The sequence below is a fragment of the Urocitellus parryii genome, chromosome 10 (assembly GCF_045843805.1).
Source record: "Urocitellus parryii isolate mUroPar1 chromosome 10, mUroPar1.hap1, whole genome shotgun sequence".
Lineage (NCBI taxonomy): Eukaryota > Metazoa > Chordata > Mammalia > Rodentia > Sciuridae > Urocitellus > Urocitellus parryii.
In genome coordinates this window covers 28,440,236-28,512,324 of record NC_135540.1, presented here as the reverse complement: position 1 = coordinate 28,512,324, position 72,089 = coordinate 28,440,236, and the positions used below count along the sequence as shown (strand labels likewise).

The following is a 72,089-nucleotide window of genomic DNA, read 5'->3' as shown; positions in this document are numbered from 1 at the left end:
AGGCCCAGTTAAGATTTTTCAGTTGAGAAAGGGGGTGCCACTTCAATTCCCCACTTTAATGATGCTCCCCATAATTTAATCCTTTAAATTTAAGAGCATCATTACTATTATCTTGGCTTAAAGCCTTATATAATGCCAAAACCTTAGTTGTTGTCATCCTTTCAACAGCAGCTTCTTTAGTGCACCCAATAGTTTTAATGCATGGTGGAGCCAAATATGGGAGCAATGAACAGGTTAATAGCTGAATACCCATTACACCAGTTAAGCTTTTAAATATACCAAGAGTTGAAAACCATCTCCCAAAAGCATGTTTGGGACCCAGACTTTAATGCCCTTCTAGGTATGAACTAGGACATGTGCTAGTTCTCTTGTGTTGTTGGCTATATTCTTAACTGTTTGTCTCTTGTCATCCATTTGGATGAAACAATCTGAGCTGTTGAACTCTCCACATATTTCTTTTTCCTCAGCCAGTAGGTAATCTAATGTCAAGCGGTTTCGATAGTTAGCCACTAGCATCTGGTCTGTTGTGTGGTCAGGAGGTCAAAGGCTGTGGCAGTCTCATTAATAATAATTTCTAGTACAGCTTGTAAGTGAATAATTCTGTTTAAATGTCAATAGGAGTTCTGTAGCTCCAACTGCCATTTTGTGCCCAGGTATCTGGAGCATAAGTGGCAATGATCTTTTAGGGTGGCCAGTTACCTTCACCCCAAGATTGGTGACCTCCTAAATCAAGTTTCTTTCCAATGGACCTCTTTTTCCTTTCCAAACAGTCATCCATCTCTAGCAATCCTCTGGTGGGACAGGTCCTAAATATATGTTTTACCACCTCTTGGTTACAGTGGATTGTCTTGACACATGGTTTACATGATCTCCATGGTTGGAATAGGAGTAGAACAGAACCTCTTAAGGTTATCAAAGGAAACCAAACTAAATAATAGACTAATATTTTGGTTAGCATAGGTTAAACAGCATAAATTAACAAAGCCCAACTAATAACACCAAACAAGTCCTAGAAAACTTATATAAGCAAGATAAAAAAATATAAGTGAAATTTTGTTACCCAGAGTCCAGTCAGTAGGAGTTACTGTTATCAAACCAGTAGCAAAAACCAAACAGAGAATTATGTATATATCTAGAAGCAAGGAGTGGCAATGCATTACAGCATAGGAACTATCTCAGAGGATGAAAGAGTTCATTAGTCTTGGTGGGAAGTTTATCTTTCACCATGCATTGATCAGCCAGTCTCTCCTGTGTGGCTGAAACAGGGTCGTAGCCAGTCAGCTTCCGGAGTGACTGGAGCAGGGCTGTTGTCCTTCTGATCCTCAAGCTTCTCGGGTGCTCCTTTTTCTTCGGGATGGTCAGCTTCAAGGGCATAGCAGCATCTGGACAGCACTCCCAGTCCGCAGCTGCAGGCATGAATCTGGTGTAGTGAATCCAGGGACCTATCCCTGCAAACTTTACTGCAGTTGGTGTGGATAAAATAACATTGAAAGGGCCCCTCCAAAGAAGTTTAGGGGCTGTATGTGTTATTTTTGACCCAGACTCAATCTCCAGGCTTGAAGGAGTGTGCACCTGGGTCAAATTTACTGACAATCTTTCTCAAACCCATTGGTTGAGAACCTGTAAAGTTTTCCCTAAGACCTGAAGCTGTTGTCTCAGGGTTAATTTTCCTATCTCTATTAAGTCTCCCTGTAGTCCCGTAATAAGAGGGGGTCCTCCCATATATTATCTCAAAAGAAAAGAATCCAGTCATCCTAGTGGGAGTGGATGTAATCCACAAGAGTGTAATAGGGAGAAGTTCATCACAATGTAAGTGAGTCTCCTGACACAGCTTACCCAATTGAGCCTTAAAGTCCTGTTCATCCTTTGAACTTTACCAGAACTCTGCAGCCTATAGGCTAAGTATGTAACTTTCATCTGATATTTAAACTCTTGGTCAGTAATCATATCACTTCTGCCCCAAAGCTGGCCCATTGTCTGAGCCAATAATTATTGGGACACTAAATCTGGGAATAATTTCACAGAGAAGCATCCTAGTATCTCCTTAGTCTTTTTAGTGCAGGTGGGAAAGTCTTCCACCCAGTCAGAGTATGAACACACAAAAACCCAAAAGTTATTTGTAGCCCCGTGAGCGTGGTAGTTCAGTGAAGTTTACTTCCAAGTCTTCAAAAGGTCCTCCTCCTATAGTTTGGATTTCTGGTGAGAGCTTTGGCTCTTGACAAGGATTGTTGTGAGCACAAACCTCATATTGTTTGCAGATCATCCAGGTGTTGCTTGTGGGCCAGGGGGCATAGAAATGTCAACTCAGAACTGTCTCAAGTGTTGTATGTCCAACATGTTTTCTGCAAAACTGTCTGATAAAGGCTGGGGTTAGAATCTCCGGGATGGCTATTCCAGCCATCAGAAAATCTCCACTATCCACCAGGGAGAAAAATTTATTTTTCAGTCTTAAATCACTTACTTTCATGTTGGGAGTATGTTGGCTCCCATTCTGTTAGCTAGTTGGCCAGGCAGAAGGGCAGCATTTAAACCTGGGACTGGATTTTCTTCCTGTTTCTTGCAGACAGCTAACATGGCCTCTCTGTCAGCTTTCCGGTTGCCCTGAAAAACCACAGTGTTCCCCTTTCGATGACCTTGGCAATGTATAATCACTACCTTCCTGGGAGCCCACAGTGCATCCAAACATTTAAGAATTTCTTACCCATACATCATGTTCCCCCCTTTTTTTTATCTCCTGAGATAATCAGCCTACATAAGGCCCTATGAACATGAAGGGTAGCGAACACATAATTTTGAGTCTATGTAAATATCCACACAGAGTCCTGCTGTCAACTGAGGTGCTTGAGTCAAAGCAATAAGTCTTACTTTTTGTGCTGAAGTTCCCTGAGGCAGAGGCTCTGCCTTGATAGTAGAGTCCAGAGTGACCATTGCATATCCAGCAAAACATACCTCATCTTTTATAAAACTGCTTCCATCTGTGAAGTACTCTGCATCAGCATCCTTGAGGGCTAGTTTGTTAGTTCTGGCCTGCTGGAGAACACTTCATCCATGACCTCAACACATTTGTGATAGGTTTTCCAGGTCCAATGGGCAGCAAAGTTGCTGGGTTTAGAGTTCTGACGACCTCAATGTGGATATATGGGTTTTCACATAACATGCCCTGATATTTGACCATTTTTTTCATTAGTCAACCAATAGTGTCCTTTATATTTTAACAATGTCAAAATTGAATGAGGAACTCTGAAAACCAGTTCTTGTCCCATGGCCAGTTTATCAGCTTCCAACACCAGAAGAGCTGTGGCTGTAACAGCCCGTAAATAAGGTGGAAGCCCTGGGCTACAGAGTCCAGCTGTTTAGACAAATAGGCCACTGGACGGTGCCATGTCCCCAGCATCTGAGTCAAAACTCCCATAGCCACTCCAGATCAATCATGGACATACAGAATGAAAGGCTTTGTGAGGTCAGGGAGCCCTAATCCAGGTGCACTGGTGAGTGCTTGTTTAATGTCCTCAAAGGCCTTTTGCTTAGATGACCCCCATATTAGAGGATCCCATTCTCCCCCCTTTGTGGCTTCATAGAGGGGTTTTTGTCATAACTGAAAGTTGGGGACCCATATATGGCTGAACCCATAGCCCCCAAGAATTCTCTAGTCTGATGGCAGGTTGAAGGGACTGGAATTGAGCAGATCTCCTCTTTCTTTTGAGGCTCAGTGGTTGTTCTGTTCTGTTGCTGAGTCAGAGGGTAACCAACGTATTTGACCTTTTTCTTGATAGATATGGGCTTTTAAGTCAGAGTCCAGTGCTGTCCCAAGGATGGTGTACTCGAGCCCGTGGGAGGAACTGTCATTTAGGGAGGGGCGGCATACATAGAACCTCTGGCATTTTAAGATGCAGGAATTTTTTTGTTATTTCCCAGTGCAGGATCTTGGCCACTGGGATTCTCCAACTCTTAAATCTAATGTAAATCTTAGCAGAGACTGATGACCTGGGACACCATTTGTATAAAAGGCACCTATGTCAATCTCACCGTGGGCTGTCTGCCAAGGTTGGAGGGCAGCGGTGCGGTCCCGTGCAGGTCCTAGTGTGGCAGCCACATTGTGCTTACCTAGGTGTTGCTCTTTGACTGCGTGGCTTTCTCCTCTTGCCAGGTGGGGTGCCTGCTCTAATTGTATATAGAGGCTGCCCCGCTTGTGTTTTGTTCAGTATGCCTGGGGGCATGGGGCTCTGTGGCCCTTCCTGCTGGTGGTTCACAGCGTATGGCTTGGAGCCAGGGTGGCATATCCTTTTGGAGTGAGCACCCTATGGCCCACTATCAGCTGTTAACATGAATATATTCCTGGTTCATTTGGGGGCTTGCAGCAGCTGAGCCCTCCTGAGGTGCTGGGTCCCGTGCATCAGATACCATATTCATCAATCACAGACTTCCGAGCAAGTGGGAAGAAACTGAAAGGAGGGGCTGGGGCCAAAACATTCATTTCTTCTCTGTTCAAGGCTTAGCTTTTGAGCATGGCAGTGGGTACTTGTCTGCCAGGGCCATTGGTGGCTTCCCCTTTTGTCTGGCCAGGCTTTTTTTTTTTTTTCTTTATAAACATTTGGACCATTGTCTTTGTACTAGTGAGAACCCGCTTTGAGTGAACCCTGGGTTTGTAAGAAGATCCATCCTCCTCTTTATCTTTCTGGTCTGTCTGTCTTTGAGTCTCTGGCATACTTCTCAGTAAAGCCCTCTAGGATTGTAATTTTTGGAAAATGGCTCTCTGAGTCTGTCCCACAAACGCTGCATTGATCACCTGTTGTTTGAGCTTGTGCATTTTTTAACTGACAAACTTGCACTGCGGCTGCAATGTTTGTATAGTGCCCCTCCTCCCCTGGGCACCTCTGGGCAGGGAGAGGGGTGGCAGCAGCAGTGGCCTGGAACTCAGCTCTGAGTCAGTTGGGCACATCTCTTCTGATTATTGCTTCCAGTTTCATAGGGCAGAGGGGCCTTAGGTAGATGTGGGGCCGAGAGAAATATTCAGGCTATCGAGGGTGCAAGAGGGAGATGCTGGAGCAGTGGGAGGCTTATCTTGCCTCCGTTTGTCTGCAGATGCGCTCGGCTTAGGCTAGGGCTCAGAGCTGGCTCCGATTCCTTCTAACTCTTGGGCACAGACAGTTTGTTTTGTTCTCTTTTTTCTATTTTTTTTTTTTTTTTTTTAGATTTTCTCTGAGGGCTTCTTGACATCTCTTTATCTTTAGATCTTCTTTTTTGTTGGGCCCCATCCTAGGTCTGGATAACGGGCTGCATCAGATCAGTCATGGCCCAGGGTTTCTCCATGTAGGAGGGAGTATGGTTTTTCCAGCTTATGAGCTCAATGGTGTGAAAGGCTGGCACACAAAACCACCTTGTCTCCCTCAGGTGTTTCCCTCTGGTCAACATGGGTAGGTCCTTTTGTCCCTTGCAGGGGCATCTGGAGAGTTCTCAACTGAGTTGCAGCTCTAGTCTTGGGATAAATCTCCCACCTTAATCTTGGGAGGTGAAAGAGTCTTTGGTCCTAGGAAGCCTTTGGCTTTGAGGACATCAAAGAGGAAGGAGTAGCCAGTATTGGGGGCCATCATTTGTTGCCTCTAAGGACGAGGGGGCTAGGGGACAGTCTGTTGTCCCAGCGGTCTTGGCAAAGTTAGGTAGAGTGGCACATAAGGTCTTTGGTCCTCTTCTGGTTCAGGGGGGGAAACTGTTTTCTTTCCTGTCTTTCCTAGTCAGGTTTTCTGTTTAGCTGCTCTCCTCTGGGTTTTAGAGACCACTGTGCTCCTGGCTAACATCAGCTTGGACTGTCCATCCAGACAGGCTCTCAACCAAGGGGGCTGTTTCTGTACTATCTCTTGACAGCAATCAATATAAGAGAATTGGTTCAGGGACTCCAACAACAATCAAAGGACCTGAGCAATGACTCTCTCATCCAAAGACACTTCTGGTGGCCAGCCCACATCTTGGGTGGGCCACTCTAATTCACAGAGTATGCAACCTTTGTGGAGTGAGTCTCACCCCAGTTACCAGGAAAACCTTTCTAAAGGTTTCTAACACCCATTTCAGAAGGCTCAGTTTCCTTAGTGTGCCTCCCATGTTCCACCCTGCATCGGTGTCGCACACTTAGAACAAAACACACTTAGGACCAGACTCGCTTCATCCGTCTCCAGCCGCTCCTCTCACAGGGATTTAGGGTCCTCTTAGCCTTGCAGGTGGGTATCAACCCCAGACCTGGAGCTTTCCCCTAGATGTTGGTTGGTGAAATTCCGCCATAGAGTGTATGAGGTGCCACGGAACCACGGATCAGGTCTCTGCACTCGCTTCGGCCCTCGAGTTGGGTCAGAACCCTTCCCTTTGTCCGTCTCATTCCCACACTTTCCCACAGACATGGCCAGGACAGAATTTCTATACCGCCCAGATTCCAACAATTCCAAACCAAACAGAAAAGGGAGTCACCGTGTCCCCTCTGATCACTGACCCCGAACAGAGACTACTCGGGCGACTCCCCGGGTCCGTTTCAGCTCCAACCACTTTGGAGGGTACTGGGGACCCAACAGAGGGTGATCAAGCCTCTCTTCCACCCGCTTAGGCCTTGAAGGGGAAGTCAGATGGGCTACAAAACCAAATGGACCCAGGTCCTACCTGCTCATATGGGCGGTGCTCCAAAACCCTAATTCTGGTTCCCGCTGCCTGTGGGTTCCTTTGTGCTCCCAGGTGGCAGCCCCAGGGCACTGGGTGAGTTGATCATCCTTCAGGCCAAGAGTGACCTGGGTGCGCATCGCCCCAGGGAAGCCGGTCCCCAGAGACAAGAGAGGCAGAATAGCCTTCCTTACCTCCTCTGCCTATCTGGGTCGCCAAAATGTTGTAGGGAAAAAGAGGCAAGGCACCAAAGATAGCAGGAAACAGTTTTATTTGGCTGCAGCCAGGTTCAGAGGGTACAGCCTTTGCTGTAATCAATCAAACTCAGGGTTCAGGGAGTTTCAGAGTTTTATACCCAGTGTGTAAGGGGAGGGGCTCAGAAGTTCACAGTCTGCAGAAGTTCACATAAAAGCAGCTTTTTCTTTCACTGTTCTGAGCAAGTTAACTCTTCAAGGACAACACCTGAGAAGGGGGGAGCTTCATCTCTTCTTTCTTTCCTCCCCTGCCAGCTGTTACCATGGGCCCAATTGTAACTTATCTTAAAAATGAAGACATCTCTGTGAAGCCCAGCTCAAGGCTAGAGGCCTTGTTTACACATTTCTTCAAAGTATTATACTGGATATGTTTGTAAAAACTCGTAAGGGGGTGTCCAGCACCTGGAGTGCTGGTATCTTTTGGCCAGTGGCCAAGTAAACAGGGTGACATGAAAATAGGAAGTTTATCTACATTGAACTCTTTTGCAGAGACTCTTTTGCTGACAGTCCTAAAATCAGCCCTGGTGAAGATTTCTGGAGAGGCCCAGTTAAGATTTTTCAGTTGAGAAAGGGGGTGCCACTTCACTAACATTTTTTTTAAATGTATTTTATATATGTATTTTTTTTAATTGTCGGTTGTTCAAAACATTACATAGTTCTTGACATATCATATTTCACATTTTGATTCAAGCGGGTTATGAACTCCAACAGACATGAGTATATCAATATGTAAATCAATGGAAGTGTAACTGATGTGATTCTGCAAGCTGTATACAGGGTAAAATGGGAGTTCACTAACATTTTTTAAATTTCACAAAGAGTCACTTACATAAATATTGTCTTATATAGTTTCCCTTTAAGATATGGTTACATGGTTATTAAAGTGACTACAATAGTTAATTTACAGGCAATTTTATTTTTGCAGCAGTTAGGAGGCACACAGTTCCCTCTAAAAGAAAATCAAAACTCAAATGACCATGCTTCTCTCCATAGGAGCTGCGGAACTAAAAGAAAAACACAAAATATAATTTACTTGGTAACATTTAACAGTGGTTTAACCATAATCAAAAAAAACTATTAATGAGAAAAATCTTATTTCCTTTACATTATTCAAATATAGAAGCTATGGATCTGTTCTCGTGTATTTTAAGGGTATGCCTCTGGCAATGCTCCATTAATGAGGCTTTTTGTCACTGTATTTTACATTCAAGCAATGCCATATGGGGGTGATAATCTACCTACTTAGTCAAGCTAACTAAAAGAAAAGTAAATTATTACAAGATGCCATGGTTGGATGTGTTCCCCCAAAAGCAAGGTTTGGGTATTTGTATAGCACTACACAATGGACTATATTATAAAAACAAACAGGAAAGAAGAAAACTATCTATGACAATAGTAGATACCCTTATTCCCACTTACCTCCAGAAATTATTTCCTTTATATGTCAAATATCTTATAAAAATTATATATTTCCGATTCATCAGGTGCATTCATTTCTGACAAACATGAGAAGTCAATAGTGACCCGAAAAGGGAAAATTTATTCTTATCAAGCCCTCTCTCCTTCCATCATTCTAAATTAACTGGTCTTCATTAAAGTTACTCCATTATTAAAAACTTCATGACAAGTCAGTTCTAAAAGTAGGGGATAACAGGCATATAAATCTAAAGCAAAAAAAAATCATAAAATATTTTATTGTCTTGCTATTGTCTGAAGGTAGCAGCTCTGTCTTGACTGGTGTGTCCCTTACTTAGCCAGTTGGCAGAATTAATGGTTGAAAAAAGGGAAAACAGCTCTTTATCTAAAAGGTTCATTTTCTCATCTTGTTCACTTTTCATAAGCTATCATGGCATTACCTATGCTTAAGTTTCTGATTTCTATTAATTGCCATAGAAGCCTTATTTTTTTAAATGAAATTCCTAAAACCTGCTGCAAACATTTTATGTAAAGATTTTTTTTCCAACAGTGGAAACATATTCCACTACATAGAAACCTTCACACAGCAGTCTTAAGTAAATACATAAGATAAATGCGGCATTAGATGTATTTCTTAATTACTGATATATACATTTACACGCTTTTCTGTATCATGTAACTACAACATATTATGATAGATGGATAGCATTGCAATCATAAAAGAGCAAACTCAGACATGACACAATTGGAAAACCATTAAAATACAAGAAGAAAAATTCCTCAAAGATTAATGGTCCCATCATTAATTATGTTATTTCTCCAGGATACTGGAGCTCAGAAAGATCAACAGCAACTACTTTGAAAGGAGAAGCAGTCCCATCCAATGAAACTTTGTCAGCCAATCTCCAATTAAGGAATTCTCCAGACTGTACACAGAACAGAATCTTTTCATCACAAGACTTCACAGAAGGAAGAAAAATCACACTTTGAGATTTCATGTCAAGATCTTTAATCAAAGGGATTCAAGTGCAAAATTCAAACAGGGCACAAGGAGTTGTTGTGTTGGTCATCGTGGGAATATTGTGGAAGGGGAGAAAAGACAGACAAGAACAAATGGATGCCACAAAAATCAGACAAAGCCTGCTTTGTGGATAATGGATCATTCAAATGACACCACAGGCTGCTCAGGGACAATATGAAGTCCATGACAGAGACTTACACAGGCTTCAAATGAATGTCATGTATTTTTACATGTTTTCATGTTCAGATTCTTGAATCATATCTGCTGGTGTCTCAATAGTCCAGAAATAAATGAAGTAGCTCATGAAATCTGCTTTCTTCAAGAAAGGTATTTGAACCAGTCCAAGACACAGTGGAAAATTCAAAACAAATCAGCACTAGCTTTCAGTCTTCCTTCCCTTCAGTGTGCAGGAATTTGAAAGCAGCTCAAGCCAGGAGGTGAGGGTTCAAGGACACAGAGCCTCAGACGTCTAGCCCTCTCCCAGGGCTACAGTGTCCTATGAATGAAGTAAGTTACCTTCTCTGGGGGACAGAGCCCAAGGGATGGAGGTTCATTGGACTCTGTCTCACCCTAACTATAGGGCTGAGGATCATTGAAGAATTAAATGAGCCAATGTGCTCTACGATGTGTTAACCAACGTTTTTAAAAAGTAAAGAGATGAGAAAGTAACACAAATAATCATCTTACTGTATTTCTCTGTGGTTTATGTTTACAAAAGAAAGTTTTATTTTTTTGTTGAGATCCCTAGATTTTTGAAAGATAAACACAAGTTGATTTTGGTATAAATACGGTGATAAAAATAAAGACAGAATGTATACTAGGTTTGGGAAATAGGTCATAATTCTAGTTTGTATTCCCAATACCTAGCAGAAAGCTCAAGAAACATTACAGAAAACCTAACAAATATGTATAAGACTAATTAATGTGCTAGGGTAATAAATCTATGGATCATGGATAAATAACTGTAATATTGTGTGCATGAGGCACAACACCAAGCAGATGAATAAATCCTGGTCCCAGTACTGGAAGGGCTTATAAGGCCTCTTTACAGGAAAATGGGGGCATTTGCCAGCTATGATCAACTTCTTCACTTATGATATTCTTTCTTAATGTCAAGTGTGGGGTCTCAGCATCAGGTAAACTATTCTGCTCCCTAGGTTCAGGTAACTGTAGCCTGATTGAGGCCCCAGATGTAGGGATCATTGGCTTATCACTGGGGTACACTCTATTTTTCTCCTCAAGATCACCCCTGACTCAAAGAGACTTCCGGAAGCGGGCTCTCAGAGGCAGGACTTCTGGGAGGCTGGTGGATCTAGGGAAAGCTCCCACAGTCTGCTTGAATTCTTAAAGTCATTCAGAGCTTGCACTAGTACTGGGGAAGAGATTGCAAATCAGAGAAAGAATATAGCACAACCAACACTGGACTACTTGGGAACCCTCAGAGAAATCCTGAAACTGCTCTCATTTATTTAGGAGTCCTATAGTCTGAAACCTCAATTCACTGAATCTGGATCTCACACATCCCCACCTCCATCCCTCTGAACCCTAGATGTTTCCAAGAATATTGAATAACTGTGTCTCAAGAATATGGCCTACCCTTTGCAGTTTCATGGGGGAAAAAAAATGTCTCCGAATGCTGTTTGTCTTTGAACTGCTGCAGTTAAAAACCTGATGTAGCTGACCTCTTCCTGTGCTCAAACATTCTGAGTTATACACACCTTATAAAACTGAACTGTGAGACTGTGAGCTTTCTGAAAATAAAGGGAACATATCATATTCCCCTTTGAACAACTGAAGCCTATCATTGTGTGCTTAACTAAAATAAAGTAGTTAGTACTCATCTAGTAACCATGCTGATAAAATGCTAACTGTAGCTTCTTACCACCTAATGCTTGGTGTTATGGTTTGGATAGGAGGTGTACCCTCAAATCGGGGTACACCCTGTTAATTGCAGGAATATTCCGAGGTGGAATGATTAGGTTATAAGACCTATAACCTAATCAGTCCATCCTAGTTTGAATGGACTCACTGCATGGTAACCATAGGCAGATGGGGCATGGCTGGAGCAGGCAGGTCACTGGGGCGTGCCTGGAAGGGTTCCTCTTCCCCACAGCACCTTCCCCTCCCCTCTTCCCTGCCACCATGAAGGGAGAAGCCTCCCTCAGCTGTGACATTCTGTGATGATGTGCTGTTTCACCTTGGGCCCAGAGCAAGGGAGTCTGCCCATCATGGATTAAATCTCTGAAACCCTGAGCAAAATAAACTTTTATTCCTCTAAATCATTCTTCTCAGATATTTTGGTCACAGTGACCTAACGCTGACTAAAGCACTTGTATTACATCACTTGGCTGAGTTTTTTGCACAGGTTTCTTGAAAGAATGAGATAATAAGAATATGCATTGCCTCCTTAGGCACAGTAGGGTCACAAGATAAAGGAAATTACGCACAAAAATGGGAATTCTCTACTCCACTGGAGTCTGTAGATATGAGATATAGATACCACCAGTTATTCGCTTTCTCAGTTTCAGTTTGCTGTGAGCACCATTCACTCTGAAACGCTTAACACAACTACATTGCATACAATAGTCCTCAGTAGCCTGAGTTCTGTATGCATGTATGTTGTTTCATAGCTTAGGAAGCACATTCACATGTGAATTATCAAAATTGGTCAATTGTTAGTCTCCTCTTAGCTATATGCTTTATGTTTTTAGTTTCACTTTATGCTCACAATAAACCATCCAGGTATTATACTATGTCCACTCTACACACTTGAAAAATAGACCTTCTGAGAAGTTTACAGTACTAGCAAGTATGTAAACAGAACTGGAAACCAGATTTGTCCAACTGTAACTTTAGAATTCTTTCCAGTATAAAAACTGGCGTCATGGTATGATCTTCACTTTAGCCTTGTGCTATAAATATAATGCTATCACTTTCCAGATTCATGAATTTCATAAAGATGTGCAATAACCTTAGTGCCAAGCACCAAGATAGACACTGAAGACACAGTTCACATCTAGGATGGAGATGGGGAGAGAGGGTTTTAACCAAACATTTGTCAGCCGGAAATTGCAGTCAGCCACGCACTGTTCAGGGGAAGAGTGTTCCAAATGGAGAGACTCGTATGTGCAAAGCCCCAGAGACAGGGTTGTGCTTGGCATATTGGAGTAATAACTGGGAGGCCAACACCTGCAGTTCCAGTAAAATGACAGATGACAGCGGAAACAGATGACAGAAAAAAATAAAGACTAAATCACAGTCCTGCAGGTCCCTAATGAGCTAAACCAATGAAGAGTTTTGATCTATTGTTGGACCCAATTAACTTGTATATTACTCCTGTAGCTGTGTGGAGTATGAACTATAAGAAGGCAAGGGAGGGCTGGGGTTGTGGCTCAGTGGTAGAGCGCTCACCTAGCATGTGCAAGGCCCTGGGTTGGATCCTCAACACCACATAAAAATAAATAAAATAAAAGTATTGTGTTCAACTAGAACTAAAAAATAAAAAAAAAAGAAAGCAAGGGAAAAACCAGGGAGACCAGGTAGGAGGCTAGACTATAGTTCAATTAGAGAGAAGGTGGTTAGGCTAGTCTGATGGTAGAAATCAAGTTGACTGAAGGATTTTGGCTTGAGAATGGAGAGAGCCTTGGACTGTTCTGTGCTTCTGTAGCAGAATACCACAATCAGTGTAATTTATAAAGAATAGAGATTTCTTTCCTATAGTTCTGGAGGTTGGGAAGTTGAACATCAAGACATCTGGTATCTGGCAAGGGCCCTCTTGCATTATCTCCTGGCAGAAGGTGGAAGGGCAAGAGAGAGCAGGAGAGGGCCAAAGTCACTTTTTTTATATATTTATTTTTTATTTGTACACAATACATTTATTTTGTTTATTTATTTTTACGTGGTGCTGAGGATCGAACCCAGGACCTCACACATGCTAGGCGAGCACTCTACTACTGAGCCACAACCCCAGTCCCTAAAGTCACTTTTATAACAACCCAACTCTCACAATAACACACCCATTCTCATGATAGGACATTAATCTCTCCATGAAGACAGATCCTCGTGACCTAACCACCTTTTAAAATGCTCCCAGTCAACACTGTTATACTAGGCACTAAGTTTCTAGCACATGAATTTTGAAGACACATTGAAACCTGTAACAGATAGGGTCGCCATTTACTGGGATGGACAAGACTTGGGGAAAAGCAGATTTGGAGGTGAAGATCAGGATTCACTACTTTAGACACACTACTTTTGAGATGACTATCATGGAAGATGTCAAAAAGCCATCTGGATGCCTGAGCCTGGGGTTTAGAGAAGAACAAGTCGACACTGGAAGCATACATGTGGGAATTTGTTAAGGTATTGATTTTAAATGTCATAGAGGAGAGCATGCAGGGGAGTAGTGAGTCAGAAAAAGATGCCTCTTACACTCCAAACATCAGCATTTGGAGAAGAGGAGGAAAAACCAGTCAGGTAGACTGAGAAGAAGCAGGCAAAGAGGGAGAAATAAAACCTCGTAAGACTTCAAGGAGAAAGCATTTCAAGGAGAGTGGTCAATTTTCTTAAACATCACTGATAAGTCAAGGAAGAAAAGAATCAAGAATTGACTGAATTTAGCAGCCATTGAATAATGGGTAAAGATCATTTGTCTCAGGTTCCTGAAATGAGCAAAATGAAGATCTGAGCAAGTAAATAATTGCATAACTAAACCAGATGCCATAGTGCACACCTGTAATCCCAGTGACTGGGAAGGCTGCAACAGGAGGATCACAAGTTCAAGACCAGCCTCAGAAATTTAGCAAGACCCTGTCTCAAAATAAAAAAAAATAAATAAATAAATAAAAGAACTGGGGAGGAAGGTAGCTCACTGGTAAAGCACTTCAGGATTCCTTCCCCAGTACTGGGGGTCAGGGGGAGGGGGAATGGGGGTTGAATAACAGAGGTCACATTGTCAATTAGCAGTAGAACTGTGTCCAAAACCCGAACACAAGGTTTTCTGGAGTTAGCCGTGTTTCTTCAATTCCAGACCAGAACTTTCCTTCAATACCATTTTCTGATGTCTTCCTTTCCAAGTAGTAAACTGTGATTTATTAAGGGGACACTCAAAGAATATTGACTTTAAACAAAAAAGAATAAACTTCAATAGAAGAATCTCAGGGCACAATGACAGACAATGGTTTAAATTTTACCATAAAGTCAAGGGCCCTTCAGATTAAATGAAATAGGCAATCACTGCAAGCCGGGAGCACAGGTGTCAAGATGGACTTAGTGCTCCTCAAAAGGAATTCTCTGTTTGTTCTATTTCACAAGATGACTTCCGTACAAATAAATAAACACCCATGACCATATGTTACTACTAACTTGTCGTCAGGACTGGAATAATAGGGTGTGATTGCCCAATTTCTTTCTTTGATTTCTTCATCAATTTGCCTAAAAAAGGGGGAGAATGAGAATATATTTTTACTTGTGCGTTTTTAATCAAACAAACGTTTAAGGAGCCAAAGGGACAAGGAAACCCTAAAGGATTCGTACACAGAACAGAATTTAATAGCCCCTTCTGTCTTCAATCCACAACCAACGACAACCAAAAAGCTCCGCCATCCTAGGAGTCCACTCCAGCAAGCGTTTGCTGTATGATTTTGCAGAATAGGAAGTGATGGTTTCCAAAGGAAGGTAGAGCGGAGGTGGGAAGAAGAGCAGCCAACTAGCACCAAAACAGGGCTCAGAAAGGGACAGGAGAGAGGGACTGAGTGTCACAGTGTAGGTTAGGGCGGGAAAGCAGCCACTTTTCGATGGATGAAGAAGTTAAACAAGGAGCCTGCACCAGGCAACTTACCTTCGAAGACGCAGGTTAAGGACGCGTGGTGGAGAAGAGCTCAGCTGTGGGCTGTAACTTTCCAACGTTAGTCAGGGTCATCGCTGGGATTTTGGTGTGTCCCTGCAAGGATGCAATGAAATCCTCGCGCCTGGTCGCCTTTTATTCCCGGAAGGAGAAGGTGGAAAGGTTCAGGGGACTCAGGTTGAGATGAGCGCCTGGCCCAAGTGGCTCCTGAATTTTGCAATGTAGGCACGATGCTAGGGCTCCCAGAAGGCAGAGGCGGAGGCGCCGCCGCGCAGCCTTCGAGCCCGGCTGGCCACCCGCACAGCCCCCAGCCCAGTCTCCGGGAACCTGTGCCGTAGCAGCAGCCCGCCGGAGTCCCGAGTCGGAACATCCCAGGAACAGCGCGGTGGTCACCCGTCACCGCTGCTGCGGAGAAGCGCAGTAGGAAACGCTCGCTGTCCGCCCGCTTGGGCGGGTCAGCGCCCGGGGAACACGAATCCCGCACGCCCCCTACTGGCGAGGCCCGCCTCGCGGGCGCGGGGTCGGTCCAGCGCGCTCACCCGCAGGGGGCCGGAGGGGGGCAGTTCTGTGGATCCCTGCAAACACCCCGGACGTTTAGTGCTTTTAACAACCATCATGATAAGACCTGGTCGAAGGATTGCTGGCTCTGTGCCTCGCCTCCGTCTTTGGAGTGTGCACCAACAATTCAAAGATCCTCTTCTAAATGCTGCGTTTGAGAAGGGAAAATCCAATAAAAGAGATACAGGATTCCCTCAACTTCTGTCCCAAGGAGCCAGGGAATTATGTCTAGGCCAGTTTTATTTCTCCAACCAGGACCGCAAAATACCTGGTTTCCTTATGGTTATAAATCCCTTGGGAGAGGACCACTGCAAAGATTATTTCCAGGGACAAGAGGGATGCAAAAGAAGTTTGCTCAGAAGTTTTAATTGGGAAAGAAAGGGGAGCTAGTCCTTTTAAAAACACTGAGTTGTTTTATTTCTAAGAATACATTTGTCTTTCTTTCTAGTCCTTTCTGGTCCCTTGGACCCATGTGCTCAACTATCATGCTAAACTGCTTCAGTTAAATAAAATTAACTGATTTTATTTAATTGTCTCAACAAACCCAGAGGATGGGTACCATTATTGTTTCCATTTTACAAACAACGGAATTTAGGCATAGATAAACAAAATAATAGACCAGGACCACAAAGCTGGTTAGTGGTTGTCAGAGTGTGAATATGAGGTGTCCCCCAGAAGCTCATGTGTGAGACATTGAAAGAAAGTTTCAAGGTGAAATGACTGAATTATAAGAACCTTAACCTAATCCATGCATGGATTAACTGCCTGGTAACTGTAGACAGCAAGGGTGTGGCTGGAGGAGGTGGGTCACTGTGCCTTTGAGTGGAGTTTCTCTCTCTCTCTCTCTCTCTCTCTCTCTCTCTCTCTCATTTCCATATACTGAGCTGCTTTCCTCTTCTACACCTTTCTGCCTTGATGTTCTGCCTCACCAGGGCCCAGGGCAATGGCGTTGGCCATCTGTGGACTGAGATCTCTGAAACCACGAGTCCCAAATAAAACTTTTCCTCCTCTATATTGTTCTTATTAGGTTTTTTGGTCACAGCAGCAAAAATAGCTGACTAAAACAGTGGTGCTGGCAAAATGAGATCAGTAAGTCTGAGCCTGAACCATTGAAGGGAAAGCTGTTTTCCTACATTCAACCATCCAGGGGAAGGTAGACTTCACTAGAAAATGTGTGAAGCTTTTGAGTCTTTCAAATGTGGAACTCCTGGGCTTCAGGTTCCGTCTCGCAATGTCTTTTCTCAGGCCTAAATGTCCTTTCAAGTTGTTCTACCCTTCATGTATTCCATTTGTGAAATCTATTAGTTAGTTTTCTGTTGTTGTAACAAAAATACCTGATAAGAACAATTAGTAAGAGGTTGAAGAGTTTATTTGGGGCTCATTGTAGACCATGGTAGGCCAACTTCATTGGTCTGGGTCCAAGGTGAGGCAGAACATCATGGCTCAAGGGCATGGTGGAGGAAAGTTGATCAGTTCATGGTAGCCAGGGACAAAATATAGTCCCCAAGGACACACCTCCCAAAGGACACACCTCCCAGCCATGCCCCACCTGCCTATAGTTACCATCTAGTCATCCATTTAAATGATTAATTCGTTAGGTTACAGTTCTCAAAATCTAACCATTTCAAATCTGAGGATTCCTGCATTGAATGTCATTTTTCCAATACACGAGCTTTTGACCCACTTTATCTCCAACCCATAACACAATGCCACAAATGTAAAGGGCCTTTGACCAAACTCGGGTTCAGACGAAAGTTCTGCCATTTTTCCTACAGCTTGTATAGCTTGTCCCTTAGGAGAGCATAGATAGATGCAACAGCTACATGGTGGAACACATCTCAAGGTCTCATTCCTTTTGTGACCAGACCCCCAGCACACTCTGACAAGGGACAACTAGGGGCACCAAATCCTGTTTGTCCCTATTTCAGAAATAGTGTCGCTTTCTGGAGGAGAACAACAGTAACTGAAAGAAAGGCACAGAGCATGACTATGGTCATGATCGTGTGAACAACTTGAGTTGTCTCAGTTTAAGATGGTCACTTCTTTGTCCTTGCTGAGGTGAGCCCTTTTGCATCCGATGTAGAGAGTTTTTCTGAGTGTTTGAGGGTCAATAAAGGAGAAGGACATGATCACAAAGCAGGAGTAGCAGGCAATGAGCTCTATTTGGGCAACACTTTGACTTTCGCCCTCGGCCAGCACCGGCTTCATAAAGGAAGGTTCAGAATGTGAAAAATCTCTAGGGAGTTTTGAATTAAAGAGACAGACTTTAATTACCTTTAAACCAGCTCCAAGATGACTTCTCCTAGCTCCAGCCTCCAGCCACCTATTATGGTAGTGAGGTTTACTGAAGAGGCTAACGAGAGAGAGAGAGAGAGAGAGAGAGAGAGAGAGAGAGAGAGAGAGAGAGAGAGAACACGCCAGGGAGTAGACTTTTATTGGGGAACAAAAAATTCTGGGGAAAATCCCATCCAATGAAGATTAAGGGGGCAGTGTCCCAAGATCAGGGGCAACGATTGGGTCTTTGGGGTAGTGGCCAGACACGCCTCTGCATGGACAAGCCCTCGGACCTGAGAAGGATGGGGAAAGCTCTGGACACAGAGATGTGCCTAAGCGCCTCTCACCCAGCCAGGGAGGTAGGAGGATGACCTCCCACACTCTGCAGCCACTACCTCTAAGGTGAAGAGGGCAAGAAACTCCTGGAGTGGGGAGAGAAAACAGGATCAGAGAGGGAACTTCCAGATTTAGATGATGTTCCGCAACAGCCCTGCAGGCACCTCTGTACCAATGAGCTCCAAAGGGCAGCAGTTGAAAACAGGGTTTTTATCCATACAAAGTTGATCTTATCTATACCAAGCAGATGCAGGTGCAATTTCTCAAGGTATATAAGGTAAGAAGCTGTAATTGGTTAAAAATCTGCTTATTTGGGCTTTGTTTCAAGCACCTGGATGTGTAAAAACTGACTTGGCTGTTCACAGGTTTTTGAGTGAATCTGGGAAGAAAGCAACAGCCTCCAATATAAGGAGGCACTTTGGGGTCATTTATATACATCCTGACGACCAGATTGGAAGTCTCTCCAAATGCACAGGCAATCCAGGACTCTACCAGGTCCAGATTGATGCCCAAGTCTCTGGATGCCTGCGCACACCCAAATTCTGAGCTTTGAGGTTCTGATTTGACCAACCGTTTGGAAACTTGATGACTGATACTGAATATAACACTTACCTCACCATCCCATCATCAGACAAAAGCAGAAAGATCTAATATGCAGACAAGAATTCATGCGCATATGAAGAGAATGCATGGGAGGATATTTGACCTCCAAGAATTTGTGCAGAAGTGTGAGTTAATACGTGTGTTGTTTAGAAGGGACTATTGTTGTCTAGCGGTAAAATAACTCCACCAGCAGATGGCGCAATGACATTAAATATTGGAGAGGATATTCTGGTCACTAGCTCTTTGTAACCAAATACATCTAGATAAGGCTATGCTACATGAAGTCCAGTCACTATACTATCCAGCAGATTCCTCTAAACATCTCAGGAAATTCAGTACAACTATGAGATTCACCTCATAGAATGTGAAAATTAACAAAATCTACTTACTGGACAGCATACCCACTCTGGCTCCACAGAATCTGAAACAAGTACCACTTCCTCTATATTATCCAAAATGCGTATATACATGAAATATCTTTTATTATTCTAAAATTTGGAAGTGTTCCAAAGCACAGATGAAATCATGGCCAAGGGATTTCCTTTTGGAAATCTGAAAGTCTTTGTATAAGTAGGTGTAGGGGGTGAAGGAGTGACAACCAGTCTTTTCTTTATTGTCCTTTCTATTAGCTCTTTCATGAGTGTGGGCATATGTGCTAGAGATGAACACCTAGGGCCTGGGGGGAGTATATATTAACATATACTCTACTACTGAGCTCCGTCTCCATCCCTTCTGTTAAATTCAGGTCTGACTTCTGTCATCAGGGGCTTTTTACACTATTTTCTCTTTAGCAGCTCTCTGCCTCCATTGACCCACCACCAGTTCTCATTCCCAAAGCTCCATTTTCAGCTTCTTATCTGTCTCATTACCACCCACACTTAACCGGACTCTTCATTTTCTTGTTCCCCCCCAGACGAATTTCTCCTCTCGTTTTCCTAGTTATGTTAGTGGTCTTCAATTTTTTGTTCCCCAGAATCATCTTTTCTCTCCACTGCCCACCTCCCAATTCGGTTTTACTCTAAGTTTTTTCTATTCTGTTTCTGTCAAGTGCTTGAATGGCTTCAACCAATTTTTTGAGCCCCTGCTAGATACAAGGGCTTCTGCTATAGAGGCATTAGGGCTGGTCACCAGTCTATGCTGCTGGCAGCATTGAAGCAATGCTCATAAATAAAATCATATATCAACTTATTGAATTTTCCCAAATCTAATTTTTAACAGAAAGAAATGGAGCTGATAAGAGAAATTCTTTTTGCAACAAGAAATTATTTCAACCCGCCTTTAGATTTAAATATAACATGGAGGAGCTATACAAGATAGAAAATTGCTCAACAGAAATCAGAACTCCTTGTGTAAAGCAGGTGTGGATATTCCCCAGAGCTGTGTAAGGCAGCATTCTCTTGCTTCACTGTACACAGTGATTATCTGCAAACGTCTATTAATATTAGTACAGGTTCCAGGGATCCACTAGCAGCCCCTCTGATTCCACAGATCTGGAAAGGGTCTGAGATCAGTGTCTCTCTCTCTCTCTCTCTCTCTCTCTCTCTCTCTCTCTCTCTCTCTCTCTCTCTCCTCCCTCCCTCCCTCCCTCCCTCCCTCCCTCCCTCCCTCTCTCTTGTGATCAAACCCAGGGCCTTGCACATGCAGGTAAGCAATCTACCACTGAGCTATGTCCCCAGCTTGACTCATATTTTGTAACAAAAATAAGAGAGTAATCTAAGGAATATTTGTTTTCAGATGGGATATAATTTCTCATTTTTTTAGTGTACAGGTTGCAGAATCACATTGGTCATGCAGTCACGTGTATAGACACAACAATAATAATGCCTATTTCATTCCAGTATCCTTCCTTTCCCCCCATCCCTTTCCCTCCCCTCCCATCACTTCTCCCTACCCAATCTAAGGTGATTCTATTTTTTTCCTCACATCTTCATACATGTATTCTGTATAACAATGAGGGTCTCCTTCCATCTTCCATGCAATTCCCCTTCTCCCTCCCTTTCCCTCCCACCTCTCTTCCCTATCTAGAGATAATCTTCTTCCCACACTCTTCCTCACCACCCCATTTTGAGTCACCCCCCTTATATCAGAGAAGACATTCGGCATTTGATTTTTTGGGGGGATTGGCAAACTTCACTTAGCATAATCTGCTCTAATGCCATCCATTTCCCTACAAATGGCATGATCTTGTTATTTTTTAGTGCTGAGTAATATTCCATTGTGTATAAATGCCACATTTTTTAATCGATTCATCCATGGAAGGGCATCTAGGTTGGCTCCACAGTCTAGCTATTGTGAATTGTGCTGCTATAAACATTGATGTGGCTGTGTCCCTGTAGTATGCTGTTTTTAGGTCCTTTGGGTATAGACTGAGAAGAGGGATAGCTGGGTCAAATGGTGGTTCCATTCCAAACTTTCCAAGGAATCTCCATATTGCTTTCCAAGTTGGCTGCACCAATTTGCAGTACCACCAGCAATGTATGAGTGTACCCTTTTCCCTGCATCCTCGCCAGCACTTGTTGTTGTTTGACTTCATAATGGCTGCCATTCTTACTGGAGTGAGATGGTATCTTAGCATAGTTTTAATTTGCATTTCTCTGACTGCTAGAGATGGTGAGCATTTTTTTGTGTATTTGTTGATTGATTGTACATCCTCTTCTGAGAAGTCTCTGTTCAGGTCCTTGGCCCATTTGTTGATTGGGTTATTTGTTTTTTTTGGTGCTTAACTTTTTGAGTTCTTTGTATACCCTAGAGATTAGTGCTCTATCTGATGTGTGAGGGGTAAAAGTTTGTTCCCAGGATATAGGCTCCCTATTCACCTCACATATTATTTCTCTTGCTGAGAAAAAAACTTTTTTGTTTGAATTCGTCCCATTTGTTGATTCTTGGTTTTAATTCTTGGTGCTATAGGTGTCTGATTAAGGAAATTGGGGTCTAACCCACATGATGGAAATGAGGGCTAAGGAACATTTTAAGAAATAGTGATGTCAAAGAAACTCTAATATAAAATGAATATAAAAATAAAATATTATCCTTAGATCATTACATTGCTTTATAAAACCACTTTTAAATTAGTCAGCTACTTTGTATTTGATCCCATAATTCTCTCCCAAAGCTGTTTCCTAAGTCTATCTTTGGATGCTATGTTTGATTTCTGGTTATTACTAAAGTTTACATTTCAGTTTGGTGGAAGTCATACTTTAGGCAGATCAGTCATTCAGACCTTACCTTGTATGTTTATCCTGTCCCATGGTGGATGGGTGGGAAGTAGAGAGGGATTCCTGAACTGATAAAGGGGCCCTTTAACAAGTAGGGAGTGGTAGGGAGGGGTGCTGGTGCAGACGCTGGCCCAGCCACAGTTAGGCCCATTCCCACTTGCAAACTCCAGGTGAGCAAGCAGTGGAGTGGGACTGTGAACCAATAACCTGCAGCAGCGCTCCATCATGGCCCACATGCCAACTTGGGCACAGCTGAGGGAACCAGGCTAAAGCATGGGCACAAGACAGACACCTGGAAAAGGACAGGTGAAGTCACTTGGCTTTCTTTATGATCCACTCTAGCCATAGTCCTGTGTGTTACATCTTAGATTAGTACAAATGTTTAGCAGAGCTCCAAAATACAGTGCTATAAACTCCCCTATTACCCCCATCTTCTAGAATTTTCATTTACCTTTGTTAAATGTTTGGCCAAGCTCCACTTGTTCCAGGAAGGCAGCAGAACTTCAGAGGCCTCTGTGTGGCCTTCTCTCCTTATACTTTCATAGAGTAAATCAGGAGAAACAATGACCAAAATTTTTCTTAGTGTTGTGGCTTTCTGGGACTTAATTGGCTTATTTTATGGATATCATTCAAACTTGGCTGTTTTTAAAATGTTGCATAGTTTTGCTTTTGCTTTGTAAAGATTAAATACATGTGACGTCCCCTCTTGATGCCAATCAAGTGACTACCTGCCACCAATTTTGTAACTGCCCCTGCTGTGATATCTGATTGCCTTGCTACCTCTGTGGACAGATTGTACCAGGAAGAATAATTTCCAGACAGACATAATTTGTTTAGAAATTTATAAACTTGACTACTCTTAGAAATAGCTAAATGTTTATGTTTCTGTCTCAATTTCACTTTAACATTTTATTTTGTTTCAGTAATACTTAGAAGTTAGTTATAATTTAGTAAAATACATTTCACTCCTTCAGCAAGCATTTACTGAGTGTACTGTTTTAAGTGTTTTAGATAACAGCAAATAAAAAAATCCTTCCTGGACTGGGGAATCATTTGGTTGGTAGAGGGCTTGCATGAGGTCCTGGGTTCAATTCCCAGCAACCCCCTCTCCACCAAATCCTTCTTCTTTTCATGGAGTTTACATAAAATTTATTTTAATTAATGTATAATTACAAGATTATATTAATTTAAAATTTCATGAGCTTGTGACACCACAATCCAGTTTAGAAGATAAGGTGAACACACAAACACACACACACACACACACACACACACACACACACACACACACTTTCCTCTGAAAAGCTTAAATACAAAAACAAGGTTGAGAAGTTTATATTTATTGCTCAGGACATAGGGAGTCTTGGAGGTGTGTTTTGTTTGTGCTGGAAATTGAAGCCAGGGACTTGTACATGCTGAGCAAGTGCTTTACCACCAACCTACACCCCAATCTCCTTGGAGATTTTGATGGACCTTCACAGTATTTTCTGGCTAATTTTCACAAGGTCCCTCTTTTAGTATATTTTTTTCTCACTCTGTCACTTACCTAGAATGTTCACATCTCTGATAACCCCAAATATGTGTGTGTGTGGTAGGGGTGGAGTGTGTGGGGGGATGGGGGGTGTTTTGGATTGCCTACCTCCAGATACAAAGTGGCCTGCAGGTGGCAGTGGTGAGCAGCACATGCCGCAAACCCAGCAAATCAGTGCTTCCCTGACCACCCTACCTGAAATAGCACCTGCTCCAGTCTCTCACTCCCTTACTCCCTTTTTTCTTCATAACTATTTCGCCAATTGACATTATATAGTATTGGGATTATTGCCTCTTTCTTTCCACTAAAATGTGAACTTGGGTCTTTGTTCATTGTATTGAACAAGGCCTGACAACTAGTCCATATTCAATAAATAAATAAATAAATAAATAAATTTCCTAAGCAATAATTATATATAAATACATATTTATATATAGATCATATTTAATAAATATGTATTTCATATTCAGTAAATATATATAAATATACTTTGAGCATCCAGCAGAGGAACACTATGTAGGATGATATACAGCTACCTGGCAACCAAATTTTGGGGTACATATTTGATTAAGTTTTATTTTATCAGGATAATTTTATGTAATTTCTGGTGAGAGCTAAAGGTTCCTTACCATATCAAAAGGTTATAAAGAGAGGTGTGATGAAGGAGACTTTCAATGCCCATAATGAGATAAAATAGTGTTAAATGACATACTAATGGGGAAATTAACCTAATGAAACATAGTAGGTGAGATCCACAGGAAGTGCTGATATGCTGATATCTGACCTCTAGGGATGCATGATTAAGCAATGGTTTTCCTGGATCTTACTAAACAGAATTCCCTCTGTGCTGTTTGTAAAAGATGAAACACAGTGTTCCTAATTCTGACTTGGTTTTTTTCAGCGATGAGCTTGTCCTTAGTCTGTCTGCAGTCAGGCTATCCTTCTGCAAACTTCAGCCACAGCAGTTATCAACCAAGTATGGTTAACACTCTAGTCTCTCTTGCAAAACACTGAGTAAATATTTGGGCTCTGGACCTATCTGTTTTTGCGAATCATATCTCTATTTACCCGAGTGGAGGTCACAGGGTCCCACCACTCAGGGTAAAGCATACACAGCATCTCAGTTTGAAGAAGGCTAAAATATGTCACTTTTCAAGGATGAAGCAAGATTCTTCAAGATGCCAATAAAAAGTTGGCCTTTGTCCACAGCCCATTCTGTATGGATGTAACTTTGAAAGAACTATAGTGCAAATCACGTTAAGGTAATAAACTTAAAACATAAATCCAAACCTTATAAATGTTTTGTTGGTCCTCATTCAAGGTTGTAGGGTAAAGCAAATATGGACATTAAGTAAGAAAAGATGAATTGTTTTGTGGATGTGGTAAAATTTCCCACTCAACTTACCTGCTCTTCTTTAGGAATATCTACTTTCTTTTTATTTTTCTCTCTGAAAAGATAGTTCAAGACAAACTCATGAGACTTTTCCACAGTCCATTTTTTCTGTAGGCCTGTACCTTTCCTCAGAGGCCTACATGATTCTTTTCTTTCTAGAGCACATTCTTGTGAATGTAATTTGGCCCTTTCAGCTACTCCCTTAGCCCTATAGAGGGAGTCCATCCTCCTGTGCTCCATGTGTTTTTTTTTTGGTCGTTGACTTATATAGTGAAACTAAAAGCACATTGTTCATAGACTCCAAACAAAACATCTTCAATTTCACTTTCCATGTGCTATTTTTGTACACACAGCAAATATTCTCACTGACAACTTTGTTGCCCTAGATGGGATATTTTTGCCATTAGGGTGGACTGGTTTTCAACATGCCAACAGATTGTTTTCTTTCTGTCTAGCTGAAGAAAAATCAATTCTAAGGCATAAAGCTATAAATTTAGGTTAGATCTATACATTATTTACTTATTAGCTAAATAAATGTTTTGTTGTCAGAATTGATTTGAGCTTTTTTGGACTACCCAAAATATGTGCCTTCCCTTAGTCTACTGAGAGAAGATAATGCTTGGAGTCCTACTCTATTTGAACCATGAGTTGGCATTGAAAACCACTTCCTCTAAAATTGAACTGAAAACACTAACTAATCATAAAGCAATAAAAATGTAGATTTGTGAAGGACTGTAAAAGATCATGGTGAACTTTAACTCACAGAAAGAGACAGACAATAGATAAATGTAAATACATGATCATGTAATCATACACACACACTCGCGCGCGCGCACACACACACACACACACACACACCTTTTTAAAATCTATAAATGCTCCTAAAACCTATCCCATCAGTGAATACTTCGATTCTTATAATACCCTGTATCTCTGTACCAATTTAAATTAAGTGCTTCATGATTGAAGCTGAGCTGAAGGCTCAGGTGTTGGGTCACATGATCTGGGGCCCCTTGGGATTAATTTTCTGTTCTGGCACAGTGACCTTGCCTATGTCATATAGCCTCTGTATGACTCTCTTTTCTCCTTCATAGGATCATATTTACCTCAAAGCTCATTGTAAGGAGTAAATGAATGGATGCACAAAACACAAAGAACTAAATTGCAGCATGACACATCTAGCATGAAGAATACGCTCCAAATCAGTGACTCTATCAGTCCTGAAGGTCTATATCATTTATCACTGGGTAAACGAGTCATCTTCACAGATGAACTTACTCTCCATAATCAAATTCAAATTCAGCAAATATTCTGGATCAGAGGTAAGCAAAACAGGCAAGGGACTCAGAGAGGGAATTATCAATTTACGGGAAGACCATTAGTAGTAGATGTATCTTCAGATCAGTACACAGTTGGATGATAGGGAATTTCAAAAATTATTACTTTGATAAATAAACCCACTGACTTGTGAAACAAATCAAATTACTGTGTTGGCTTAAATAATACGTATGCTATTTTCTCAGGAAACAAACCTACAAGTGGAGTAAATTGGATTTAAGAAATATTCTTCTTTCCTGGAATTCATTAATCATTTATCAAAGAAAAAATTGGTTCAAACATGGAGGAGAATAACTAGTTAAAATTTAATAAACCTAAGTGATACTAGACAATGCAGAACCAAAGTAGGTCACTAAGTCACTCCTGGCCACTTTTTTTTCTCAAAAATCATCTTGTTTAGTATTATTCTAATTTAGAACTTGAGATTGTGGTTTTAAAAATAAATCTATTTCCTAAAATTCTGACCATGCACCTCAAATTCCAATCCAAGTCAGTAAAAAGGAAAGAATGCAAGTATTCCAAATCTAAAATGATATAAGAATTTTTATTTCCTCTCCCTATCAACCTTTGGCATATTATATACATTGATGCTTCTAAAGAAATTGTATGAAGTCAAGAAGTTCAAAACCCAATATGTGGCTGAATGAATCATAACCTCAGATTCAATACATCAATACTTTTGTTCTTCAGTAAGAAGATCCATAATGACAACATGCTCTGTCTGAACAAACTTTGCTTAAACACTGTTACTGATAAAAGTATGACTTCTCTTAAAGCACACAATCTAATTGTATCATCATTTGATCTGTGTTTGGTGGAGTGAATGTTTAAGTAATTTCCATCTAAATTAGACAATCAAGTTTTCCTTTTCTAGGTGGTGTCATAGATTATAGTTAGTTGCCACAAATGATTTATTAAAAAGAACATCTACAACTTGAACAACTCATTTCCCATGAAACAAATATACCAATAATGATCAGTCTTACAATGGTATGAAATGAAATTACTATTTATAAAAATTTTATATCTAAACCATTCAGTAATTGATAAACCTTATAAACATTCACCTAATATTCTTTGTGAAACAGACAATGCATTCAGTGTATTTATCCCATTGAAATCTGGGAACAGTCCAAGTAAGTAAATAATAGCACTATTTTTAAATTCTAATTTGATATATATGACAGCAGAATGCATTCCAATTCATATTACACATATAGAGCACAATTTTTCATATCTCTGGTTGTATACAAAGTATATTCACACCAATTCATGTCTTTATACATGTACTTAGGGTATCAATGTCCATCTCATTCCACTGTCTTTCCTACCTCATGCCCCCCTTTACTCCCCTCTTACCCCTAAAAGCACTATTTCTATTCTACCAACATGGACTATAAAACCAAGAGAGGTTTAGTAACTTGTACTGTGTGGCACAGCTAGTAAGGTGTGGAGATGAGATTCAAAGCCCGGCAGGTGGACTCCAGAACCCTTACCAACTAATGTCTATACTCTCCAATTGGATTATATTCTCCTTAAAATCAAAGGCAAAAAACTAAGTCACCTTTTATATTCAAATCAAAAAATAATCAGAGGAATTGTGTGGGGTTCAGCTCAGTGTAGAGTATGTGCCTAGCATGCACACACTAAGCCCTGGGTTCAATCATCAGCACCCATCATCATCATCATCATGTAATCACTAGCACAGAAAACAAATCATTGTGAGTGATTAATCATTGCAGATTTTCATTACAAATTTAGAGTAGATAATATGTGCCTATGTTCAAAATTCTAAAGATACTAAGTATACAGAGAAATGAAGAATTTCTCCCAACCTTGTCCATCATCATCTCACCCCATACCTTTCCATAGAGATAAACACTGGCAAAAATTGACCTGCACTCTTGAAAAGTCCAACGGAAGTGCTCACATGCATGTTGATACATTCCATTGTCTTTAAAAATCACAAATGGTAGAATGCTTTTTCCTTTTTCCTAACAATATGTTGGATATTGCTCCATGTGACTAAATTAGAGTTTCCTCATTCACTTAAAAGATGGTTTCATATTCATTCATATGGATAGTCAATCATTTCTTTAATCATTACCTTTGTTGCTTATTTTTGTGGCTTAGGAGTTCTGAGAGGTATTAGAAATTTAAACTTCAAAGGATGACTTTCAGCCCAATTGAAGTCATCAGATAAATATTAAATATTTTTATATGAGTTGCTGTGGCCATAAAAATGAGTTTAAATCTAGTGAAATCAATATGACATGTATGTGTATAACACAAAGTCACTACCAATGCTATGAAAGAGGTAGAGCTTGCTCCCAAGGTTTTGGCACGGGTTAGGTGGGGAGGGGAGAATCATAAAACAAATTTTAAGGACATGTACAATTGTGACAGCCAGAGAGCTAGGGGTCTTTCTGAAGCCCAAACGGGCAGAAGGAGCTACATTGAAAAATGAAAATCTTGATCACAGATAGGACCATATGGTGCACAATAAGGAGATATTATGTGATTCAATTTGGTTAGACTAGAAGGTATAGGAAATACGATCCAGAGAGAAAAAACAGCAAGGATAGGAGGAAACATTTATGATATTTACATTCACTATGATGGGAAGTAGGGAGTCACTGAAAGCTTTTGAGCAGATGAATGTCATCATTGGAGCTACATTATAGGAAGATTAGCAAATGGTTGGAGCCGGGTGTGATGGCACATGCCTATAATGCCACAGCTGGGGAGGCTGAGGCACGAGGATCTCGAGTTCAAAGCCAGCTTCAGCAAGTGTGAGCCGCTAAGCAACTCATTGAGAAGGGCTGGGAATGTGACTCAGTGCTTGAAGGCCCCTGAGTTCAATCCCTGGTACCAAAAAACAAAACAACAACAAAAAAAAAACCAAAATAAAACAAAACAAAACAAAACAAAAAACACCAAATGGTTTGGAGGAATGACTGGACTGAAGGAAGGGAGATCAGTTAGCAGACTTTTAATTGGTTACGTGATATGATGATGTGATTGCATTAACTGAATAGTAAGAGGGAAATATTAAGGAACAAAGGTAAATCTGATTTTGGTAGATACACTTTATTTTGATAATTATTGATTAGCTATAGAATGTGAACATTTATCTGTTTTCAAATCAAAACATAAGCATTCCTTTGTAAAGACTTAGATTTGAACATTAAAATGTTAGTATTTCTTTCATGCCAAACATATTTCTCCCACTTTTATGGGTCATCAAAATTTAGCCAGACAATGGTGAAGCATGCCTATAACTCCAGTAACTCAGGAGGAACAAGGCCAGCCTCAGCAACTTATTTCTCAAAATAAAAAATAAAAAGGGCTGTGAATGTGGCTCAGTGGTTAAGCACCTCTGTGTTCAATCCCTGGAATAATAATAATAATAATAATAATAACAACAACAACAACGATTGGTGTCAGAGGAGGGAATGAGGGATAACCCAAAATAGGGACATCAATAATAGCGATAATGCACGATTGTAAATTATCAATAGTTGATGGTGGATGTTGTTTCCCAATACACAAAGAAGCTCTAGCGACAGGGCAGAGATGATGGCCCTTTTCTAATATCTCATTTTGCCTCCTTTCCTTCAGCTTTGCTTCTAGTCAGGGAGAAGGATTTTCCTAGCCCCTGCCTCTGCATCCAGAGGTAACTAGATGGAACCTCAGGAAAAACAAACGGGCTCTTTGCTCATTTTCCCTTGGTGGCAGCCAGTTCTACCAGTCAAAGAGACAAGTCAGGCTCAAAAGCTCATTGAGAATGGAGGGCAGAAGGTCACAGCCAACCCAGAGGGACAAGAAGGCCCTTTCCAGGGTCATTCATTCCTGGGACTACTGAATTGGGTCATGGTGGGAGGCAAAGTCCTGCCACAGCCGCAGGTTAGAAAGGTCTGTGGGTCATTTAGGTTGTGGCGGCAGGCCCCATCTTAAGGACAGGCAGGGTTTGCTGGGGTGGACTTGGGATCTGTGTTTGCTCTCTCCTCTGCCTCCGGGAAGAGGTTGCAACATGCAGCTTCCCCGCCCTCCCCAAAACAGTGGCTAAAGCTTCACCTGCTCTGGGAGATTTTTGGGTCACAGGGAGACGTTTGAGCTGGGCCAAAAAAGGAGGAGCTTAAATCGGGGTGCAAAACCTGGGAACCTGCTGAGCACAGGTTGGGACCAGGAGGAGGAAAAAGAGATGGGAAAGAGGTGCCCACCCTTCCGGTAAGGAGACCCCGTGATCAGCTCCCTCCAGTAGCCGTCGCGGCCAGCCCTGGACCGTATATAAAGGCACAGGGGCAGCCCAGGAGTTCACAGCGCTGACAGCACAGGGCTTGAAGCGCCAGGTGCCCCACGCATCATGGGTTTGTCCCTGCAACCCCGGGGTTTAATTCTGTACCTCTGCAGCCTTCTCCTGTTCTCTCCAGCATGCCTGGCAGTAAGTGTGCTGTTCATAAAACACCTTCTTTTAAACAGAAAGCCGAAACGTAAGAAAGCAAATGGTGACTAGTGACATTTCGTGCTTTTCTCCTTTTAGTATGTGGCTACCAGAGACAACTGCTGCATCTTAGACGAAAGATTTGTAAGTAGCCTTTATGTTTCTTGCGTTCTGTTGGAGAGGGGAGGACAACAGAAGCAATTCTTCCACAAATACCGTTGAATGTTTTTAAAATATCGTTGACCTATTACTTTTTTTTTTTATGGATAGGTTTTAAGTGTTGCTCTTGTCCAAATGTCTGGTCACTTGCTGCTTCTGTTTGCAGGGTAGTTATTGTCCAACTACCTGTGGCATCGCGGATTTCCTGTCTACTTACCAAAGCAATGTAGACAAGGACCTGCAGAGTTTGGAAGACATCTTACATCAAGTTGAAAACAGAACAACAGAAGCCAAAGAACTCATCAAAGCCATCCAGATCAGCTATAATCCAGATCAGCCAAAAAAGCCAAGTGAGAAACTAAGGACTGGGGGCCAACTGAGAAAATCGTTCAAGAAGTTCTTTGGTTGTTGTTTTAGTTGTTTGGTTTGTTTATTTTCTGGTTTTGGTCTCCTCTAACAGATATGATAGAGACTGCCACCCAGAATTCCAAGAAGATGGTAGAAGAGATTATGAAATACGAAGCATTGATTCTAACACATGACTCTAGTATCCGGTAAGCATTTTGGCTTTCCTTTGCTCTCCAAGACAGATTTAGTTTTGATTACTATAACATGTTTCAGTGAAAGTCTTTTTAATGTGTTTTTTTTTTTCATTTAAAATGTCCAGTTGACATTATGTCTGTCTTTGACCCAATGAGGTGGGAGGTTTTTTTTTTTCACAATATAAATTGTACTGAATTATAATTGCATTTATTTATGGCATTGAGGATCAAACTCAGAGCTTCCTGCATGCTAGGTAAGCAACCAAGCACTGAGCTACATCCCCAGCCCCAGTAATTGCTTCCTAATAATATCATTGGAGAAAGGTGTTCTAAATATTTTTAAATGTTTAAAATCTAAATGTCCCTCACCTCCCACTGGTCTTACAATGTAAAAATCATACACATGGGCATTTGGGTGTTGAAAGTAAAATTCTCTTTATAAAAATGTCAACAAGTCAGTGGTAAGAAATTATCAAGCAGAGTCATAAGAAGGATCATGACTACTAAGGTAAATTATATTGGAGGTGAGTCAGAAAAGAAATATCTTAAGAGACTTAAACAAACATTGTAAAGCTATGTGTTGATCGTGGCACAGTGAACCTATAGTTATGTATTTTCCTCCTATCATGTGGAAATAAAATACCTTTTCCTGACTTCCTAGAGTCACATAAACTTTCTAACCACGGAATCTCAGAAAAAGTTGTAGTTTCTTCATCATTTAAAAAAAAAATTGATCTCAAAACTGTGAGAAACTGAGTGTATGGGAAGAAGTGGCCCAGGAGAGATTTGCCTCTTTTTGATATCAGAAGTCTGTTGTTGTGTTTATTTCACCAATATAATTTACATTATGACTGCCCATCATTGAAGTTAAGGAGACCATTGTGCAGAAATTGTCTAAGAGTAGAGAAAGAGGGTGGTCAAATAGTTTTCCTTCCCTTCTGTTCTTCAAAGTTAGAAACAGAAGTTTATGCACAGTAGATAGTTTTCTATCATTTCTGAATATTTATAAGCAACCTTGTAAGAAACTGCAAAAGCAGGGTTTTTACTTCCCCCAAGCTTTTTCCAGACCTGTGTAACTAGAAACACTAAGAAAGATAGGAAGTGTCTAGTTGTTTATTTTATGTATGGTAATACCTAAGATACCTTTTGCAAGTAACTTAGAGATGGAACCCATTAATAGGTCCTTGGTAGATCACCAAGTTTAAATGGATGACGCTTCAACAACACATGGGAATTACTGAGCCGAACTGTCCCTGCTTCCAAATGGCCAGGAGGTGTCTCCCTTAACCAGGCCCATCTCACTTTGGCTGTTACCTGCTCTCCTTTAAGCATAAACTGAAAATCAGAATGACCACTTAGTGATGACCTTGGTATATTGACATGGACTTTGTTATTTGTGTTCAGAGTTGAGACTTTATGTCTGTTTCTGGATAAAAAGATTCTGGCAAAAAAAAATTGTATTCCTGTTTTAATTATTTAGGGAGGGGGGTGTGGAGTTGATTTCCTTGCCCCCCCAAAGCTTAGCATTTTAATTTATTTCAATTTATTAACATAATTTTGCAAATTTCCCCAAAAGGGAAGTCTTAAGAAAATAAGATAGTAGTTCTAAGAGAAAATACAAAGTTACTCCAATGAAAGGAATGCTTATCTTTTATTATCTCGTTGTTTAATTTGTAGATTTTTGCAGGAAATATATAATTCAAATAATCAGAAGATCCTTAACCTGAAACAGAAGGTAGCCCAGCTTGAAGCCACGTGCCAGGAGCCTTGCAAAGACACAGTACAAATCTATGATACAACTGGGAAAGGTAAATGAGAGGTTTATATAGGGATCATGTTCATCAAAGCAAATAGACAAAGTAAAAGGGAATGTATAGGAATAATGTAGAAAGTGTCTAGCTTTCCCGCCACTCTTCCCTGCCTTCCTTTTTTTTTTTTCCTGGAAGTACTGGGAATTAAACCCAGGGGCACTTTACCACTGAGCCACATCTCCAACCCTTCTAGCTCCTTTTCTTTCCCTCTTTCTTTCTTTCCCTTTTTCCTCTTTTTTTCTTCCTTCATTTCTCCCTTTCTCTCTCTCTCTCTTTCTTTCTTTCAACAGGGTCTTGCTATGTTGCTGAGGCTAGTCTAGATCTGCAATCCTCCTGCCTCAGTCTCCTAAGTCTCTAGGATTATAGGCATGCTGCTCCTTGCCTAGTGAGTATCTAGCTCTTAAGTGTCTAAGGATTCCAATAGTATAGAGTATTCTTGAATAGCAAACAATAGTTTGAAAGGACTGATGATGTAAGAATGTACATAATGTAAATTATATTCCTCTTGGGAAATGAAGAGTTGAAAACAGGTTCATTTCATCTCATTTTTGAGGTTAGCACAGTCTTACCTGGATTTAAAACCACAATAAATGTTTCTTATTTTCCTTTTTCAGATTGTCAAGACATTGCCAATAAGGGAGCCAAAGAGAGTGGCCTTTATTTCATCAAGCCTCTGAAAGCGAAGCAGCAATTCTTGGTCTACTGTGAAATTGATGGCTCTGGAAATGGATGGACTGTGCTACAGAAGGTAGTTTTCCCTTTTCATCTGTGTTTAATAAATGTCCACATTGGTGCTGCCATATGGCAGATGCTTGTCAAAGTACCTTGTGAACATTAAATTACTTAACCCTCAGGAGGGAATGGAGGATGACAGGTAGAGTAACCTGCCCCAAATCACACAAGTAATAAGTAACAGAGTGAGGATTTGAATCCAGGCAGTGTGGTTTCAGTGTCTTGACTTTCACTCAATATGGCTGGTGTCACTGCTGCAGATTTATGATGGCACATAAGCAAAGTCCTTTGGTCACAAAAAAAATAGAAGAGATCTCTTTCATCAGATATATTAAGACCAAGGACCGCCATCACAAGAAGAAGAGCCGCCCCCCACCCCCAGAAGATACAGGTGGGCTACTCCAAGGCCTCTTGTGGCCTCTGCCAGTCACTGGGAGCCACTGAGGATCCTGGCTCCCTTGCCTTATTTACTTCCTGCCACTGTTAAACTACTTGTGCAGGGGGCACTCAGAGGGCTGCATTCCACCATCAGCACATGGAATCAATAATGTCTCGCTGGAGTTCTAAAGTCCTCCAGGGGTCTTAAAAAAAAATAACACCTACCACTAGTTCAGAATTCACCATGTACTGAGCACTCTTTAAAACGTTTTATTAATATCTATCATGAAATCCTCACAGCAACCCTAAAAAGCCCGATTTGATAGATAAGGAAACCAAGGCATCTTGCCCATGTCACTTCATTGCTAGTCAATAGACTTATAACTTCCATATTTTTGACAGGATGTTGTTGATATTTTCTTGACATGCACCAATATCTGTTCTCTCCCCTTGTGCCATTCTGTAATTAGAGACTGGATGGCAGTGTGGATTTCAAGAAAAACTGGATTCAGTATAAAGAAGGATTTGGCCATCTCTCTCCTACTGGCACCACTGAGTTTTGGCTGGGAAATGAGAAGATTCACTTGATAAGCACACAGTCTCAAATCCCGTATGCACTCAGAGTGCAATTGGAAGACTGGAGTGGCAAAACCAGGTACTATGCAGAAAGAACTTTAAGGATTTTTTTTTGTAGAGGTCGTCCAACATGTGCCCTTTCCAACTCTCAATAGATGGATAGCAAAAAACAGCCTGGCATATGTGAGGAACAGTTTGGTTCTTGGGCAGTCCAAAGAGGAAGGTTCTCTCTGTAATGGATCTGAATGTTTTGGTATAATTTACTTACCCTGGAAACATTCAGAGCAATAGCTAGTTGCTGAGATTTTAATAGGTACCAGAAAATGAGCACGATATTAAATCTAATTTAATCAAAATAACCATCCCCAAAGCAGGTATCATTATTAATCCCACTTTATCAACTAACATTGCTGGTAAATGGTAGGGGTGGGGTATGAATTCAGGAAGTTTGACTTCATGAGTCTCCTGAATGAAAGTGAATTCAGCCTCTTTAGATTTCCCATTTATTTAATAACCACTCATTCTGTCAGCTCCTTGGTTATCATAAAATAAAATCAGCTGGCTCCCTTGGTGATCTACAGCCCTCTCTAGACTTAGAGGTACCTGAGAATTTTGAGTTTGTAGACAATTCAAGTGAATAAAAACATTCAACCATCTTACTATGTTACATATTACATATTCTGTCTCTGAACACAAAGATTTGTTATTGTTTTTTTTTTAACTCTTCAGGTGGTATGAAAGTACTGTAGTCAGTAGACTTTTTCCTATAAGATCATCTCCCATTTTCCTAGTACTATAGATTAGGGAAGAAGGTAAAATATTTTCTGGAAATCTCTGTTCATTCCTGAGACTCATTATTCTCTCCATTCCATAGAATTTTATTTCTTTTAAAATTTTTCCCAGTGGAGAATCTCTCTCTCATTCCTATAGCTCATTTTGTGTGTGTGTGTGTGTGGACTACACAGGTACTGTTTAGTGTGTCTTTATGATGTCCTAGATAGCCCTCCTTCTTGCCTCTGCCCTACTGCCTTGGGAAAGAAGACTCTTTTTAGACCTCACCCCTCAGGTGGTATGAATGGGTAAGGGAACTAGCTGTATCTCCTTCATGAGCAATAACTCATGCTCACTCATCATCTGATCATCAGGGTGATCTACGATAGCATTGAATGCAAGGCTAAAAACTTAAATAGAAAGGGTAAATATGAAATTAGTCAAATTTTGGTTTTATTAGGAACCTATCTATAAGTGAAAAAAGCATTCAAATAGGTGAAGTGTTTACTTTTCACTGGGACTCCTTGAAGTCTTCTAGACCCTTCCTGAGCAGAGTTGATGAACTCTGAACTGGTTCACACATTTATTATCTCATGCCACATTTGTAGAAAACGCTTCTTGATGTTCCTATTTCAGTCTTAAGAAGCGAAGTGACGAAGCAGCTGCCTGAGGGAAACGGGACCCTCTGAACTTCCTGAGGAGGCTTAGGATGTGACGTCTCTATTTCCTTCTTCACAGCACTGCAGATTATGCCATGTTCAAGGTGGGACCTGAAGCTGACAAATACCGCCTGACCTATGCCTACTTCATTGGTGGAGATGCTGGGGATGCCTTCGATGGCTTTGATTTTGGTGATGATCCTAGTGACAAGTTTTTCACATCCCACAATGGCATGCAGTTTAGTACCTGGGACAATGACAATGATAAATTCGAAGGCAACTGTGCCGAACAGGATGGATCTGGTTGGTGGATGAACAAGTGTCATGCTGGCCACCTCAATGGAATTTATTACCAAGGTACGGCTTTCTTTCTTAGGTTCCGAGTGAGTGTAGAGTATGTACATTTTACAAAGTGTAATAAATAGATACAAAGTAAAGAGGAATAATTGTAAGGATAGTAGGTCTTTTATCATTTAGGTCTTTATTTGAAACCAGAATTGGAAAGTACCAAGACTGTGCATAAAATAGGACAACCACCTACTGCAAAATACCCAGTGGTTTGTCATCATACCTAAAACTATCACCATCAGACTTGGAACTCTGGGTTATAGTATCTCCTTTAGACATACCATATATGTGATCTGGATGGGCTAACATTACATATTTGTACTTATTAGCACATTAGCCTGGCTCAGCTTCCCGTGAGTTATATGTATCAGATACAACCAGTGAACAGTGGGTAAGTGTCTAAAGAAGTGGAATGAAGGAAAGGAAAGTACTATTAAGGGCAAGGGTTCATGAATGCATGAGAAAAGTCATGCTTAGGGTTTGTAGACACTTATTTTAGGATGGGGGAGGCTATGTTTTCTATAAGGGTGGAATGATTTGGACCACTGATTTGACTTACTGCCCAGGAGTTATGTCTGTGGAGGCCCTACAGATGGATCCTAAAGGATTCATTAACAAACATAGAATATGGCTACTCATCTCACCTGCTTATAAGCAGCCTTATCTCTAGTAGCCATTGTCCTACAGCCAACTTTAAATCTTCTCAAAGATTCTTTAAAGTAACTTGGTTTCTCCCAACATTTTTATTTTTATTTTTATTTTTACTTGGAGAAACCAATATATCTTTGCACCAGGAGAAACTATGTTTGGAAGAAACTCTCTAGGAAGGTGCTTCATCCAGATGACCCAGGGTAGCCATGTAGATAGACTTTAGTCCACTCCAGTATTAGACTCAGTCATCCCCTTACAAAATCATGAATTCTGGTACCTAGGAACAAGAAGGCAAATTAATCTAGTCCCTATAGAGATTATAATAAAGATTAAAATAACATTCCAGAACCATTTTCTAAAACCTCTTTTCAATGAACCAGTAGAATCGTGTTGTCCCATAACCACAGACTACCTGATCTGGAATCTTGGGGCTCCTGCATTCTAACCTGCCTGAGGAAAGACTGTCCATAATAGCTGAGTCCAGGATGGTGAAGCTTAGGGAAAGAGAGAAACCAAGTAGGGAACTTTGTTCTGGCTCTATTAGCAGTGAATAAATTTAGAGAATGGCTGTGACCATGAAGCATGCATCAGATAGACAGCATTGTCAAATATTAAATTTAATTATAAATTGAGATTTTAGGAATCTTTTAGAGACACTTTTCGTTCATAGATAACACTTGCAAACTTGATGAAACTGGCAATGCACATCATAGTAGACATTTCTTCTTAGACTGTCTGAGGGAAGCAAATGCAAGAGTAATGATTTGTGTGTCCACTACTCTTTTTAGGTGGCACTTACTCAAAAGCATCTACCCCTAATGGTTATGATAATGGAATTATTTGGGCCACTTGGAAAAGCCGCTGGTATTCCATGAAGAAAACCACCATGAAGATAATCCCATTCAATAGACTCTCCATTACAGATGGACAGCAACACCACCTGGGGGGTGCCAAACAGGTCAGGCCAGAACATGAAGTTGAAATAGAAGACAAATAAATCATTTTTCTCAGAGATGGTAGAGTGATAACTGTTAATTTCTATGGACTCACACAATATGTTTCAGACATATTCTGAAAGTCTTTTCCTATCTTCCTTTACTGTATTTTTAAATTTTAATTATTCTTAAAAGGATATTTGGGCTTCAATGAAAAAATAAAAATTCACATCAGACTGTATTCCCAAATTACTGAAATCAGAGTTTTTTTAAAAATTGCTTACTTGAGGAGATAACATTTGGACTTATTTCCTAAATATATAAAAATAAAACTATGGCTTTTTTTGCCTTGTTATGATTATTTGTCATTTTATTTTGTTACTTTTTTGGGTTTTATTATTTCATAAATATTTTTGTATGTACTAATAAAATAGGAGAAAATTTTAGAGTTTCAAATACCTGAGTATGTTTTCATGTATACTACCCCCCAAATCAGTCATATTTAATTCTTCTTTTTTAAACAGAGAATTGTATCTTTTTTAATATATTCTTTTGTTTTGTTATATATTCATAGGCCGGAGACGTTTAAAAGACCATTCAAAAGTGATTTGATTTTTTAAAGGACTTTATCTGAACAGAAAAATATACTATTTTTCCTATGGGACAATGGACTTTCAAAGCCTCACTTCATATTAAGAGTAAAAGGAACTCATGTTGAAAACTCCATTAACAGTTTTGTGCTGGTGGTAATTTATCTACATGCATTTCAATAAACATTTTGTTTCCTAAGACTAGACACATGGTATCTTTTATTGAACATTAAAAACCATCACTTTTCATCCACTTAGTCATTACAATTGGACAGTCATCAGTTTTTGCTGAGCTCACCTTTGATGCTAGACATTGTACCTGACTGGGGGAAATTACAGAGGAATTGAAGTCATGGCTTTTCTCTTCAGGGAATAGGAGACACTTGAAGTGCTGTAACCCAAAGTGAAAAAAAAATTGATATAAGAACACATCAGGTAATTCAGGTGCATGGGACCCAAAGAGCAGCTGGTGACAGAAATCTGCTGAGGGATTCTTCCAGCAGCAGTGTTGAACTTCAAATATCATCCACCCCACGTGTTCACTCAGAGAGGCCTACAGTTCAGAGCAAAGCACTGTGAGGAACCATCTGCTCAGTCTCTCACTGATGAACCAGGAGGGGAGGGGAGTGGAACCATCTCCTCATTCCAAATCAGAGATAATGAGACTTTAGCAGCTTGAATTCAGAAGCTGCTGACTTTCTGAGGAAGTTCGTAAATCTGTGTAACTTGACATTAGGTTGACTGCGTAAAGCACTAGACTGATTTTATGAAGGAAATATCTAATTGATCTGAAGTCCTGAGCTTTGGCTTTGAATTGTCTTCCTTCCCACAATTTCTTTCCTAATTCCCTCATTTTCTGGTTCTCACAAGTCCTGATTTTAAAATAATCTTAGAGGAAGTAAAAACAAAACAAAACAATAAATCAACTTCTAGGTATGCAAACAAATGCTGGTGACTCTTTGGGAAATCGGAACATTGATGGGGGGAAGGGGGGGATGGGAATGGGAAAGACAGTAGAATGAATTGAATACACTTTCCAATGTTCATATATGAATAGAGGACCAGCGTAACCTCCACTTCATGTACAACCACAAGAATGGAAAGTTAGATTGCATGTGTGTATGATATGTCAAAATACATCCTACTGTCATGTATAACTAAAAAGAACAATCAAATTAAAAATGAAATAAGAACTTAGATTCATTGTTTGCAGTATTCATTTGTCTATGCATACACAGTGTTCCTTCAACTCCCATTTATTGAGTACCTTCAATGTACTAGCTCCTGTGCTAGACATTACGGGTGTGGCACAAATGTGCTCGACATCTTCCTCTCTCTCAAGCCTATTCTTTTCCATCAGTTCTTATGTTCCAAAAAGACAGGGACATCCTCCAGGCTTCCTCATTCCCTCCTTCTTCATGTCCACTGATTGATCTAGTCTGTAAAGTCCTAAATATTTAGTAGAATCCTTTCCTTCTCTATAGTTCTTGCCTCTAGTCAACATACACATCTCATGCCAGAAGAATTGCAATAACCTGCTTCCTGTTCCTTCTTGCCGATTCCACCTGGTCATGCTCCACACTATTTCTAAAATCAGAATGCAGAGCCTATCTACACTTCGTGCAATTACAAAATCTTTTAGAGTATCAGTTTGATCATGAATAGAAATAGTTATATATTTCAAAGTTTTAGTGCAATAATATCACTCCTGTGATTTATCCTAAGAACAGTTAAAAACATTTTTTATTTGTTCTAATTAGTTACACATAACAACAAAATGCATTTTGACACATCATACATTAATGGAGTATAACTTCTCATTCTGGTTGTACATGATGTAGAGTTACACTGGTTGAGTAATCATATGTGCACATAGGGTAATAATGTTCAGTTCATTCCACTATCATTCCTTCTCCCATACCCCCTCCCCTCCCTTGGCTCCCTTCTGTCTAATCCAAAATACTTCCATTCTCTCCCCACCTCATTTTGAATTAGCACCACATATCACAGAAAATATTCAGCTTTGTTTTTTGGGTATTGGCTTATTTCTTTAGCATAATATTCTCCAATTCCATTCACTTACCAGCAAATGCCATAATTTCATTCTTCTTTAAGGCTGAGTAATATTTTATTGAGAATATATATATATATATATATATATATATATATATACACACACATATTTTTTTAAAGAAACCTGAGGATGTAACTCAGTGGAGAGGAGGTGCTTAATATGCACAAAGCCCAGGGTTCAATCCCAGAGCCCCAACCCTCACAAAGAAAAGAAAGAAGAAAAGAAAAAGAAACCAAAAAAGGAGAAAAAATAAGAAAATATTATATACAGCAATATAATAATATTTAATGACAATTGGAAATTTAGAAAATATTTAACAGTGGAAGAATGAACAAGCAAGACATTTTGTTAGTACAATGGAATAGACTACAATAACCACATAATAAGAATAATATCTCTATATCAACATGGAAACATTTACAAAATAATAAACAAACTTTTAAAGATGACAAAATAATTCTACAGTGACAATTATGTAAAAACTGTACATTTTGAATAAAATATAATCTTGACATATGCACATTATTTGTACATATTTGTTCTTCCCAATCTATTATATAAAATGTAATGAAATAATAAATAAATTTCCAACATTTCTGTTTTTTATAATCACCTGTCTGATGCTCCTTCTGATATATTAATTATAACAGTCTTTCAAAATCATTTTGAAGTACCCCATATTTGTGAGTGTCCAAAGTACATGTTTGCTCTACATATTGGATAATCTATCACTGATAGAAAGGGAACAGTAATTTTTTCTTTAGACATCCCCATATTGTTTGGATTATTATAATGAATATAAATTTTAATTTTGCAGTTAATTTTAAAACTCAGCAAGGTAGAGAAAAATAGATTAACTTCAAATTTATATTTAGATATCAATATACAATGGTGAGCATTGAAAGGCTATAATTTAAGGAAGAAAGCATGAGAAATACTTCCAGACTCAATTGGACCAGGTCTTCACAAATGAAGTAGGAATTGAAAGGCTTATCTTGATAAGGGAACTTTTAAAAATCTACTTTCAAGGGGGCTGGGATGGTGGCTCAGCAGTAGAGTGCTCATCTAGCACATTCGAGGACCTGGGTTCGATCCTCAGCACCACATAAAAATAAATAAACAAAATAAAGATATTGTGTCCAACTACTTCTAAAAAATAAACATTTTAAAAAATCTATTTTCAAGCGTAAAGAAGAGTTTGGGAGATTATAGATTCTTTTTCTTCACAATTTCTCAAATCTCAGAAAACTATTGCTCATCTCTCCTCTTGACTTTCTCAAGCATACAAAAACTTGAGTCACTGAAAAATAGAGAGACTAAATGCAAACCGGATGTACAAGGTCCAACACTTTCATAAACCTGCAGGGGGAAATTTCTGAAAGAAAAATTCTGATGCATAGACATTAAGTCATGCAGCAACAGGGCAAAGATTTTATATCAAAAGACAGAATCAATTGGCCAAGTATCAATTTTTTTAAAATATACCTCTGAAGTGCTGTAGCTTTTTCCAAATTTTGTTATGTTTAATAGTTATATTTTATAGATTATGTTTCAGATGAGTGGGTGGGTGAAAAATGAGTAGGGAATGAAGAAATGTAAAGTGTTCATGGCATATTTGAGATCTTTCCCAGATCCTACATTCTTTCACTATAAGATTGTTATAAACCAGACAAAGAATGTATGGTAGATATATTTGGTTTATTCCAATGGTAAGAGAGAATATTTAGCTGTGGGAAAATGTGTCTACCTGATAGTTTCTTATCAGTTTGATTTAGCTCAAAAAAGAGCCAAGGATAAAAGTTAAAGATAGTAAATGAATAGAGGAGCAACAATAAATTCTTGAAAGAGGCCATGCGTGAGAGAAAGACTATATTTCCTTTACCTCTTTGGGGTGTGCCAGGGAGGGACATACGCACACCCTCAGAAGCACCCTCCTAATACACAATTCTCATTAGTTCTGTGTTGAATTAGTCTCTTGATTGATTAATCCTAATCTATTTAAATTTCCTTCCTTTCCCCTTCTCCTCTGAATAATCAACGATTCTAACAGATTTGATATGCATTTCTTTATCTGTTGGCATTTTATTAATCATTGATATATGTGTGCATATTCTTAAACTATATAAATGTCATTGTGCTATATATAAATCAGTGTTATTCAGAATGCTGACCCCCAATTTTTTGTTAGTGCATTAAAAACAAAAATCAAGATTAGCATGTAGAAACTTTGTTCAATGTTATGTTTGTTCTGATTATGTCTATTGAAACTGTATCATTGTTTTTTGAACCAAATAACAAAAATTGCAGCCTGTGTTTTACATATTCTTGCTTTGCTAAATTTCACTTTTCTAGTAATTATTTTTACTGTGTTTTTGTAAAATAATAAGTCTGTGACTGAATAGAACTTTAATACAATGGTTCCTTTACCACAAATACTTTGAGAATACTGTTAACATCTTCATTGTATGTATTGCTTTGTGTGTATGTGTGTGTGTATATATGTGTGTATGTGTGTGTGTGTTTGTGTGTGGTGCTGGGTGTCAAACCTAGGGCCTCAACCATAGTAGGCAAGTACTGTGCCACTGAGTCACTCCCCGATCCCACTTATTTTTTTAAATGTGACAGCAGAATGCATTACAATTCATATTACACAGAGCACACTTTTTCATATCTCTGGTTGTACACAAAGTAGAGTCACACCACTAGTGTCTTCATACATTATCTCATTCCACCGTCTTTCCTACCCCCCCATCCCACTTATTACTTTTGTTATTCATCACTGTTTTTTTAAAGATCTATTTACAATTTGAGTGTTTTTTAATTTCCCTTTGTGTCCAGAGGTACTCAAGTGAATACTAATTGTTTCCAAAGCTTGTGAATTTTTAACTAGTTTAACTATTATCTAGATGCATTGCCTATGGTTAGAGAACAGAGTCTTGACAGTGATTCTTGGGAAGGAGAAGTTTTGCAACTCATTTGGGGACAAAGGATTATCAGAATTAATGTATCCCATAAAAGTTTATATAAACCATAATCATTCTCCAATAAGGATCTACCTACTGAAATTATATGAACATTTTATTTTTCTTTTGGAAGACAAAGTATAAACCAAAGACAGACAGATGGTTATTGGCTTTTAAGCATGAGCTTTGGCCCAAATGGTGCTGTAGCCTTTGGCCCATTCTAAGTATTAATTAAAGGTCTGACCATGAGAACCAGCAGAGCTTTGCTCTGTGGCAGGTTTGGAAGCTTCCTGGCAGGGCTGGATGGCACAAATTCAAGCTGCTGATCTTCTCAATTTCATTGGGAAATACCTGAACACAGAAAATGAAGATAAAGTTGAGATCATGGCATTTAATCAGGTCTACAACTGGGTCAAAAATATGCTTCTCAAATCCCAAATTCAGAGTTCATGGCCCTTGCTCCCATTTCCCAGGTCCTTACCCAGATTTCTTTGATTGGCAACTTGAAAAGCATGAAGTGACCCGAAGCACCTGAATTTTGCCCCTAAATCTGAATGTTGACTCTCCCTAAATAAACAGAGAGGGCAGATTCCACTCTGATAAAAGTGGCTTCTTTCAAATCCTCAGGGACAAATAGTTAAAGTGTGACTAAAAAAAACATGAGCCAACACTGAAGAGGCCTTGGCCTGGAAATGCATCCTTTATGATATGCTCTCTTCATATTGCAAAGCTACGCTAAGCTTCAAAATGAGGCAACCTATAAAAATGCTCCAGAGACAATAGGAAAGAAAATTGAGTTGATTTTAAAATGTATATATATATATTTTTTTTTCCACACAAGATATGAATCTGATGTTGCTTAAATTTGGAAATATAATTTTAAATTTTTAATATTTTTGCTTTTTAAAATAATCTTTTTATTTATAGAAAAGTCATAGAGATACTGTACAGAGTGCCCCATACCATCATCACCCAGTTTCCTTTAATGTTAACGTTTTATGTTACTAAGGGTTCATTTGTCAAAACTAAGAAGAAAATTCTGATACATTGCTATTGTCCAACTTCACACTTCATTCAGACCTCATTCATTTTTATACTAATGTCCCTTGCCTGTTCCAAGTTTCCATCCAGAATACAATATAATATTTAGGTTGTTATATCTCCTTAGTCACCTTCTGTCTGCAAGGTTTGAGTTTTTCCTGCCTTTGATGGTTTACAGGAGTTGATTCTGCTATATTAGTTAGGAATTTCGTAAAGTGTCCCTCCATGCTTTTTACAATTTTTCTCAATGCTTTTTTTTGTTAAATCCATTTTACTGTCAAATGACCTGTTAAAACTATATCTCAATACAAGGAATCAAATCCACAGAGAATTAAATGGGCCCTGGTAATTGAATTGTTCCATTTTCACATGTAATTACTTATTTGTGGAAATACCAAGTGCCTTCCTGGTGCTGTTTTCACAGATTTCAATACATCCATGTTAAAGCACTACTGATTGAAAGATCTTGTTTGCTAATCTTTAATAGAAGAAACCCAGTGAAACCAGCAGAACAGAGTACTGACTACAGCAGATTTACAGTGGATGATGTTAGAATGGAAACACGTTGTTGATATTAAGACATCCATTGATTATCTGTATAATTAGTCATGTTTGTCAAAAATAGCATTTGTATCCTAATATGTGTTCAATGCCAAAAATTTAAAAAATCTAGAGGTAATGCAATACAGGTAAGATAATTTTATTTTGAAATGAGTTATTTAATTGATAATGCAGTTTAAAAGGGAAAGAAACAGTGAGAAAAACTGAAGGACTCCACTTTCAACTCTCTTCCCCCACCCCAATACACACACACACACACACACACACACACACACACACACACACTCACACACACAGACAATTTAGTGGAATTTTACTGAAAACACTTAAGTAAAAGACCATTAAAATTACATCTTAATTCCAAAAATGCCCCAAAATGTCATTCATTTAGATGGACATTAATCTGGAAAGTACCAGAGAACTTTCCAGAGAAATAAGGTAGATTTCTTTCCTGAATAGGGAGATGAAATGGAAGTGTAATGAAGTCAAGCAAGATTAAACAAACAAACAAACCAGCCCTATTTTTTCCCTTCTCACTTTTGATCGTGTGGTTCGTTTCTATGTGTTTGAGGAAATCCCATTTTCTCTCCACAGCTATAACTTCCAGGGAAAACATCTGCAGGCAAAGTATTAACAAGTTTTGAAAACAAGTGTCCTATTTTTCACTTTTACATAGATCATCATACCAACTCATTTAACAGTAAATGACAAGGTAAAAGCAAACTTTTGCAATGTACTTGGAATGAGCAAATACAACACACCACGTTCTTGTCAATGATTTCCAGTGAATCCTTTTATAGACCAGTCACTGTTGAAAAACCTGAGGCAGAGGCCCTGTAGCAGTATTTACAAATGCCAAAAGTTCATGAAATTTTTAAATTTAGACATTTCAAAATTTCAAAATCACTTTCTTACTTTCCAATAGTTATGTGCTCAATATTGTTTAAACTGAGTATTTCCTGTTAAAGTACCCTTATCTTCTTGTTACTAGGATGATAATAAGTGTATAGATTCAGATAGCTTTTTTGAGGATTGAACACAGGGGCACTTAACCACTGAACCCCATCCCCAGTACATTTTTTATATTTTATTTACAGACAGGGTCTCCCTGAGTTGGTTAGGGCCTTGCTAAGTTGCTGAGTCTGGATTTGGGCTTGTGATTTTCCTACCTCATCCTCCCAGAGCCTCTGGGATCACAGGTGTGTGCTACCACATCCAGCTTTATATAGATTTTTTAAAAGATATGTTTTAGTTGTTGGTGGACCTTTATTTTATTTACTAATTTATATGTGCTGCTGAGAATCAAACCCAGTGCCTTGCATGTGCGAGGCAAGCACTCTACCCTTGAGCTACAATTCCAGGCCCTCATATAGATTTTTGATGGAAGAAACAAGTATTTTTCAGATGCACCTTGTCTTTTGAGACATAATTAAGTCTGACATTTAAAGGAATGTTTTGCATAAAATGTAACCAAAGGAGTGCAGATTCCATACCTGACTCTTCAGCTGTGTGTTCTTAGATCTGTGTTCTAACAGCACTTCTTCAGAATATATTCCACAAAATGTATGGTTGTTTTATGTTAGATTAAGCTGTACTCGTCATTTTGCAAATATTCATCAATTTGACCTACAAAGAAGGTCATTTCATATGGTTTAATCTAATTCTTAGCTGTTTACTTATTTGACTTGCTCCCCAATTATTAGCCACTTAAAAATAAAAGACTAGATTATTTGTCTATCTCAGGCATGAAGAAGTGGACAGTACCATGAAGAATAGCTAAGTAGGACCAATGGAATAACAGGAGAAGGAGGCTGCTTTTTAGGTAAGGTGGTCAGAGAAGACTTCTCCAAGGAGGTGCCGTTTAAGTAGAGGCTTGGATGAAGTAATGCAGTAAGATGTGCAGAAACTTGAGGGCAGCGCAGAGCAGCAAGGATAAAACCCCTGGGGGGCATCCTTGGAAATGCTCAGACAGGAGCCAGAGTGGTGGCATTCTATCAAATAATTTTTTCTTAATTTACTTTCGATAACCGTGTGTTCAATGAACTCACCCAAAGCTCACCATGTTGCTCTCTGGGAACTTCCTTGCTATGTCACATGCATTTCCCAAAAGGGACACTTCCTGCTGCCATAAGAAAATGTCTCAGAAGGTCAAGCCTCACCTCCCTCTTCTTGCCTGTCTTTTGCCAGGGTGGTCATGGAACTTTTCATGGAATTATTGCCTGATATGTCAAGAGCTTTGTAATGTTTTGAACAACCAATAAAAAATAAAATAAAATAAAGAATTATTGCCATCTGGAACCTCAATGGGACTTTAAGGCTCCCTGTGAGCTCTGTAACTGCCTCTAGAAATCCTAGAAATCCGAGAGAGCTGCCTGAATGAGCTTAATCAGGCAAAGAGCCTCCATAGACAGACAGTGACGGAGGACACTGGCTTGCACCAGGGCTTTGACTCATTTCTAGCAAGACTTAGGTGCCTTCTGGAGGCAGAAGGGCCACTTCACAACAATGGAACCCACTCGTGTTTTCTTTCACACACCTGTAATCCCAGCGGTTCGGGTGGCTGAGGAAGGAGAATCGCCAGGTTCAAAGCCAGCCTCAGCAACTGCAAAGTGCTAAGCAACTCAGTGGGACCTTATCTCTAAATAAAATACAAAAGAGAACAAACAAAAAAACGTCGATCCTTAAATGTATGGCCTAGTGGGGGAGATGGAGAATATTCCTACAATGATAAATGCCACCAGTGATACATGGTCTAAGGAAGTATAGAAGAACAGAAATTACTTTCAATTGGATAGACTAAACCAAATACCCTATAAAATGACAACCAAAGTGTTCAGCACTTACTAAGCACACAATGAATGACATTAGCTACTTTTACAACCAAGAGTGGCTTTACCTAGGAAGTAGAATTTGGGGCAAGGTAGAATTGACTACTATATAAATTATAGGGTACCCTGTTAAGTTTGAACATCAGATGATAAATGATACTAAAATTTTTTAGTACAAGTATATCCCAAATATTATGCTAGACGTATTTACACTAAAATGTATTCATTATTTATCTGTAGTTCAAATTTAACTGACCATCCTGGTTTTTTTTAATTATATGCTACATCTGACAAATCTAAGCCTAAGGGGTTTTTCTTTTTTAGCTTTAGTATAATTGAGAAATGTAGTATAATTGACAAATGAAAATTATATATACTAAAGTATATAAGTTATATATAAGATATATATATATATATATATATATATATATATACACACACACTAAGGTATATACTAAGGTGTTGATACACATGCATGTTGTAAAGTGATCATCACTGTCAAGATAATTAACATATGGATCATCTCATATACTTATCCTTTTGATTTAAGTGAGAAGTCTTGGCAAACTTCAAGTGCACAAAACAGTATTGTAAACCATAAGCACTGTGCTGTTCATTAGATCTCCAGAAGTTATTCATCCTACATAACTGAAAATTTGTATGCTTTGACCAATGTCTCTCCATTTCTCCAGCTACCATCCTCTGGAAACTACCATTCAACTCTCTTCTATTTTAGATTCCACACACGAGAGACCATACAGCATTTGGTCTTTTTATATCTGCCTTATTTCACTTAGCATTTTGTCTTCCTGTTTGTCCATGTTGTCAAAAATGGCAGGATTTTCTTCTTTTTACAGACTGAATAATTTTCCATTATACTTATCTACATGTATTTATTTATCTTTTTAATCTACTCATCATCAAGGAACATTTAGGCTTCTTCCATATCTTGACTGTTAGGTATAAAGCTACATTGATCATGGGGATGCACATATGTCTTCTACATACTGATTTCATTTTCTTTACACACATTCTCCAAAACAGGATTGCTGGATCATATAGTAGTTTTCTATATGAAATTTCATATGGAGATGAAGAGTAGGGAAAGCAAATCAGGATGCACAACACAGAGAAAGAAGAAAGAAATGGTATTTTCATCTTCTTTTTTATTTATTAAAGCATTATAATTACACATAGTAGTTGGATTCATTTTGACAAAATTATACATGAAATTTGATTTACTCTATTTAAGTTCCCGTCTCCCCTTCCATTCCCTCCCTCTGCCTCTTCTTCCTTCCTCTACTCTAGTGATCTTCCTTTCACTCATGTATTTGTTTAGTTTTGATTGGTGCTTTCTACATGTACACAAAGGTGAGATTCCCTGTGGTATGTTTCCGTATGCACATAATGTGATTTTGTTAAACCTATTAGCATTTCCTTCCCTTTCTCCCCCCCCCCCAATGCCCTTCCTCTACCTCACTCATTTCTCTTCTGTTTTCATGGAATTCCCTCCCCGACCTTCTCTCCCTTGTTTTGCTCTAGCTTCCACCTATGAGAGAAAACATCCAACCCTTTGTTTTCTGAGACTGGCTTATTTCACTTAGCAAGATGTTCTAGACTATTTCCATCCATTTGCCAGCAAATACATTATTTCCTTCTTCTTTATGGCTGAGTAAAACTCCATTGTGTACGTATACCACAATTTCTGAACCCATTCATCTACTGATGGGCATCTGAGCTGATTCCATAATTTGGCTATTAAATTGTACTGCTATAAACATTGGAGTGGCTGTATGGCCATAGCATGCTGATTTTAAATCTTTTGAATAAATTGAAGGAGTGGGAGAGCTGGGTCATATGGTGATTCCATTTTTAATGTTTTGGGAGTCTCCAAAGTGCTTTCCAGAGTGTTTTGTTGTTGTTGTTGTTGTTTGTTTGTTTTTTACTAATTTTCCATCTTGTCAACATGTATTAGTGTACCTTTTCCCCTCATCCTCACCAACATTTATTATCATTTATATTCTTAATTTCCACTTCTAACTGGAATGAGATAAAATCTTAGTGTAGTTTTGATTTGCATTTCCTGGATTGCTAGAGATGTTGAACATTTTTTTTCCATATATTTGCTGTCCATTTGTGTTTCTTCTTAGAAAAAATGTCTTTTTAGTTCTTCTGCCCATTTATTGATTGGTTTTTTAGTGTTCAGTTTTTTTGAGTTCTTCATGTATTCTGGATATTAATTCTCTGTTAGAGAAGCAGCTGGAAGAGATTTTCTCCCATTCTGTAGGCTCTCTCTTCATTGCTCTTAATCATTTCTTTTGCTGTGCAGAAGCTTTTTACATTGATAGCATCCAACTTACTAATTCTGTCTTATTTCTTGAGCCTTAGGGATCTTATTAAGGAAGTCAATGTTTGCACTAATATGATGAAGTGTTGACCCTGTGTTTTCTTCTTGCAGTTGCAAAGTTTCAGGTCTAATTTCTAAGTCTTTGATCCCACAAAACGTTATTTTCAAATTAATTTTTAAAATTTACATATGACAGCAGAATGCATTACAATTCTTATTACACACAGGGCACATTTTTTCATATCTCTGGTTGTATACAAAGTATATTCATACCAATTCGTGTCTTCAAACCTGTACTTTGGATAATATTGCCCATCACATTCCACCATCATTTCTAACCCATTTCTGGCACTGCAGACTCTCCAATAATCGCAGCCATTTACTGAATACTTAGTATGTAGCAGTCACTGCTTTAAGGAATGTACAAGGATTAACTTATATATTCTCCATAAAGACATAGGTGGTAGGTTATCATTAACTCTGTTTTTAAATGAGGAAACAGAGGCAGACAGAGATAATGCAACCTGTCAAAGAGCACAGAGCTTAGAAATGGTGTAGCTGGGACTGTGAACCTAGGATGTTTGTTTCAAATGGCTGCTGCCTCAACCATTTTGGAGAGAAAAAAAAAATCTGTTTACAACAAGCTTCTAGAAGACCTTCAGGGTCAGCCTATCACCAAAGTTATTGATTTTTTGAAAGTCGGATCACCCAACCCTGATTCTTTTATCAAGTGAAATATCATTTGTTAAATCTCTACTTCACAGCTAGCTCGCCTTGGCCACCCCCGTACTCCCCCAGGTATGGAAGTGTGGATGTGTTCTCCTGTGTCACCCTTTGCATTTTTCAAAGTCACCCTGTTCCTGGAATGTGGGGTCATCCCCCAACTGCTGGCTTGAAAATCAGATGCTGCTGTTTGCAACAGTTTATCGGAAGCAAACAAGTTGAGGAAAATTGAGTAAGAATTTCTGGGATACCAACATTATGGCAGGAGCAAGGGAAGCAAAATGAGCTTGAAGACTGTCTAAACAGGACAAAGGTAATGATTTACCAAGTTGCCTGCAGATTTAAATGGGGTGGCAGCTAGGAGTGGAGGCAATCCTCCTTTCTTTCAACTGGAGTGCTTCTCATGAGCCAACCCCTGGCTCAGAGAAGATGTTTTCCATGAGGATCGTCTGCCTGGTCCTGAGCGTGGTCAGCACAGTATGGGTAGGGTGCCATTTATTCTTTGTTTCTCTCTGGTGTTTATTCTACAAAGAGCTTGGAGGTTCTGCTTCTGCTAATTGTATATTCTGATACACTCTCAGCCTTATGCTCTGTAGGCAACTTGCTAAAAAGGCTTGGCAAGAATGCAGGATAATATGCCTGACTATAAGAGGAAGGTCTTAGAGGAACCCAAGTGTACAGATTCACAAGGGAGATCTTGACATCTGTCATTCAGTCTTAAAACATTGTTGGTTGTGTTTTTCTCAGAATTTTTAAGGACCCAGAATCTTTCACATTTTTGTCCCTTTAAAGTCTTGGAGTACTATCATGCTAGATAACAGAACAAGGATTCGATAAGTTTTTTTTTCCCTCTAATTCTTAATTGCTTATTATTTGTCTGTAATAAGCATAATGTTTAGTTTTATTTAATTTTTTTCTAAAAGGTTGTTTTATTTTTGATTCAAGACAAAATGCTTAAAAAGCAAATGCATTATATTTGGAAACATACAGCAAGACCACAAGAAATAAGTTGATAAGTAAATAGGTTTATTTGGAAATATTGTATTCTTTTAAGATAACTTCTAAATGTTTAACTATGGCAAGAATTTCTAAAATTTATCTCCAGAGATCTATATAAATGAAGAAAAAAATTTATTCAAAAATATTTCTGAAACACTCTGATTTTATAAAAAAAATATGTCAAATATGTTCTGGAAACTCAGTTATCTCCTAGTTCATTATACAAGATGTAAATTATTTCAATTTATTTCTTGCCCCCCCCCAACTCATAAATTTTAGTGTGGGCATAAGCAATAAAGAAGGAAAAAGATGAAGAGGTGGTTTTAACTTAATTTTCTCCCTTATAGAAAAATAATAAGGAATACTTTTTGTAGGAAATAAAACTAAAACCATTTATTAAAGTGATATTTCAGGTAATGCATAGGCTTCAATTATTTTTCCTCTCTCTTATTGGCATAAATCTACAAATTTTGCTTGTTTTTATTGTTGTTTTGCTTTATTCTGAAATATGTTTGAATTTACTCTTTCATTTTTTTAGACAAAAGGATTTTACTTGTTTCTTTCAATCAGTTGTTCTTGGTTCTTTGAATTAGGATTATTGTTATTTGGATATGCTTAAGAAATGAAATTAGGACTGTAAATATTAGCTTAAACTATCCCATACTAAAGAAGTCACAACAAAATTCTTGTAAGTTGGTGGTATAGCATAAAAATAGTGAAAATCTAGAGCCACTTTTATATATTAAGATATAAAGTCTTATTAGTAGAGTTTTTATACCTTAATGACCACTTGGTTCAGAACAGGAAATTTTTAAGTCTGTATTTCTAAGTACAAGATGTTCAAAAAAGTTGTCAGTCAGCAACTATTTTTTGTTTGTTTTCTGTCTACTTTTTTTTTTCCAATTCAAATAAAAAGAAATCACTCCATGAATGAGCAACCCAAAAAGCATTCCTAAGTTTTACTTCACCCTATTTGTGTCCTTGGTGATAGCTCTTCTGAACTATGGACCCATCGCTAAAGGCTGCACTAAATACTTGAAGGGAAGTGATGATAGTGTAGGTTTCTGCCTACTGAAATAGGAATTTTAGGAGAAAGAACTCTGAATTTTTCCATTATCTTTCCATCTACAATCATTACGAAAAAAGGCAAAATTTAACCGATTTCATTGATCCAAATAATTAATTACCTTTATCACAAGCCCTTTAAAACTCCTGACATTAATCAGACATTTATTGTCAAACCCTGTTAAGAAATTTGTACCCCTTATCTTTAAGTCTCATAACCATTTCGTAAAATGGGTATGAGCATTTTCATTGGAAGGTAAGAAACCTAAAGTTTTGTGGAAGCCCTGAAATTGTGACTTAGGATCTCTTAAGAGTGCCATTCATTCCTGGGACTTGTAGGCATGACAGTGTCTCTTCTTCTCCTGGCTAACGTTGTTGTTGTTGTTGCTCTTTTTGTGCATTGTGAACGAATCTTTAAAGACTACAGATACAGGTGAAGGTGAATTCTTAGCAGAAGGAGGAGGGGTTCGTGGCCCAAGAATTGTGGAAAGACAGCAGTCTGCCTGCAAAGAGGGGGACTGGCCCTTCTGTGCTGATGAAGACTGGGTAAGCCGTGGGCCTGGGGAGCAGGAGGGTCCTTCCCTATGGTGCTAGAAAGGGGCCCAGAAAACTTTTCCAGTAGGAAATAACCTAATAATAATCTAGCTCCTTGCCTGTCTAATTAAAAACAACAAAGGTCAAGGCACCTAATCCTAAGAGCACAGTTTAATTATAACCCACTCTGGATCATTACCTGGTTGAACAGATTGGATGTTAGTTGAATGCTTAGGCAAGTTCTAGGAACCTGAGTACTGTGGTCTCAACATTTGATGGAACCCCATTTATAAGTAGGTCAACACTCATTCCAGAGTTTCTCTAATTAGTCCTCTTGATTATTTTTAAGTCAGAAGAGATGGGAACTGCAAATCATTCTGGATCCAAGAGATAGGACCTTAATGTAATTTTCCCCTATTCACTTTCAGAACCAAAAATGCCCTTCTGGCTGCAGGATGAAAGGGTTGATTGATGAAGTCAATCAAGATTTTACGAACAGAATAAATAAGCTCAAAAATTCGCTCTTTGATTATCAAAAAAACAATAAGGATTCTAATACGTTGACCAGGAATATAATGGAGCTTTTGAGAGGGGACTTTGCCAACGCCAATAGTAAGTACTCCATATTATTATTTTGACTTTATAACTAAAGCAACAACACAAATCTTAAATAAATAAGATGTCTGCTTAGAGCTACTGAAATTTTATTCCAAAGTACTTAGCATAAAAATACATGCCTTCTTGATATCCCTGAATTTTAAGGAGAGGCTTGTTTTTGTTTTTAAATCTTTTTTCACACAGCAAAAGAGGTTACTTTAAACTCTTAAAGGTCACAAAGTCAGTCAGAATTTCGGATTGAAGACAAGAATATAAGCATGTTCTTTTTAAGAATGTATACTGAAAATTAGATGGACCAGATGCTTTGAGCAGATTTATTTTTGCGGGGGGAGGGTTACCAAGGATTGAACTCAGAGGCACTCAACCACTGAGCCACATCCTCAGTCCTATTTTTTGTATTTTATTTGGAGACAGGGTCTCACCGGGTTGTTGGGCTCCTCGCTTTTTGCTGAGGCTGGCTTTGAACTCACAATCCTCCTGTCTCAGCCTCCCAAACTGCTGGGATTACAGGCATGCACCACTGCACCCGGCAGATATTTTTGTTTCTATCTTATGGAGGAGGAAACTCACAGGTCAATGAACTTGCTCAAAGACACAAAGCTGGAGGTGAACCCCAGACCCCACTGAGTTCATTATGTAGATTTTTAAATTTTTAAATATAGAATCATTCTCTTTCTCTCTGTTTACCCCCCAAAAGAGTCTAGGAACAATTTAACATCTATAGGTAGGAAGAAAAATTCCTCAGTAAGTAAATCCAATAATGGATTCAAATCTCTTGAGTAAGGATATGATAAAATAATTGGAATGTGATCAAACTATTTTATCTCTTAATTAACCTTTGAATAAGTTTATTATGTATTAAATAAATTCTATTATTATTTATTAAATAAATCTGCTAGTTCTTTATCATCTATTTATAAATTCATTATTTCTTTATTATTTATTAAATAAATTTCTTTGGAATTCCTTCTGTGTTTATTTGAATTACTAACTACTACTAAGACATTGGAACCGACATCCACGAATGACTGCAGAATGCAACAGTGTCTAAAAATCGAATGCCTAATAAGCTTGAAATTCACAGAATAAATATAGGGAGAACAAACTGTGAACAAAACAAAATGTGGGAGTATTTATAATCAAACTTCCTGTAATTTCTTGCTGGCTATTATAAGCAAATCACTCCCAGATACTTCAAAACCCATGTTTTCTATTTCAGACAATGATAATACATATAATCAAGTATCAGAAGATTTGAGAAGCAGAATTGAGATCCTGAAGCGCAAAGTAATAGAGAAAGTACAGCAAATACAACTTCTGCAGAACAATGTCAGGGCCCAGCTGATAGATATGAAACGCCTGGAGGTAAGACTGTAGCTCAGACCCATGTCCTTGTCATTGAACTGTGAAGAAAAGGAAGACAGTTGTCACACCCATTGAGTGTCTACCATATGCAAAGAAAAGTACTATACCCACCATCTACTTAAAAGTAGGAACTATCTCCCCCCACACTACAGATGAAGAAAAGTAAACTTTCAAGAGCACATAGTAAATTTCAAAAGCAAATTTTCAGTCCTGTCTGCCTGATTCCAAAACCCAGGATATCACCAACCTGGGGCCTTAGCCTCAGTTGTACCAAGGGTGTTTTAATTGGTGTTGCCTTTCAGAGGGAATGGCACCTTACTCTCTACCATTCTGAATCTAAGATGAACCCCAAGAGCTCCCAGTGCAGATCCTGGCTAGCCTTCCCATGCCCAACCTGTCTTGCACTGAAGATAGAAAACAAAAAAATATGGATTATAGGTCTGCAAGTCCTAAACATTTAACCAGTTTCCAAACAATAAATGGACTTCCAGGAACTCAAGAGGCATGGTCCCTTATTTAAATCTACCTTTTCCTTTTCTCTTTCTCTAGGTGGACATCGATATTAAGATCCGATCTTGCCAAGGGTCATGTAGTAGGTCTGTATCACGTGAGATAGATCTGAGGGACTATGAAAACCAGCAGAGGCAACTTGAACAGATCATATCCCAAAACTTACTTCCCTCTGCAGATAGGCAATACTTACCACTGATAAAAATGAGTCCAGTCCCAGACTTGGTTCCTGGACATTACAAGAGCCAGCTTCAAAAGGCCCCTCCAGAGTGGAAGGCGTTAACAGAAATGCAACAGATGAGGATGGTGTTAGAGCGACACGGAAGAGAGGGGAGTGCCCGAGGAGACTCTCCATCTTATGGAACAGGGTCAGTGACAGAAAGGCCCAGGAACCCTGGATCTGCTGCTACGGGACCACGGAATCCTGGAAGTTCTAGGCCTGGAAGTGGTGGAAATTGGAACCCTGGGACTGCTGGATCCGATGGTACTGGACACTGGAATCCTGGGAGCTCTGGACCCGGTCATAGTGGAAATTGGAGACCTGGAGGCTCTGGACATGGAAGTTTTAGGCCAGAGAGTGGGGGCTATGAGAACACCAGGCCCGCCAGCCCAGACTGGGGGGAATTTGAAGAGGGGACAGGAAATATAAATCCAGGGACAAAGAAAGAATATAGCACAGGTAAACTGGTCACTTCTAAAGGAGAGAAAGAGCTCCTGATCGGGAACGAGAAGGTCACCTCTGCTGGTACAACCACCTCGCGTCGTTCATGCTCCAAAACCGTCACTAAGACTGTGATCGGTGCCGATGGTCGCAGAGAAGTAACCAAAGAAGTGGTAAATTCTGAAGATCCTGCTGACTGTGGTGATGCCACTGACCTAGACTCGCTGCACAGTTTTAGTTCCAGAGGCAGCCTGGCTGACTTTTCCAGACTGCACCCCGAGGAAGCTTCTTTCTTTGAAACTTCCTCCATTGGGAAAACATTCCCAGGTTTACTCCCACCTTCCTTCAAAGAGTTTGGCAGTAAGATCCAAACTATGGGCTCAGAATCCGACACAGGGGAAACTGGCTCTCTTCATGAAGGTGTACCTGATTTCTCCTCCAGTGGGAAAACTTCAAGTCACAGAAAACTTGTGACCAGTAGCACCACTTACAGTAGAGGAGGCTCCACGGTGGAAACCAAGAACTATAAAATGGCAGATGAGGCTGGAAGTGAAGCCGGCCATGAAGAATTCCGAGAAGCACATACTATCAAGAGAGGCCGTGCCAAGTCTCGCCCTTCCAGAGGTATCCACACTTCTCCTTTGGGGGAGCCTTCCCTGAACCCCTAGACTAATTATTTCTGCAAAGTGCTCCCAAAGTACCTTGCACTTCTTTCTTAATCATCTACTAAGCTTTATCAAAATGAACACCTTTTTTTTTGGTCTGTTTTTCATGCTAGACTGTGAGTTCCATGGGGGAAGGGGCTTGGTCTATTGTGTTCATCTCTGTATTCCCAAATGCCTAGCAGTGCAGAAAGTCATCACTCAATAAATACATGTTAAATGAATGAATGAATACCTTCTGAAACTCGGTTTTGAGCTTATATAACCAAATTGTTTCATCATTCAAAATATGCGCTATAGGAATTGTCACTCAATTGACTAATTGTAATTTTTAGCGTGTGTCTCAGTTGATATTTAGATCAGGTGAAAAACAAGTTGTACTAGTCTTCATTGATACTTGGCTACCTCTGATGGCTATTTGCCATTAGTTGGTTTGTGCAAGTAAAATTCCAAATTCATTTGAGAAAAATTTACATTTTGAAGATATAGATGACCCTCGATTGCGTACAATTATATCCCACTTATGTACATCCTTTTCCCATGGGCAGAAGGAAGGAAAGAAAGAAGGAAGGGAAGAAAGAAAGCAGTATTTGCCTTCTTTAATCTGGTCCATGCCTATCTTTGTAAAAGTTAAATGAGAGTAACTTCTTCCAACCAGCTTAATTTTTTTTTTAGACTGTGATGATGTCCTCCAAACACATCCTTCAGGTGCCCAAAGTGGCATTTTCAATATCAAGCTACCAGGATCCAGTAAGATTTTTTCTGTTTATTGCGATCAAGAGACCAGTTTGGGAGGATGGCTTTTGATCCAGCAAAGAATGGATGGATCACTGAATTTTAACCGGACCTGGCAAGACTACAAGAGAGGTTTCGGCAGCCTGAATGACAAGGGGGAAGGAGAATTCTGGCTAGGCAATGACTACCTCCACTTACTCACACAGAGGGGCTCTATCCTTAGGGTAGAATTGGAGGACTGGGATGGGAAAGGGGCTTATGCGGAGTACCACTTGCGGGTGGGCTCTGAGGAGGAAGGATATGCTCTGCAGGTTTCCTCCTACACGGGCACTGCTGGGGATGCTCTGATTGAGGGTTCTGTGGAAGAAGGGACCGAATACACTTCTCACAATGCCATGCAATTCAGTACCTTCGACAGGGATGCAGACCAGTGGGAAGAGAACTGTGCAGAAGTCTACGGAGGGGGCTGGTGGTACAACAACTGCCAGGCAGCCAACCTCAATGGCATCTTCTACCCTGGGGGCTCCTACGACCCAAGGAACAACAGCCCTTATGAGATTGAGAATGGAGTGGTCTGGGTCCCCTTTAGAGGAGCAGATTATTCCCTGAGGGTTGTCCGCATGAAAATCAGGCCCCTGGTGACCCAGTAGGCCAAAGCAGTGGGAATGGGGACAGAAAGGCTTGGTTTGTTTAGCAAAGTGGAGAGAAAATAAGGAAGATAAAGGAGTCAAGATTCTTTACCACCTATTAAAAATGCCCAGGTGCTATTTCATTGTTCTTTGTACTGTAGCCAAATGTAACTGAGACATATGAGTGCTTTGAAAAATAAAATAATCAAACTTTTTTTACCTTTAAATAACTCTGTGGGCTTTGAAATTTTTAAAGAAATACACTAAGGGACATCCATTACACCAGGAGGAGGGAGTCACATGGGACCTCCTTTCTGCAACCCAGAAGATGTTGAAAACTTCTCTTCCACACCACCCAGTCATTGGCTAGCCCATTGCAGACTTGTTATTTTCAACCACTAGGTTTGAATGGTTTTAAACCAACATTTTGAGTTAAAAATCACTGAATTGAGCAGTGCTTGACCTTTGTAGGGGAATTCACAATTTTCAAATATGTTTTTTAATTTTTTTAATATTTATTTGTTAGTTGTAGTTGGACATAATACCTTTATTTATTTTTATATGGTGCTGAGGATCAAACTCAGGGCCTTGCACATACTAGGCGAGCACTCTACTGCTGAGCCACAGCCCATCCCTCAAAATATGTTCATCTCTTCTTTTAGCAAGCAAGTCCAGAAAAAACATTCTTTCCTAATAGAAATGAAAATGTATTCTTTGAGTCTACCCATAGAGACTATAAGGCAGACTCAAATTCTTTTTCAGAGTCTAACCGATTTCTTTCAAGAACATATGGAAAAACACATTTAAAATATTTACAAATATTTCCAAAAAGGAAATTTACACATGCATAAACAATCTCCCCAGTATTGATTTGATTTCAGTTTTCTACCAAAAATACTAAATCATAACTTTGAAAACACCTCACTAAATATGATCTATGCCATTTTTATAAATTCAACATATTTACATTGGTCAATTTGTTTTCTTTTGTGGATTCTCTTTAATTATATGAATGAGATTATGAATGAAAAGGGCTTTCTTTGAAGATTTTGAATTTATTATAAGAGAATTAAGTAGACTTTCAATTCAATAAACAGTACATTTTAGCAGACTCATTTATGATTGGAAATAGAGTTTGAGTGGGAGAAAAGACACCACACATCTCTTTATTCCATCTGACCTTCTCTTTAACCGATTTCTTTCTCTCTCTTCCCCTGAAATTAGTTATTAATTCATCTTCAATTCCTTTCATTCTTTGGGAAATCTCCTCAACTTGGCTTCCAGATGCTTACTGGTCTCTTGAAACTGCTCTCCTTCAGTTAGCAGTGACTTTGTAACTTTGTTAGGATCCTGCGTTCAAGCCTTTCCCTTCATAGCCTCCTTTCATAGTCACCCCATCCTTGGATCTGTCTCTTCTCTTGGTTTCTGGTATCTAAATCTTTCCCGTCTCACAATTTTCTGTTTGTTTGTTTTTTTTTTTTTTTTAAACTGGCGATTTCTTCCCAGATGACTCCTTAAATGCAAGGGTTTGTCATTACGATAACATTAGTGCTCATCTATTAGGGTGAGGTTTTGCATGTGTGGCTTCAACAAGGAAGAGTCCATTTTCTGTTCACAGGGAAAAAAAAGTCTGCAGAAATATGTTCCCACAGTCCTCAAGAAGTCAAATCTTAACAGAGGGGCTGCAGTTGTGGCTCAGTGATAGAGCACTTGCCTTGCACATGTGAGGCACTGGGTTCAATCCTCAGCACCACATAAAAATTAATAAGTAAAATAAAGATATTGTGTCCATCTACAACTAAAAAAAGTAGTTTAAAAAAATCTTAACAGAGGCTTGCAGATCACTTCCTGGTCTAAACCTTGTGTTCTGTGATAGTTTGGAAGAAGGAGGAAAGATGGAATGGAAAGGGAGTCTCTTCTCATTTAAGGAGCTTTCTTTGATTGTTCCATAGAACACCTCCACTGACATCTTATGGGTCACATCTTAGTCACACAGGTAGATCTAATAGGAGATGCTGACATTTGCTTTTAGCTTGGGTATAAGAGAGTCCTAATTAAAATTAGGATTCTGTTAATAAAGAGGAGAGGGAGAATAGATATTGAAATCCAGTTACTACTTTTAGCCAAACCCTGATTTCTCTCTCTACAATGAGGACCTTTGCTCTTCATTTTGTGTGACTATCACCTAAAGCTTAATCTACATCAGTGGACTTAAGCAGGAAAGTCAGTGAGGTTAGGTTAAATTTGTTTAGCTTTGCACATGAACTCTTACACAAATTAGCCCATTTTCCACTTCTACAATCATTCGCTCTGCACTTCAATTACATTGCATTTTTCATTGGTACTGGAACACCAGGTTTTTTAATGATTTTGTGCTTTCTCACATACTATCTAGAAGATGCCCATTTATCCCTTTAAAAATAGCTCAAATCATGCTTCTGAGAGCCCTTCCCTGATGTCCACCACATAATACAATGAATTGTTCTCTTGTGCCTTGTTTTTGCAAAAATAAAGCAGTCTATTCCTGACTCTCACACACTTATTTTACTGTGGCACTAGATTCTGAATTCCTTTAGGCCAGAGCTCATTTATGTCATGTATTCTGTCCTACATAAGGCTATCTCACTCATCCTAAGATGATACAGATAGATTTTAAATATTTCTTTAAATATTTTTCTTTTTTTCTTTTATATTTACATACCTAATTAATCTGGAATTTGTTTTAATATATTATGAAGAAAATATTCTCTTTTTTTTCTTTTGAAAGATGTCCAAGTATTAGTGGCATAACTTGTTAAATAAAGCATTCTTTGCCCATAGAATTTACATGTCAGTTTATTGTACGAATTTTCTCTGGATCTCTTCATAGATGCCTTTGTTTAGCCTCCTGTTTAGGACCAGTGTGTGTGTGTGTGTGTGTGTGTGTGTGTGTGTGTGTGTGTGTGTTGTGCTAGGGATTGAACATAGGGCCTTGGTAGGCAAGAAGCTCTATCCCTGAGCTATACCCACAGTGCTATTCCTTATTCATGTTTAAAATACAGCTTTTGGATGAAATTGTCTCACTTCTATCCCGTTTTGTTTTTTGTTTGCTTGTTTGTTTTTTAATCTAGAAAAATTGTAACTTTCATTTTTACTTTTGAAATTTTCTTCTAGGGGTTACCTGGAAAAGTCTTTCTTAATTTACAATTAGTTACCTTTTAAGGGGTTTAGAGTAAGTTGCCTCTTCCATAATCAAGTTCTATTTAGGTTTTCTACTTCAAAATAACCCTTGAATGAATGAATGTATGAATGAACAAAATAGATATGAACCAGAACATTTTGCCATGAAAGTACATAATTTTAAATATTTCTTCCTTGGAGGAAAATGCCGAATTAGGGTTTCTGATTTTGAGTTAGGAATATAAAAAACATCCAGTCATATTTCAAGTTATGCACAGGTGAATCGATGTCTTTTAGCCTGAGGCTATCCTTGACGCTCTTCTTCAGTATGCTATAGTATATGAAGGAAAGCTCTTAGTTACTCTTTTCTGAGGTGCAGGAACTATATTTTTATATCTACTACTTAACACAAGGCCTGTCACATAATAATGACCCAATAAATTTTTATAAGTAAAGGAATCTAAAAACTTTTAGTCTTCTACTTCAAACCTTACAAAAATCCCTTCCATATCTAGTGATATACCCAAGTTAATTAAGATGTCATATTTTATTTTTATTCACGAAACTACTTACATTTTAATTCATTTATCATATTTGCATATATAGTTCCAGTTTTCTGAAACTCTTTAGTACCGGAAATTTGGAGAAATAAATTTCTCTAAAATGTTAGAAGAACACTTTTAATTAATAATCACATATTGCTAGTTCCTTTTACAAAGTCGAGATCATTTTATTAATTGATTGTTCAGGTGATAGAATAAATTAGGGAGGTTAAATTCTGTGATGATAAGGGGCACACCTGTGAGTGAAGCACACAATATTGTTTTCATAGGTTCTAACCACCTAAGTTCCACCACTTATTATTCATTTGGAGAGAATGATACTGTAATTCAGAGGTAAACATCAGACTATTGTATATGGCATTTGCTTTAAATTATTTTCCCAGTACTGTTACTGATTTGATTATACTCCGTCATAGGTTCCCCAAGGCAACAAACTATATTTCCCAGTTAGCTAGTGCTAGAGGAGCTGCAGGTGAATCTGGAAAGTAGAGCTATGCAGACACATTCACTCATCTCAAATCAGGTCTACAAAAACCTGAAAGGAAATGATAGGTCACTAATACAAGTACATGCAGAATGCAAAGTCATAAATCTACTATATTTTATATTCAAGAAAAATAATTCAACATTTACTATTTACTAAAAAAGTTTGAGATTAGCAACATTTAGATTTTGATAACTCTGAACATAATGTAAATTCCTTGTAGGTAGTGAGCTTAACATAGAAACCATTTCTGAAATATCTTGTATTTTATTTATTTATCCATTTATTTATTTTTGCATTCATTGATTCATTTATTGTTAGCTTTTAATTGAGACCAAGTACTTTTTAAATGTCATTCATGGAGAAAATACAGATTAATTGAGGTTGAGATCAGGAAGGACCTTAAACATTACAGTATCATAGGGATTTGCATTTGGGGAGGAAACTCAAATTAATACTTGAAAAAGACATTATGTCTTTCATTTTCACATAGCAAAAGCAACAATCAAAAGCGCAGAGGAGAGTAAACCTAAGAGTAAGCCAGGTTTGAGCTGAGAAAAGCTAAGTTATTAAACAGTGGTCTCCCTGTTCATCATCTCATTGCTGAAGGTGAGTATGTGGTGATTGCAAAAGAGTAAAATATTTGCCAGACTCACCTTTGCTCAATCCCCAATAGGTCTATGACCTCAAGGTTGCACGCCTACATAAGCTATTGCAAAATTGCCTTCAAGTATCTCCTTTTGAGAGATAAAGCAAATGCAGTAAACAATTGGTGACTCTGGGTGAAGGATAGAGAGGTACTCATTAAACTTACAATTTTTTTTTCTTTTTAGTCTGAAACCTTTCAAAGTAAAATGTTAGAAGGAGAAATAAATATAATTTAATCAAAAACCCCAAACAAAAAATATGCTACCTTTTGATCACATTTTGGGTGGGAGAAGGAGCTATAAAACAACTTAAAGTCCAACCAAGAGAATCACCTAAGGCTGTGATGCAATGTGGGAGAGATGGTGGGTTTAGCCTTTGGAGACATATTAAACCCAAGTCCAGTCTTAAACATAGGTAGTAGTCTCCTACAAGATTATGGAAACTTCAAGGATAACAATTTGCTCTAAATATACTTCATGGTGGTCATTTGAATGAAAAACAAGATGCTAGGTAAGAGAGATAAAAGGAGTCACAGATAAATGTAGCCTGCATCAGTAATTCCAAAATCCAGCCAGTGATCAGAAACTCTATTGAGAAAACAGACTCTTTCGCTTATTCCACATGCAGACTTTGATGTAATAAACCTAGATTTATACCAGGAAATCCCTGCAGATTCTGATAACCAGGATCCAGGACTTTAAGTGTGTAATAATTAAACAGAAATATTGATTGATCTGGTGATATGTCACATTACTCCAAATTTTTGTCCCAAGTGCAGAATCTGTAATCATCTTAAAATCCAGTCCCTTAGTTACATTGATTAGTTGTTTCCCTTGCTTCCTAAATGCAAAGGAATTAAAAGTTTATGTCGCATAATAATGTGTACGTACATATACATATACAATATATTTTTATAGTTTGTTGCATAATTTCAGCTTTAATTGTATAATAAAATATTATTTTTCTCATGCCACAGTGTAGCATTAACCTATTAACGTTCAACTCATTATTACATTATGTTCATAAAGTCATGGTTTAATAGTCTTTTTCAATGCTATTTTTTTAATTCTGACTAGAGGAAACTATTGTTTTATTATATTCAAAATTTTAATGCCCAAAAGGGCAAAATCAGATAGATAGCATTTCTTACCAAATGATGCTTTAATAGAGCTTGCTTCTTTCTAGATAGACTTATATAGTACATGTATTCCAGGAGTGATGTTTTGCTATTTGTATGTGGGCTAAGAATTGGCCATTGGATTGTCTGATTTAATGGTTTTAAATCTGTGCCTTTACTTTAAGCTCTAGGGATTCACTAGGTCCTCTGTGTGTGTATAAGGGGTTGAGCAAAGGTCTAAAGATTGACCTTCCCAGCCCCCTTCTTCCAGTGGACTCTTGACCCCGAAGTTCCACTCTCAACTATTTTGCCTAATGAGTTTCTATGTGAACCTTTATTGGACTGTGAGTTCTGTATAAAAACGGGAATATCCCAAACTCTGATAATCATTGGGTTTAATCTGTCAACACTTATGAGTTTATGAAAAGTAGTCTGACAGACTAATCATTCTGAAATCAAATCCTAATAAGAGCTTATTATTAGTGTAGGAAAAAAGGTGTATCAAAAAAAAAAAAAAACAACAGATCAATTACTGGCATTAGTTTTTTAAATTGCCCAAGAATCATTATGTAAAATTGTGGATGTGTAACCGACGTAATTCTGCAATCTGCATTTGGGGTAAAATTGGGAGTTCATAACCCACTTCAATCTAATGTATGAAATATGATATGTCAAGAGCTTTGTAATGTTGTGAACAACCAATAAAAATTAAAAAAAGAAAAAAAATTGCCCAAGAGTTTCAGAGAGTTCTCTCTTGGTATTGATAATTAAAGGGAAATTTGAAATGAATAGTAATTTAGCAGATGGTGTTGGGGGGAATAAGCTGTTGACCATGAGAACTGTTTTCCTTAGTAGCTGCATTAACAGTGCACAAGGATACGCACAGTATCTAATAGTCAGAGTTGATAGAAGCGGAAAAACAGCTGGTGGTGGCCAGGGATAAGGGGTGGAGGAAGGGGGAACTTTTCAATGAGTATAAAGTTAGAGTTATGAATAAGTCCTGGAGATCTTTTTACAATGTACTGCCTGTAGATAATAATACAATATTGTACATTGAAAATTTTGATAAGAGTTGATCTCATATCAAATGTTCTTACCACAACTTAACAAAACAAAACAAAGGAACACAAGAAAACTTTTGGAGGTGATGGATTGGATACCTTAGTAATATCTCTACACATATTGAAGCTTATTGAGTAGCATATGTTAAGAATGTGCGAGTTTGGGGGCTGGGGATATGGCTCAAGTGGTAGTTCACTCACCTAGCATGCGTGAGGCACTGGGTTCGATTCTCAGCACCACATAAAAACAAAATAAGGATATTGTGTCCTCCTAAAACTAAAAAATAAATATTTTTTAAAAAGTGTGCAAGTTTGAGTGTTTTGTTTTTGTTTTTGGGGTGGGGGTGCTAGGCATTGAACTTTGTTTGTTTGTATGTCAATTATACCTGAATAAAGCCAGTGAAAACATTTTCAAGGACCTGATCTGTCCTGATATGGTGAGAAACCCACTGTGACAAAAATGTAGGTAGGCAGGAGAGGGTACTGGGACCAAGTAGTAAGCCATTTTCATCTCTAACTAAAAAATTTGATTTTAGGGAATTTTGACATAGAGAGCAAGGAACTAACATTAAGCAGGAAAGTAACTTGGCCAGAGTTTTCTATTTTTAGGATGATATGTGAGATGACAGAGTGATAGAAGGAGCACAAGCTAGAGGTGACAAAACTCATGGCAGGGTAACCAGATAAAAGTTGAAGTCAGATTTGATGACATGACAGCATTCAGAATAGAGAAAGTAATACCCCTTTTTTTAGAAAAATGAAGAGGATGAGTGTTATGGTTTAGATGTGAGGTGTCTACAAAAAACTCAGGTGTGAAACAATGCAAGAGGGTTTCGAGGTGAGATGATTGGGATATGAGAGATTTAACCTAATCAGAGCATTAATCCTCCGGTAGGGATGAACTCGGTGGTAACCGTAGGCAGGTAGGGTGTGGCTGGGGGAGCTTGTTATTGAGGGCGTGCCTTTGGGGGATACATTTTGTTAATGGTGAGTGGAGTCTCTCTCTGTGCTTCCTGGTGCCATGCTCACATCTGCTTTCCTGGGTTACATGCTTCCACCATGAAGTTCTGCCTCACCTGGAACCCCAAAGAATGGAATTGGCCAACTATGGACAAGACCACTGAATCCATGAGACCGAAAAGAAACTGTTCCTCCACTAAAATAGTTCTTGCTAGGTCTTTTAGTCACAGTAGTAAAAAGGTAGATTCATACAATGAGCTTCAGGGCATTAAGGTCCATCAGAATAAATGGCAATGACAAAAAAGGACTGAGGAACCTAGGGTTACCAAGGGCAGTTGAGGTACAATGAGGAGACGTTGAAACAATATACCCACTTCAAAAGGAGAAGTAGAAAGAACAGTTCTACTTCTAGTATAACTATGTAAAGAAGAAAAACCTAGTTGAGAGGAACAGTAGACCTCATTTCCATGAACACTATGCATACTCTTACTTTGCTATTTCCCTTTAAAAAAAATGTTTGATGAAGACTTGCTCCTGATTATCCCCTGGAAGTTCTGATCCTAATAAAGATTAGTGGTTTTCCCATGGTACAGAGTAAAATTTTGACTCATCAGATACTTGAAGCTGAGGATGCTTCTCTCTCTTACAAGTTCAAAGTCTAACTCATTGGCAGTGTGGATATCAAAATAAGGAAACATTGATTTATTGCAACAGACACTGGTTTAATTAATAATTCTGAAAGTTTTCAGTGACAGATATTACATAAATAAATAGGGTTTTAAAAGTGGATATTTAGAAAAAGATTTTAGTTTGCCTCATCATTTTTCTATAAGGATAGATTATCTCTCTTCCTGATTTGAAACTTTTCACAATCAATTCGAACCAACTGACTCTATCCACCAACTATCCTCTTAGTTACTTCATGGTAAGGTGAGTGAAGAATATGAAAGAAAATTTCATGCTACTTTAAATGTCATTTATCCTATACCTTTTCCAAAAAGACACAGAATCATATGAGATTTTCAGAGGGATATAATGTATGAAAGAAAATTCCAATAACATAATGTAAAAAATGTTGTCACATATAGAAGAATAAAAATCGACATTTGGGAAACTATTGCTGTGGGAAGAAGGGCCTGATCTTCATGGATATCTTCCTCATTGAATACCATGACCCCTTCCAATTCATCCATACTACGCCATCATCTGTGCCATGCTTGGCCATGTCCCAGCTGTACTGTCCACCCCAGTAGTATCTGCCATTTGGATTGGCTGCGTGACATCTGTTATACCACCATCCACCACCATCTTCTTTAGAACACTGTTTTCTTGGATCTTCATTTGTCCTGAAAGGAAATATGTCTTAGGTTACTAGAAGCAGAACTACAGTTGTCAAGTTCATTCTTTGCAGAGTATCCACAGGAGAGTGCTATACTGAGGTACTTCCCTTGGGTTCTACATGTAAAGTCCTATAAGTACACCAAAGGCTTCCCTGTCCCATAGCAAGAAAGGGAGATAGCTGGGCCTATGTGGCCAAGTCATGTAGTGATGACATTGGTTACTTCATACTGAAATGACAACTTTCAGATGCATTAATATTTAAGAACCCTGGAAATCAAAATGAAGATCTTCAAATAAACATTAGAGCATAGATATGTAGGTATTTATATGAATGTTCATTGCTCAGAAAATGAGTGTGGTCTAATTCCAGTTCCTTCTCTTACTGTGACTTTGGGTTAATTATTTAATTTCTTGAAGTTGCATTTATAAAGTGAGAATAATAATTTCTACTTTATAGTTGAAATGCTTTTAAGTGAAACACACATTGGGCGACAGATTGTGGTTGCTAATAACATTAGCTGTTAAATGATGCTGAATAATAATACTAGTAGGGACTTTTAAATTAGGAGTGAAGAATGCCGCACATACCAGCCATCATTGTCTCTGTCGTAGGTGCTGAAGAACATGCCATTGTGGATGGTCATGGTTCTGTTTTCTCCTACCAGTTGAGAAGCTCCATCCATGAGAGCATTGCCGGCTGTTCCTTTGTAGTTGCCCACTGAGATTCTGTATTTATTGGCCTCATTCTGCACCGTGAAGAGTCCATAATGCGCCTTCACCTTGTCTCCTTTCCAGTCCTCCATTTCAATCAAAAGTTCTGTGGCTCCCATCTCAGTAAGTTCATTGATCTTATCATTTCCAAGCCAATACTCACCTAAAGGAAAAACAGAATAAAATGTTACCAAATATCAAATATTTGGAAACAAACAAAAACCCTGCTTTTCTTATGTATCTTTTGCTTTTACATGTTTCTAATTAAACTCCTTTTAACTGCCTAAAACCTAAAAACAGACTCTAATCAATGCTCTTACAATGGAAAAAAAATCCCATTTGAAATACAATAATTTTATTTTCTCCTCCTAGTTTTTACCTGGTAGGCCACAGTATTTCTTTCCATCTGCATTGGTTGCAATATTCCCGAATCCTTTTTTATAGGGGTCCCATTTTCTGCCAAAGTCAACGCTACCATCCTGACGGTTCTGAATTACTGTCCATCCTATGGTTGATGGAAACAAAAAATAGCATAAATTAGCCAATAATAAGTGATATCGCTTTGAAAAGAACATCTGAATCCCTTGTCCATTCAATTTACCTTATGCCCACTTAAATTTAGTTCTCCAAAATGGACAGAATCATGAAAATAAATATGAGAGGAAACTCTTAAACTCTTTGGAAATGAAATATGCTTGATCTTATCCCAACTTGTAAATCATAGATACTTAAAAACTTTTAAAATATCAGATTGAATTCCAAATCAAATTGCTCTTTGCCAGCTATGTCACAGCAAAGTCTTGTTTCCTGTCCGGTATTTGAAAGAACCACTGTCCAATACTTACCTCCATTTTCTGTGGTCATGTCACAGTATACTCTATAGGGTTTGCTGGACCTGTCAGGCTTAATGAGATACATTTCAGATGTTTCACCACCTTTCCTGATGATTTCTTCACATTCTGCAAACATAAGATAACATCTTATGTTCAGGATCTATAACATCATTACTTGGGCAGTTCTTTATCAAAAATGATTATATAAGTTAGCGGGGGACTGTTTTGTTATAGACATTTGAGAATTGTTTTAATAGTATAAAACACTGGGTCTTTCTTTGAAAATCAAACTTAGTTTTGAAGAATTCTATCTGCTGAGTAAATTAAAAGGGCCCTCCCTAACCCCCTCTTGTGCCTAGGAGAATCCCCAAATGGATGGAACACATGGGATGGGGAAGCTCCAATACCTGTCCCTGCCATCTGTTCACCCAAGTACATTCATAGACTGTACATCAGATACCCTTAAAACTACACCGTCATTATATTCCACCCTGCTTATAGGAAATTGGCAAAATCACCAGGCCAAGGCATACCACAACATGCTAATGACATCTTCATGATGTGCTATAGTGACATTAGGCTCCACTGAGGAAAATGTACTGGATCCACTTTTTAATTCTTTTATTTTTAAAGAATGTGAATTCTTCTGGAATCTGATAGAAGTATGTTTGCTAACTACTTACCTTTGCCAGACACCACAGGGATATTGCAGCTGACAGTGCACGGGGCTTGGCAGTATTCCATCTGTGCTGAGACATCAGATTCTAATTTTTGTATTTTGCTTCTCAGGTCTTCCAGGATTGAGCGGAGCACACGAAGGTTAGTTGGGATGTTTTCATTCACGGTCTCATCTATATATAATCGTTGGTTTTCCAGTGCTGAAGAGTACTCATTAATGACATTTTCATTGTCTAGGAAAATGAAATTATATAGGGATGGTCAGCATTTGCCTCATAAAAAGCTAAGTATATTCAACTATATAATTATGATTTTAGTTTGCTGAGAATAAGAGACATTGAGCTACTATCAAGTAATCATGATATATAGTTGTACTTAGGGAAAATTATTTTGTCAAGGCATAGACAAATTAGCAAAGCCATAGAACTTCAGCATTATCACCACTATATGAGTAATTTACCATAGGTTTAATTTAAAGATTATATCCAATAATGGATACAATATGTTGCTCATTTCTTTGACGAAGAAAAGAGGAGAAAGCAGTATTTGGGCCTTCCATCTCAGAAGTTCAACATCTTCTAGAGCAAATGCATTTGATTTCTGTATACACCTTGCATAAGTACTATAGAACATCAAAAGTGAAAAGAGAGATGCTATGATTCCTTCAACTCATTTGAAAAGTGGTACAAACTTAGGTATGTTACTGAGAAGCCAGGCTCATACTCTAGTTGATCCCTAAACACCAAGTCAGTACCCCTAAGCATTGAGATCTTAAGATTCACAGTTGAGACGTCCCTGTGCATGTGACAATGAAATATATCATGGATTTCTCTTTCAAGTTCAAAACCTCAAATATTCAATGTATATGTGCTAAATTTTCACTTGGTAAATCTTTTGTAAATTTTTTTCATTTTTAATTTTTTTGGTACTGCAGATTGAACTCAGGGGCACTCAACCACTGAGCCACATTCCCAGTCCTAATTTATATTTTATTTAGGGACAGGGTCTCACATTGTAGCTTAGCATCTCACTGTTGCTGAGGCTGGGCTTTGAATTCACAACCCTCCTTCCTTAGCGCCCCCAGCAGCTGGGATTACAGGCCGGCAGCACTGGGCCCGGCTCACTTTGTGAATCTTTATCTTCTGAGTCATCAACCAAATTTCTTATAGATGAACAATGAGAAATTATAGTAAAATTTTT

At 38.8% G+C, this 72,089-nt stretch overlaps 3 protein-coding genes across 3 annotated transcripts in view; 2 read left to right on the top strand and 1 right to left on the bottom strand.

The window, feature by feature from the left end:
* Positions 1-30,758: 30,758 nt before the first annotated feature.
* Fgg (fibrinogen gamma chain) lies at positions 30,759-39,220 on the top strand. Its single transcript, XM_026384709.2, has 10 exons — positions 30,759-30,867; positions 30,967-31,011; positions 31,193-31,376; positions 31,487-31,580; positions 33,246-33,376; positions 33,994-34,127; positions 34,960-35,144; positions 36,575-36,852; positions 38,283-38,452; positions 39,004-39,220. The coding sequence occupies exons 1-10, from the start codon at positions 30,790-30,792 to the stop codon at positions 39,016-39,018; spliced, it is 1,314 nt and encodes a 437-aa protein (XP_026240494.1). The 5' UTR covers positions 30,759-30,789; the 3' UTR covers positions 39,019-39,220.
* Positions 39,221-51,937: 12,717 nt separating this feature from the next.
* On the top strand, positions 51,938-59,539 carry Fga (fibrinogen alpha chain). The gene is made up of 6 exons (XM_026384767.2): positions 51,938-52,039; positions 54,041-54,166; positions 54,583-54,766; positions 55,992-56,137; positions 56,687-57,932; positions 58,646-59,539. Exons 1-6 carry the CDS (start codon positions 51,986-51,988, stop codon positions 59,353-59,355), a joined length of 2,466 nt encoding a protein of 821 aa, XP_026240552.2. The 5' UTR covers positions 51,938-51,985; the 3' UTR covers positions 59,356-59,539.
* Positions 59,540-68,342: 8,803 nt separating this feature from the next.
* Positions 68,343-72,089, bottom strand: part of Fgb (fibrinogen beta chain) — a 7,442-nt gene continuing 3,695 nt past the window's right edge. Inside the window, exons 4-8 of the mRNA XM_026384733.2 lie at positions 70,895-71,122; positions 70,224-70,337; positions 69,758-69,883; positions 69,256-69,541; positions 68,343-68,672 (exon numbers count right to left, since the gene is read on the bottom strand). Of these exons, the coding sequence (XP_026240518.2) occupies positions 68,441-68,672; positions 69,256-69,541; positions 69,758-69,883; positions 70,224-70,337; positions 70,895-71,122 (986 nt within the window). The 3' untranslated portion in view covers positions 68,343-68,440. The remainder of the gene's footprint in view (positions 68,673-69,255; positions 69,542-69,757; positions 69,884-70,223; positions 70,338-70,894; positions 71,123-72,089) is intronic.

What these genes read in the sequence shown, in the direction of transcription:
- Fgg (XM_026384709.2), top strand. Translation starts at nt 30,790, where the DNA reads ATGGGTTTGTCCCTGCAACCCCGGGGTTTAATTCTGTACCTCTGCAGC. An exon ending in TCTCTCCAGCATGCCTGGCA is followed by an intron (nt 30,868 to 30,966) that starts GTAAGTGTGCTG and finishes TTCTCCTTTTAG; the next exon opens with TATGTGGCTACCAGAGACAA. An exon ending in GACTGGAGTGGCAAAACCAG is followed by an intron (nt 35,145 to 36,574) that starts GTACTATGCAGA and finishes CCTTCTTCACAG; the next exon opens with CACTGCAGATTATGCCATGT.
- Fga (XM_026384767.2), top strand. Translation starts at nt 51,986, where the DNA reads ATGTTTTCCATGAGGATCGTCTGCCTGGTCCTGAGCGTGGTCAGCACA. An exon ending in GCGTGGTCAGCACAGTATGG is followed by an intron (nt 52,040 to 54,040) that starts GTAGGGTGCCAT and finishes GAATCTTTAAAG; the next exon opens with ACTACAGATACAGGTGAAGG. An exon ending in TCTGTGCTGATGAAGACTGG is followed by an intron (nt 54,167 to 54,582) that starts GTAAGCCGTGGG and finishes ATTCACTTTCAG; the next exon opens with AACCAAAAATGCCCTTCTGG.